Source organism: Microcebus murinus, chromosome 7, assembly GCF_040939455.1.
Source record: "Microcebus murinus isolate Inina chromosome 7, M.murinus_Inina_mat1.0, whole genome shotgun sequence".
Classification (NCBI taxonomy): Eukaryota; Metazoa; Chordata; class Mammalia; order Primates; family Cheirogaleidae; genus Microcebus; species Microcebus murinus.
The window spans coordinates 12,579,221-12,651,309 of record NC_134110.1 but is presented as its reverse complement, the minus strand read 5'-3'; the positions used below and the strand labels follow the sequence as shown (position 1 = coordinate 12,651,309).

The following is a 72,089-nucleotide window of genomic DNA, read 5'->3' as shown; positions in this document are numbered from 1 at the left end:
TTTTCAACTCATTTGGGTAAATTTCACAAAGAATGATTTCTGGATCATATGGTAAATATACATTTAATTTTGTAAGAAAGTGCCAAATTGTCTTAACAAAGTGGCCATGTCAGATTGCATGCTCATCTGCAGTGAATGTGAGTTCTTGTTTCTCTGCATCCTCCTCAACATTTGATGGTGTCAGTGTTTTAGGTTTTATCCATTCTAATAGGTATGTAGAGGCATCTCATTGTTTTAATTTGCAATTCCTTAACTACACATGATGTTGAGCATTGTTTCATATGCTTACATGACATCTGTACATTTTCTTTGATGAGGTGTTTGTTTAGCTCTTTTGGCTATTTTTTTAACTGGGTGGTTTTAAATTGAGTGGTTTATTTTGAGTTTTAAGGTATTTTTTGTATATTTTTGATACCAGTCTATTGTCAGATATGTTTTGCAATGGTTTTCTTCTAATCTGTGGTTTATCTTTTCATTCTCTTAACAATGCCTTTTGTACAACAGAATTTTTTTATTTTCATTAAGTCTAACTTATCAATTTTTTTCTTTCATGAATTGTGTTTTGGTGTTATAGCTAAAAAATTATCATCAAACCCAAGATCCCCTTGGTATTCTCTTATGTTATCCTGTATGAGTTTTATAGTTTTGCATCTTACATTTGAGTTTACTTTCATGGAGACATAAATCTATGTCTACATTCATTTTTTTTTTTTGCATATGGATGTCCAGTTGTTTCAGTATCATTTATTGAAATGGCTAGCCTTCCTCCTTTGAATTGCCTTTGCTCCTTTGTGAAAGATCAGTTGATTATATTTATGTATGTCTATTCTTGGATTTCTACTGTGTTCTATTAAACCATGTGTATATCCTTTCTCTAATCCCACAGTCTTGATTACTGTAACTTCATAAAAAGTCTTGAAGTTGGGTAGTGTCAGTCTTCCAACTTTGTTCTTCTCCTTAAATGTTCTATTGGCTGTTCTGCGTCTTTTACCTCTCTATTTAAACTTTAGAACCAATTTGTTTAAATTCAGGAAAAAAGAACTTGCTGACATTTTGATTGAAATTGCATCAAATTGTAGAATGAGTTGGAAAGAAGTGATGTTTTAACTATATTGAACATGAAATATCTGTTTAGATCTTCTTGATTTCTCTCAGCAGAGTTTTATAGTTTTCCTCATATAGATCTTGTATATAGTTTGTTAGACTTGTACATAAATATATCATTTTGTGTTTTTAATCTTAAATTCTAATTGTTTATTACTGATATATAAGGAAGCCATTGAATTCTATGAAAACTAATTTTTAACCTTTCTATAGTACACCTGGAGGGCTAAATAAGAAGTGGGCATTGCCAGGTATATCTCAAAATTGTACCAGTGAAGAATGTGAGAGCAGAGCTCATGATTTCTGGCATTGCTTCTGACTTTCTATCAGTTGAGGCAGTATGCATGTCTTCAGTGTATTAATATCCAATACTTTTTCAAGAGTTGACCCTAAATATTTGATAGCTACTATCAGAACCTATCAGGCAAATACTTGCATCAGCTAATAAAATAGAATTGCTTCTAAGGAGATACCTTTCTGTGGTCCCAAAGATTTTTGCTGGGATAAGATGAACTCTGTGGTCTCATGTTCTATACTTTGCCCTTTGCCACTGTCAAATCATCCTTGTCTGAGCCAGTAGTCTGCCACAAGCCCTGGGATGAAAGTCAGCAAACTGACAGAATTTGAAGAATGCAATCTCATCATTGGCGTTTTCAGCCGAAGTGAGATTTATTTCTCCAATCCATGGTTGTCTGCATGAAGTAGTGTGTTCATTCTTCTTACTGGTGTCCTTTCACTAGGGGGAGCAGAAAAGACCCAGCCAACAGTAGGCTGGGACTTCTCACTAATAAATGGCAACCACTCAGCCTTTGGCACAACACATATGCCAGAGTGGTCTGTGGAGTCAGTGATCAAATTCGCCAAATACTTGGCAACCTGAGTGCTCCTAGAGTGTCATCTGCTCACTGCGAGGTGCCCTTTTAGGAGGAACACAATGTTTTAAAATGCAATCAGCTCTTTAAAACTGATGTGTTGTAAAAAAAAAGAATTTATACAACTTTCAAAACTCTGTTTTCATTTATACTTCCTCTCCACAGCATACTTCTCAAAATAAATGGTAAAATCTACATATTGAAAAAATGAGGCAATGGAGTTTTATCCTGAAGCTTTATTACGAACCTGAGAATCTTCTATTACTCTCACTCATATGAATTCTCACTGACTGGATTTCCTGACATTTAAGAGTTTCAGAGAAACCTCCCTAGTGATAAGCCTGGAGTTTCTAGAGATTAGGTTAAGGATCTAAGATTCGGTATGTTCTTCTTTCTTTAGTTGTTTTAACAGTGGGAATTGTGAATATTGTGGCTTTTGTCTACATTATGTCTACGTGGTACCAGTTCTCCTCAGTCATTTCTGTTCACATCAATATGTTGAATATCTAATATGTACTTGGAATTATGGTAACTGGAGATACAAAGATGAATAAAATAATGTCCCTGCCCTCAAAGAGTTCATAAGCATAATAAACATTCAGGTATAAAAATAGCTACTTAGGATCCTCAAAGTAAATCTTCCCTTCCCACATTCACCAAAATATTAATAATTCTAAGAGAAGAGTGGGGTTATAAAATGGTGTAAAAGTTCTCTACAAATATTCACTAATAAAGAAAACAAACCAAAAAACCAAATTTTAGTTTTTCTTGTTATGATGCACACTTAATTAAAGATAAAAATGGAATTATACATTGTTAAATTTACAATTTTATAGGAACTATTTTCAAAACATTATATATTTTCTCTTAGATTTATTTCAAAAAATCATTGAATTGAAACTGAAAATTCATTGTACTGATTATTACTAAATTGCTAATAAGATAATATTAGTCACCATACTATTTTTTAAATCAAGAAATGACTTTAAAGTTTCTTTCATGATTTTATAAATAATATTTAATTTTTACATATAAGTCAATATGTATTTACATGTAGGTAAATATTTTTACCTATAGGTAAGTCACCTTAATCAAAAAAATAATCAAAGATGGTCATATATGCTATGCCTTGATTCTTGAATGAAATGTACATCTTAATATTCTATAGTAAATATATTCACATCAGCTGAAATAGGACTCCCCACAATTCTGAATTTTGCTTAATACAGATCTAGTCATACCCTAATTTTCTCATGCTTAATTAAAAATCTTAAGGTAAATTTTTATAGCTCTAACTTAATAAAGTATCTATAACCAGTCAAGTCAGCCATATCCAGGGTAGCATCACATCACATAGCATAGATGTGGTTGCCAGAGAGACTCACCTTTGTAAAGAAGGAGCAGAAGAGGAATTGTGATAAACTGAGTATACAACCAGAATAGCAGCAACTTCATTTTCCTATGTGGAGGGTGATCGTATCTTCTAGTTTGCCCAAAAAACTCCACTTTTATGCCTAACATTCTCATGTAATTATTAACATCCCCTTTCATTCTTGTGCTAGTTTGAAAGAAGAATTTTTTTATATGTTTAGACTTTATTTATGCAGCATATAATAACTTTTGTGTACTAAACCCATGGTTCTTTTTGGCTATGATGGATTATTACTTGATGGCCATAAGAGAGTTTTTCTAAGATTTTGGTGTATCAAGTGCATAAGGAATGCCTATATGTATGGGTAGGCAGGTTAAAATTTAGGTGGTTAGCAAAATGTAAACCCACCTCATCTCCAAGTAGCCACATGTAAATTAAGATAAGAAATAATTTATACAATTCCTCAAAACATTAACAACTTATGATCAGCAGAATAATACATTGAGATGCTATATAGTATTTATCACTATCCTCTTGTAGGGGGCTGGATAGACTTTATAAATGTGTTTTCCAGGTTCTTTATTATGGCTATTCCAAATTTTAAAACAACTCTCATTTGAATACAGAGAAAGGCCATGATATTCAGAGAAATGGAGACTTTCCAGGTAAGGATGCCCCAGTTTTAGGAATTTTATCCTGTTTGTTAGTATTCAACTATAGCATACCCTGATATAACAATGGAATATTTAGTATTAATATTAGCAGATCATATGAAATACTCAATTTTGGTATATGTGTTAAGCACAAGGAGAAAGAGGAAAAACATCTACTGATGTCTTCTAAGTATGTTTTTCTTAGAAAAGTGTTTTGCAAACTTTAAAAGAGGTGTTGGCAGCTTTTTAATGGGTGCTAAAGATAGAATTCTCAGAGTACACCTCTCCTGGGCTCCAAACATCATTATCTACAAAGACCAGGGTTAAGAAGATTATGAAACTCACAGTGAAAAATTTACCTCCCTGACCACAGAACTGTATACATTCCACTCTAGTTTTATTTCTTCACTTAAATGCAAAGAGGAGAGGAGAGAACCAGATATACAAAGTGGAACCAAACTATAAAGAAGTATTCAATCCCACGGCACAATCCTCAGAGGAATGAAAATGCCAGGAAGAAAAGAAGTTTATGAACTCCATGTTCAGTGGAAGCAGGCTACAAAAGAGTTTAGCTGTCCTTCTAGAAAACAAAAATTAATTTGCTTTGGCCAAATTAAAATTAATTAAAATTATGCAATGTTGCCCTTGTGTTAATTTTAACGGTGAGGTTGTTGTGATTTAAGGCTACAATTAGTTCTAGTGTTTGAAAGAGAAGCTCTGTAATCGAGACAGGACATTTTAATAATCCTGGTTATAAACATTTAATACATCATCTTTAGGGACTCACAAACACATTGTAATTAACTTTTACAACTGAAATAAATCAGATTGCATTAGCATATTGCAAAGGAAAAAATCATTTGCATGATTGAAAACAGCTTCAGAAAATTATGTATAACAGGCTTCGTGCAAACACCAGCACAACTTTTACCAGGTTCCTTCTATGGGGAATATTTTTAACATGTATAGTTTAGGATTCTTCAGATAATTATAACTTTTGCCATAAAGGAAATACCCTGATTCTGAAGAGTAGGGAAAGTTATTCTGTGGTCAGTAGAACTACATCCAACTTTATTGTAAACTAATTGGGGTAATACTCAAGTAAAAGTGTATTGTGTACTTGCTCTGTAGCTACTGCTATGCTATGAGCAAGTAATTTGGTCAGGAGAAAGGAATTTTTATTGATGTGTTATTCATGTTCCTAGTGCTAAAATCATCAATGGAAAGAGGGATTCTGATATTGGCCTCACAAGTGACCTGATCTGCTTCACACAATGCCAACCCCTTCTTGCATGGTTGACCTATGATTGATAAAACAGCAGTCCATATGTTCGTTCACTTCAGAACTGAGTGAAATAAATAAGCTCTTATTACATGTTTATTATAATTTTTACCAAAGAGATTTCAGGTCACGTAGGTCAGTTGGATACACTTGTGATTCTGGTCCGTCATTTGGTCTACAAAGAATGATCACTAGTGCCTGGGTGTTCTGCGTGTAGGATTGCTGTTAAATGCTCGGATTCTGTGATCATACTTCCTGGGTTTGAATTCTAGTTCTATCACTCAATTACTGTGTGACATTGGTTCCATACCTCACTTTCTCCATCTGTAAAATAAAAATAATAACGTGTGTATTGAAAAGTGTTATTGTGAAGAATAAATGAGCTAGTGCATGCCATTTACCTTAGGATGATGTCTGGAACATAGTAAGTTCTCAATAAATATTAGTGATATTATTGTAATAATTATTTATAGGGGCTTCTCTTAGGTCAATGCCTAAAAGGAGGAAAGAATCACTTTAATATTGTCTGAGAGCTACTGACTTTCCTGCATAGACTTTTTTCAAATACACAATTTGTTTCCCACCCCTTTGTTCACTTATTCAATTAATATTGTGAATCTACTATGTGCAAAACATTATTAGCTTTGCAAGAGAGGACATGTGTGAGACTTTAGCACTGAAGTCAGTATAGATGAAGCAAAATCTGGAATAAATTAAGGGGTCAGAGGCCTCACCAAGCTATGAAATCAGAGTAAGGGGCACAGCTAAGCTCAGATTCTAGGTGTCCAGACATAGTGTCTCCCCAACTCATGTCCTTCCCCTCACCCCAACCCACCCCCAAAAAACTAAACAAACAAACAAACAAAAACAAATCCCAAGTAGAAAAAGACAAAAGTCAACATGTATGGACCAATCTTTGGTCGAAATTAAAGAGGCAGGGTGAGGCATGCTGGTGAGCATGTCCAGTTGTATTGAGGCTAAGAACACTAGGACATTTCTGAAAACAATCTTTCTCTCTGCTAGATCAGGTTAATGATTAATACCTGAATGACAATGACACCATTTGTGAAGGAGTGGAATCCTGGGTGGAGATTTCTAAAAGGAAGGTTACAGCTGGTCATTGTGAAACTAAATGAGACAGGGAAGGTTGAGTTTCTCTTAGGTGGTTTTATAGATGATAGGTTAGCGGTTTCCTTTCAAGAAGGTGTTTCTATTCAGATTTCTCTTTAATCTTGACTCTAGAAATGGATGGTGGGTAAACTGGAAATGCAATTAACTCCTATAAGTTCTCCCCCATTTGGGTCTTTGTTTTGAAGACAGAAGAGGGGTCCCACATTTGCCTCCTTTTAAAGTACTTGGACCCTTCTAAAGGGAAACTTCTCATTTCTCCTGAGGCTATAGCTTATTGATTTAAAAGAGGAGTAGCTTAATTAACAGAAGAAATAGAGCCTACTGCATAATTAACTAGACATTTACCTAAAATCAATAATCTAATTGCCACACCTACATAGGGGATAGCCTGTTATCCTATTGAAAACAATTCATTTACATCTATGTGTTAACAAGGTGATTGGTAGTTTGTTTAAGAGACTAAACCGATCTGTAAAGTGATAATTTATTGAACAATCAATTAATCTTTTCAGTACTGCAAATATAAACAAGCCACGAAGATCCACAAGTGTGTCTGCTTATGAAAGGTCAAATTTAGCAGACTCTCATCCTGACTTTTTTTTAATCAGCACTAAAATATGTAGGCAATGAACAAGCTTTTATTTTAACACTGTCCCTTTGGACATGTTTCTTTCATGGGGAGCCAATACTATGCAAAACCTTTGCAAATACGTAAAACACCAATTTAGACCTGCATCCTGTCTTTACAATGGATTCCTAATCTAAATTACGTTTCCCTTTTTTACAGATACACATCAGCCTGTCTAAAATGGTTTTGATACACCCAGCTATATATATACTCTCTAGGCTTTTAATCCAACAGTGTGAAGAATTGTTTCATATCTAGGAGAATGAATTATTACATTTATCCAGGAATATGGGTCAATGTCAAAAAGCTTTAAAGTTTAGGTTGAATTAAGTATCCTTCAGTCTACAATCTTATCCAAAGTTTATTTTAATCTTTTCACTCTGTACAATTGGATATGTAGTTTCCCAAGACTTAAGGCACTTCCTGCTTTATGACCATTCTCAAAGCATTTTATTTTTAAAAATATTATCATTGCTTATTATGGATTCTCTTGCATCTACTTTCAAAGTTGACTATCATTTGAATTCCAAAAGTTTACCAAGATACTCCTATCCACTAGAAACATAAACCTTATAATAATTATGATATCAGTCTGATTCTTAGGTAGGTGGAACAATTAATTACAAATCCACAAAAATTTGAAAGAGTTGGACTCTTAATGGCTTTCCGAACTCCATAAAAAGGAAGCATGTGTGCTGAAGGGCAAACAGGAAGTGTGGTTATGAAAAAACACAGTATACCAACCTGAATAAGTGAAAATGAGATCTGAAATTTTAGAGCAGGGATTCCTAACTTGGGGTTCTAAAAGAGAGATTCTTTATCTAGGGTTCTGGAGTAAAGGGGCCATGAAATTGAATGGGCAAAAATTGCATTTTTTTTCATGAATTTTGAACTGAAACTTTGCATTTCTTTTCGTTGTGAATATGGGCAACACATTATAACAGTATTAACAATAGCTAAGGTTTATCACCAAGAGTTATTATAGATAGGTTCCTATGACACTACATGGTCACAGATATCTCAGAATCTCATATATGCTTGCTATATCTTTGACATGACGGTAGTTATTAGACCTGCCACAAGATCCTATTATTTAATGTGTTAATAAAAAAAAACACATATTGTGCAATCATGAGTTTTTTTTTTAATTTTTTAATGATTGTGTTTTAACATGTATTTTATATTATTCATTTAAAATTATTTTTCTGAGATTTTTTATAGGATTAATCCAATCTCTGAAAAAAAATCCATGGGCAAACTCTTTTGGAAAGGTCCTGCCTTAGAGACTGCATGGAAAAGGACTGGCACTATGCAGGCCCTTCCTGTGCAGTGCATAAGGCAGACTTTGCTCCTGGGTCAGCTACTCATCCCCTTGAATAGGCTCAGACTCAGAATCCTTCTTACCAAGGCACTACTACCAACTAGTAAGGCCACTATTACCAACTGATGGTTGCTCTAAGTCTTTTCTGTTTGCAGGAAACTTCAAGGTGAAATTTTCTGCAAATAATGATCATTTAAAAAATTATCATTTATTGAGTGCCAGGATCTTTACACATGTTATCTCACTAGAATTACCACAGTCTAATGAGCTGTGTGTCACTATTTAATAATGCAGAAACTAGCTTAGAAGATGGCAGAGCCCATTTTCCAAAATCCTTTCTTCACCAACATACTAATACCAACAACTGCATTTTGTTTGAAAGAGAAAAAATAAGGTCACATATGTTCGTGGACTGCTGTTGTAGCCAACAGGCACTAACATAAACTAAACATTGTATTATTATTGTAATATGGTGTGATATGAACCTATCAGATGTAAAAGATATACATGTCTTGAGTCTTTCTTTTTAGGCAGAGCTTTTGAGCTAGGTGAATAAGACTATTCTATTTTTCTTTTCTTTCTTTCTTGTTTTTTTTTTTTTTTTTGGAGACAGAGTCTCACTCTCTTGCCCATGCTAGAGTGCTGTGGCGTCAGCCTAGCTCACAGCAACCTCAAACTCCTGGGTTCAAGTGATCCTTCTGCCTCAGCCTACAAGTTGTTGGGACTACAGGCATGCACCACCATGCCTGGCTAATTTTTTCTATTTTTGGTAGAGACGGGGTCTCACTCTTGCTCAGGCTGGTTTTGAACTCCTGAGCTCAAACGATCCACCCACCTCGAGTAAGACTATTCTTGACAAGACTGTCATAAAAACTGCTACCCAAAATGAAAAGCCAAATGATCATTAGAACTGACATTGGTTGAGTATTGCCAAATGTCAAATGCTTTTCTAAATGATTTATATGTATTTAGTAATTTAATTTTCAAAATAACCTCAAGAGCTAAGTACTACCCTTATTTTCCCCATTGCACAAATGAGGAAACTAAGGCAAAGAGAGACTAAGGAAGTTGCCCAAACACACACTGCAATAGTAGCAGAACTGGGATACTGACCAAAAGACATGCTCTAAACCACTGTTGCTCACAACAAACTAAATGTTCTAACAGTGTTCTCTTCTGAGGGCTGTGGAATTAAGTAGGGAAGAAGGATGGGTTTTGATTGAAAAGCACAGGTCAGTTTCCCAAGCTGTGTATGATATGCATTTGAAAATGTACTTGGCTCTGCAGAGCGTCCCTGAGCCTCTGCTATGATGATATTAGCTGCTTCTGTCTGATGCCTCATCTCTGCTAGTAAGATTTTTTCAACCATTTCTCATCTGACTAGTCAAAGTACAGAGCTGATTGGATCAAAAGGACATTGAAATTTCACATAAATATAGAGATTTTTCATGAGTATTTCTCTCTGGAAAAGTTGTCATAGTGATCGAAACAATTTTCTTTTTAAATAAAGGGATAATCACCCAGGAGCAAAGATCACAATGAGTTTGGGAAGTAGTCAAATGTGTTCATCGTGGAGTCCCCCCCACCCATATTCACACACATTGACAGTTAGGTAAATTATTTAAACTCTGAGTACATTTGGAATAAGAAGAAGGCATCGCATAATTTATTTAGACTTTGTCAGGGTTCTTATGTTGCGCTTGGTGCTGGGAAAAGACTTTAAAAGAATGTTCTGTCTTTTCATTGATTCCCAATAATTTTTTTTTTCCTGAGAAGTTATTTTAGTCTGTTCGGGCTGCTATCACAAATATGCCAATGACTGAATAATTTATAAATAACCAAAATGTATCACTCATAGTTCTAGAGGCTGGGAAGTCCAAGATCAAGGCACCAACACTTTTGGTATTTGGCATTTGGTAAAGGTTCATTCCTTCAGGATGACAGTTTCTCCATATCTTCATAAGGTGGAAAAGGCTAATACGCTTCCTCTGGCCTCTTTTATAAGGGCACCAATTATCTCCAAAAGGCCCCATCTTTTTATACTATTGCATTGGTGTTAGGGTTCAACATATGAACTTTGGGAGAACACATTCTGACCACAGCAGAAATGATTTTTCTACTGAGCTGAGGAGAGTTTATTTTATTTTTTACTATGTTTTAACATATTTTATGTTCCTTCCTAATATAATTTAAAACATTTACATATTTTGGCCACTGGAGGGCCTGTTTGAAATAAATGCTCGCCATTGTTTCTGGAGTCATCTGTTTTAACTATATTGCTGCTGTAATCAGATATATGATTGTCCCTATTGTAAGACTACACTCTATGGAATGCTATACTAATGGTAAAAGGCTAATTTTCTAACTTGTAGTTGGTTAGCAGCTCAGATGGGCCCTTAAGGATTTGTATCTATGCTCAGGATATATATCAGACTAAGGACTATCACATTATATTTGAAGTATTAGAATAGAATAGAGTTTACTCATGGCTAAATAGAAACCTGGTTATGGACCATAGAGGAGTGGGAGTCACTCCAAGTTCTCAGAGACTAGTTCATTCCACAGGAGGACACAGCCAGGTAAGCAGGGGACCCATCATTAGGAGATGCCAAGTCAAGACAGAACAAATACCAGATAGGCAGCAAAACTGAAATTAGAGTTTAGAAGGATTGATGAGATGAAGCAAGACAAGGGACACTATAATTTGTGCATTGGAGGCCCAAGAAAATTTGTCTAGACAAGATTTTGGAATACTGAAGTCTCTTTTCAAAATCCACAAACCAGCCCATGAGAACTGCCCCCTTGACAGATATTAAAATATTTGCATTAAAAAAAGACCACAATGTCTACTTCCTTTTACTTTGAATTCTCCCTAACCTGGCAGGGCTCACTGCATCTTTGCCCGAAATAAACCCTGCCATTTTCTTAGACTCCATGAAACTAGACAGAAGGTGGGTTACTGATGTCAGAGGGGCTGCAGTGGCCAGGTTTAGAGAAGGTGAGAAGCCCACACAGGTGGACTTTACTGTTTTGATAATTATAAAGAAAATAGTTACCACTGCTGTTTCTTTTAAAATAGAGTTTTCACTTCACCCCTCAAACTGCCCTTGATAGTTTGTTTTGAATGGTTTGCCCATTATCAATTATTTCTCACCTTACCTTTTCCAGGAGAGTGCTGTCTTTCTGTCTTTAACCCTTTCTGTGTTTTTCTTCCCCTCTTCTGTGCCTCACTGGTATTTTATTGGGCTTTAACCAGCCATACACAAACATCCCAGCTAATCTTTCCAAATTAGCACACCACCAGCTCTGGAGGGTCTCATTAGATGTGCAGCTGAGATTTATCAGATCTCATTTGCCTAATATGGAGCCTAACTTTGGGCACCTGGCCCTTGCAGTAGGGGGTAAGGGAGAATAGGAATGGGTCTTTTGTCACTGCTATGCAGACTCACTAATTTGCTCCGCCTAATAAAATTACAAATGGATACAGCTTTATTCACATTGCCTTTATAGGTTATAATAACCTTGGTACCCCATAACCTCCTGCTAGCTGAATTAATCAGATCATATTAATATTTCTTCTTACTTTCTTTTAACTGGTTCTTCTCTTAATTAAAGGGGCCAAAGACGTAAACAGGGTAGGTGACTAGAAACATGGCGTTGGGTTATAAACAAGGCTCATTAAAAAGATGGATGTGCAGGCAGACTGCAAAAATTGCTTACTTCGCAAGTGTACATTTTGTAATTTCCTGACGACTAAAAGAACTAAGCCAGATCCCACCCCCTCCCTTTTTCCCATGTATAAAAGATGATAATTTTTGAATGCTAGGGTGGGGATGGCAAAACCGAGCAACCTATTCATCAACTAAAATAAGGTCTCTCACATTATAAGACTGTCCTCTTTTCCCACAAGCCTCCAAATCTGAAAGATATTCAAAAGTGGAGGAAAGAAAAAAAAAAAAAAAACCAAAAAAAAAAAAAATCAGGGAATGATTTCAAAAGAAATAAAGAGACGACGAACTTTCAAGAGAGAACATTAAACATACTAAAACTGCAGTCAAATTTGAGAGAGAAAATGAAGGACTTCTTAAAAGACTAATACATCTTCTGAACTTGCACATGTTCAAGTATGCATAGACTGTGCACACATGTGTTCGGCTTCACACAGAGGGCAAAGGAAAACTTAATCTTTATGCATGGGAACAACGATTGTTAAAGTGGACAGCCCACAGTATCAAGCTTACAGGAACTTATATCTGCAACAATATTTAGCAACATATAACTGAAAACAGATTGGTTTAAGAAATTTAATTCAGGTGTATATTATAGACTTAGAAATATTTTGCATCCATTCATACATTAAATTGATAGTGGACCTACACAATATTGACAAATAGGTTCCCATAAATGGAATATATGTTTCTATTATATATGTATTATGTAAAATATATTTTATAATCTATATTTATAATATATAAATACATTTATAGTATATATTTTTATTCATATACTCACACACATATATATGCTTATTTAGTTCTCATCCTTGTTTTTGCAAGTTTTGCTCACATTCAGCAAACCCAGCAAGAAGGAGCGTGCATTTTTATTCTCACAGCAAATACCAAGAAAGCCAGAGCTCCCGATTTCCTGTCTTTCCATCTACCCTCTCAACAAGAGAGAAAGTCGTTCTGACAGAATGATGCACAGCACGGCCAGGCGAGACCTCGCTCCTTCATGAATAAATTAGAAATGAAAGTTTAACTGATCCCCTTGCATTTTTATGGAGGGACCTCATCCTAATTTACCTAAATGCTTTGAGTGGAAGGAAAGAAAATGTAAGAGGCTAAGGTGGAAAGGTTAAAATCTGTGTTTAAATGGAGTTTTTTTTTTTCCCCCAAACAAACCACAACACATGGGTGCCTGCAACTGACAACAATGATGATTTCTTATTCAAATATTTAAGGGAGAAGAAAACCAAAGAGAGAAAGATTTTTTTTCTCCCCTGCCTCTGGTCTCTGTTTCTTTTTATATGAACCATTGCTGGTGTGACCAGTAATTCTTAGTCTAAGAAATTCTCTACTGATAGGAGACTATATATATATATATACACACACAGAGAGAGATAAAATATATATATATATATATATATATAGTCAGGAGTCAAGACTCTGAACAATCTATGTTTAAGATATTATTTTTCTCAATGGAGTTCAAATTCTGCGGAAATGGCATTTTTCTTAAAGCACTCCTAGGCTATGTTTCAATGAGTGACCTATTTCAATATGTTCTTCATCAATGCATTTTTAGTACCCGGCAAGCATGCCATGAGATGGAGTGTGTGATCAAAATATTAGGTTTCTCCATCCACGGGCAGACCAGTGGGCTAATGGTTTTGGAATCCTGCCTCTAGCAATGGCCATTACCTGATGCTTCAGAAGCCAGGAATGAATTTGCATGACCCCAGCCCTTAAGATGTCCCCTGTGGAAAAATAGGAAATTGGCAAGTAGGATCATTTCACGGATATGCTGAAGCTGTCATTCTTAGAAATCTTGGGCTTCAGCTCTGTGCCTGATAAGTTCACCTGCGCATGCAGTATTGTTCCCATTTGTGAATTGCTCATTTTGTAGGGAGACCGAGAGCGCTGTGTCCATGTCCATTCTTAGTCTTCTTTGCCTTTGGCTATGGGAAAGGTTGCTAAATACCATGTTCTGATAATATTGGGGTTGAACGTGCCGACTCCTCTGGTGAGACTGGAACACAAGGGTGTAACAATTTTAAAGGAAGAGTCAGTGAAGGAAATTAAATCATTTTAGTCCACCATTCTTTTGTTTTGTTTTGTTTTTTTACATGATTGCTTAATATTTAGCTGTAAAGCTGAAGAAGGGAAAAAAACAAGTGAAAAACAGAAATAAGTTTTCATCATGTGGGTCCACTATTTCTCTTAAAACTTAGGCATAATATCCTTGAGGTTGTAAATATGTGTTTTTCTGGCATAAAATCACATTGACATCATACTGTACTCTGTCCTAAAAAGGAAAATTCACAAATCTAGTCTGTGACCCACAACATAAACAATTTTATATGAAGCTTTTCGATTTTATCAATTGTACTTAAATTTTTTAATTTTCATATCATTTTTAAGGATAAATAAACTAAAGGCTAAAATATAGTATTTTCACCCCAGCTCTGTGTTATTTTGTGTTTAATTATAATTATAATTTAGTATTAACTAAAAGTTCCCTGTGTAACAGGAGATTCTTATTCTACTTTGGGTATTTTGCTAAAATGACTAAAGTTACTGAGAAATTCAACACAACCCACCATTAAAAAATTTGATAGCATTTTAATTAGCATTTGGGTGCCCCCAGATGGATTCTACTAGATGGAATCACAGCATTTTTCAAAAGTCTCACAGACTTATATTTTTTGAATGTTAAAACTCTTTTTTTTCTCTTCCTCTTTTGATCCTTTTTCTGAAATAGATCATCTCCCCCCTCACCATTTGTCATTAAAGGAGTGTAATTTCATGACCCTTTTCTTCTACTTGCAACTTCCTCTAAACAAAAGGACACAATAAATAAACACAGGAGATAAGACCATCTCTTCCCCCCACCCTCCTCCACCGCCTTCCTTTGAATCTCTTGAGCAGCCAGAACCACTTTAGTTCTTCAAATATTGTCCTGAATTAGTATCCACACTGATGCAGCGAGGCTAGAGTGCATGATAATAATAAATACCAAATGGGGGCCAGCTGTAATATGTGTATTGATATATATTTTTTCTAGTACTTTTGGCAAACCTATCTTGCTGACTATACTGATGAAGGTTGCAAGTAATTGTGTACGCGTTTCTGTGAAAGATAAATGACCTTCCTTCCCAAGGACGCTTGGCCAGGCCTTAATGCTGAGTGAGTGAGAGAGAGAGTGTGTGTGTGTGTGTGTGCGCGCGCGGGCGCGTGTGTAACTGTTTTCTGACGGCCTGACAAGGCATCTTGATCATTTCCTCATTTTGAGGCCTACCCATAGCCTCGCACATGGCCCCCCTCTCTGAAATGTTATTATTCTGTCGTGAGGCCTTCTTCGGCCAGGATGTTACTTCATTTCCACCTTTTGTCTCAGCCTGAATGTGAATGATGCTCTTTCAGCAATATACAGCCGCTTAAACTCCCTGCTGCTGCCTTACATAAATATACAACACCCGTCTCGCCCTATAACTCACTTCAGGCCTGGAAAAATAGTGACTTCCTTTATTGGTCAGATTCTCTCGCAATTCCCAACAGCTGTATGTTCTCACCTCAGAGGATCCTTATCTTCAAGTTTCCATTTGTCTCAGCACTATTCCAGTGGATTGCCAATAAAAATGATTCCCATTTTTATAACCCCTGAGAACACAGGAGCAGCTTTCCAGAGAAACTGATGTCTCCCCCCCACCCCCATACACACACACACACACACACACACACACAAATAAACAAACAAATAAAACCTCCGGACAACTTAACAAAAAGGGGTATTTTGTCTTCAGGAGAGATGACCTTAGAACTGAGTGCGTGGGGAATTCAGTAAAATGGGAAGTGTGGTCTCTAAACACATTAATTACATTCAAGAAAATCTGTGTTTATTAAATCTGTGTTTATTTTCTTCCTTGAGAGAATAAATTGAGAGATCTGGCACATAATCATCAAGATCAGACATGTTCATAGGTATATAAAAGGAATGCCACATTCACATTATCGTAGTGACTCTATCTTCATTAATAAATTTAATCGCTTCTCTGTGCCTCTGAATTCAGCATGATTTTAAGATGTGGCTAGGTTCTATTGAATGTACTTTTTAAAGAGAAAACGTAAGAAAGATAGAGAAGGGCTTTGGAAGTTGAAATTGCTAGGTAATTATAAGGTAGTATGATGAATAAAGTCACTTTAGTTATGGAAGCCAGTTACATGTGGATGTGAGCTTGGGGTCTACTATTTGCTGCTGTGGAATTTGGGGCAACTAGTTATGTAAATCTCAGTTGCTGTAGCTGCCAAATGGGAGCTACGTAGCTCCCTTTCACAATGTTTTGAAAATTAAGGAAGAATATATCCACTAAAGAGTAAACTCCAAAACGCTCTACAAATGGGATGTCTCATGTTACTTTTTCCCCTTCATGATAAAGCTGTGGTCATTATGGGCAAGTTTTAAAGAAAAATGTTTGCAGGAGTAGGGGCATGATATGAAAAAAATGAGTACTTTGAGTTTTGTGTTACAAGACCACATACTGAATGAGAGGGCAAGAATATTAAATACTAATATGTCAAAGCTACATGGTTTTTTTGTGTTTGTTATTTGCTTTAAAAAAAAAAAAGGTAGACAGTCAAGGAACAGGGAAATATGTCAGGTTAATGTCAGTGTCACCCCTCTATTTTATGACTTCACCACTGTCCATAGGAGGAAGAAGGATGCTTACTGACATACAGCATGTGTTAGGAGAAAGATTTGCTGGGCAGCTCTATTGCCAAGTGGAAACTGACAATTGTTACCATCTTATGCAAAACTTTGGCTTTGGGAGTTGTTTTCCTTTTCTGCTTCCTTTGTCCAACATCACCCCAAAGTGTGAGTGATGATTTTGGAAGTCACTTGGCTGTGATCAGCATGTTGAATCTGTCCCCAAAGACAGTTCCCAAATTAACATGATCCTTTCAGCATTTATGCTGAATACGTCCTAGAAATGTGAAGGCTCTTCACTCCTGCTCTTGCTCTTTGGATGTATGTGCAGAGGTAGCCTTTTATAAATTCTCCTCTCCACTCTCCACTCAGACCAACGATCTCCAGAACTCTCCGTCTGAATGGGAGGTGATTGCAATCGTGCAGCCAATATCATTAAAGGCAGCCCAGAGTCTTCTATTGCCCATTACCTCAGATAGCTGTGGGTAGAACTTAACATTGTGTTAGGGTCAAATGTTCCCTTGTCAGTGGGGAAATTTTTCTACTCTAAATGAAATGTTACAAAATACATTTCCCCCCACAAAGCTCTGGACATGGAGCCGTTTTATTTATCTGACCGCTCTGAGTACTGTAAAACATGCTGTTTCACGTTGTAACATAAGCTCTTTTTTAAAGGGTGCCCTGAGTATTTGCAATTGTTATCAGGCCCAGATGTATTCGAGTGTCAGCGTGAAGCTCTCCTAGTTGGCTCAGAGACACAGAATGTAATTAGCGCGGAGGCCTCTGTGCTAAGTTTGTAGTAGACACACGGCCTGAGAATAACCATTTGCCCCTCTGCTCTCCTGCTCCCCACCACCACGCCTTAAAAAAATGGTGACAAATACTAAAATCTATTGCTTGCAACCCTGAAGCTATTCTGAGTAGAGCAAACGCGTGTTTCGTTGAGATTTTTGAATAAGGGGGAGCTAGTGGCAAAAATTAGCTGGGGAAAAGAACCGAGATTCAGAAAACCTAGGACTAGGAGTACACAAGTTTAGAGGACCTCAAAGAGAAAAATGGGATCCTCAGTGAGTTTTGAAATCACATGCTCAAAATCCAAAATGCTAGCGTTTCGCTTTCTTCTCCCTTCTAGACCTTCCCCTTTTACAAACGGATCCAAGAAGAAACGTGTCCGTTATAGGCTACACTTCCCCACCATGCTCCATCCTGTGGCTTGTTCCAGAGAAAAGTTCCTGGATTTCATGAAGAAAGTAAACATGGCCCAGTGCAACCAAGAAGGCGTGGGGACGAAACTGATCTGCATTCTTAAGAAAATTGATCACTATATTTGGTTCAGAAAAAAGGGCAAAACTAAACAAAAATAGGTGGGTCGTTTACCCGATGCTGCACACATTAGTGAAGGCAGCATAATTCCTCCCTGACCCTTGCAGGAAATCAGTTTATGCCCTGAAGCATGAAATTTGATTGTAATTATTTTAGCTTGCTCGGCTACATATGTTATTGATGATCTTTCCTAAAAATCACCAGCCTCTTAGAAATCCGGCCACAGTACTTGACTCAACGACCTGTATGGTATACATAATAGAAAATAAACCACGCAGGGTTTCTCTATCGATTGTTCTGTAGACACTCCACTTTTCCCAAAGAGCAAAATACCAACGATATACAACAGTGGCATAGAAAACAAGATTATATTTACGAAAGTCTAAATATTTATAAAAAGTGAATTATGAATTAGTTCACATGAATTAATTGCCTAAAAATCTCGTGTATCTTAGAACACCCCAAATTCAAGTAGAAAATTTACTCTCAGTTTATAAACTCAAAGGCATTTGTGGGTTTTTTTTGTAAGTACAATGAAGTGATGAGTTGAGATAATTATCCACCTGATACAGGTTTCCAAGTATATTCCATACTGAGATGAACACCCCAACTAGTCACCTGAATTTATGAAAGTTTTTGAATAACTTTCCAAATTCTCATTTTACCTCCTTGCTGAATGAATAAGTAAAAATTCTAGATATGTACATAAATCATATATCAATCAAATAAGCCAGATGATACAAGATTATAGATTCCTAGGGGCTCTGACTCCCTGTCCTGCAAAACGGAGGTTTATGGTGCTTATGAGTTTGGTTGCAAAATGAGTCACCTTCCCCAGGAATGTCTTAAGAAAGTCAAAAGATTTTCTTGGTAGAGAGAAAAAGTTCCTTTTTATGATACGTATCTATGCTTTATGTCATTTTGCTCTTTAAAGATTCTTCCCATCTATTCAGAGCATGAAAACCTAGAAATAGAATTAAATCTCAATTATACCTTCCATCCCCACCTAAACCCTGCTAGAACAAATTTTACTATCAAGTTCGAATGGATTTAGGTACATTTCTCCATTTTTCTTTGTGCTCTGCTTCCAAAGATTCCATGCAAATCTACTACATGGTGTGTACCTGGCTACCACTATGTGCACAAACATGAGTACCTACCCAGGTGGGACTTCCTCTTACCATATGAGACCAGTATTTTAAAAACTTGTAATGCAATTAATTCTTGACTATCCTTGTAATAAGTATGAAGAGGGAGTAGTGGAGGGTATGCTCTAAGGGAATGGCCAGAGAAACTAGGCCCCTGATGGTGGCCAAGAGAGAGGGGAGTCGTCTTTCAGGAAGGATTTGTGAAACGGGATTCGGAGCTCCAATAGAAACTAAGCAGTTAAGTGGGAGGGGAAGCACATTTCGCACAGAAAGAATGTCTCTCTCAATGAAATGCATTTGAGTTTGCTTGCAGGTCTGAAGTGAAAAGAAAAGTCAACTTCAGCACCATTTAGGGAAAAAGTATGTACCAGAAACCTGTCTCCTGAGTTACCACAAAGCCACTTCTAATCCCCTGTGGGTGGGGTCTTTTTGACTCCACTGTGATTTTTCTCCAGATTTTGTTGCCATGTCCCTGATTTGGCTCTGGTTAGGCAATGGGAAGTCTCCTGGGTGTGAGATACGGTGCTATAAAGCACAGATCAAACCAGGTTCATGCCAGAGGGAAGATATTAGTATATAAAGAAGTAGGAGAAAGATTTTACCAGATGTCACAATATTGAGAGAAAAGGACCAAAGGGAAGTGACAGATACAGAGGAAGAAGAGAATCTCTTCTTTTCTGAAAACGTTTCCTATATTGTTGATAAAAGACAGAGGCACCAAATGCTTAAAGGAATGACAGCAGGTAAATAATGTACAAAAAGCTGGAGAAAGCACACGCGTGTTGGTATGTGAAGCTGCTGTACTTCCTTCCCTACCCCATCATTCCCACCTGATTAGATTTTGCAAACTCTCACTCCTCCTCTCAGGACATAATTCTCCCCCGCAGCCTGAATTCTACCAAGTTAACATGGCTCATGAAGATCAAGTTGTATTCTGTATGTTTAATACATCATCTCTAAGGATAATCATTCTGGAATCTGAACTAGTTTCTGTTGTCTAGCTCCACTTGACAATGATTTATGAACCAGAAAACAAGACAGCTTCATTTTCATAAAGCAAATGGAACCTTCTGGACCAGGAGGAGCTGTGAAACTTGTTTTGACTAGGAAACTGAAACAAACATGACATAAAAGTCAATACAACTGCACCGCTGGGCTCTCATTTTACAAAATAACTCCCCCCACCACTCTGGCAGGATGACAATTGAAATGTTGCATTACCCAATAGCGGTTTTTATCTTCACTAATTACCAGCCTGGTGTGATGATGAAGGACGCTGGAAAATGAAAATAAGCACATGACAATCATTTCTTAGAAATGTCAGTCTCATCCAGAAATCAGGAGCTTAAAAAATATTTTAAAGGAAATATTTTACAGTTTCTATTTAAAACCTTTTGGTGTCTTAAAGAGATGGCGACATTGTGGTGTGGACATCATTTACCTATAGTAAATGTTACTTACAATGAGAACTTGCAAAACAATTTTATAGTGAATGTGAACTATTCTAGACATGGCGAAAACAGTCTTTTGCCCATTTATATCCATAACCTATGCATAATTACAGCTATAAACTTTTTGCCCATTCATATGATGGGGAACAGTGGGTTGAACACATCAGAATGGTTAAAAGGACAAATCACTCTACCTTGTATCTGAGTATACACATTTGTTTGGGGCATCTCTTCATCGTCTCTGTGTATCACTTTTCTCCTTCGTAAAAAAGACAAAAAAAAAAAATAACAGTGATGCAAGCCTTATAGGCTATTGAGAGAAAAATCAATGAGATTTTATACTTCGTGTGCCTTTCCCTGTTCTTGATGAGTTGTTCCATCCCACAAACATGGAGTACCTGCCATTTTCTTCCATTTTCCTTTGGAAAATAAGGCAAAGTTAAAACTATTCAAATGGTACCTAATCTTCTAAAAGGCAAGAATGAGATTTATCTGAATCTCCTGACATTATACAACTTTAATGGACTGCATTTGGCTAACATACATGTCTGAATAATTTATTTAAAATCATAATCTCCATACATACAGTTAACTATTAAGCATACATAGTATTATACAGAGCACGTGAGCTCTCATATAATTGTCACATGTATTAAACAGTCTCTGCCTAGCTTTGATTTAAATCTGATATATTACAGGAATACATTTCTGTTTGTGAAATAAAATGCCACAATGTAGAAGGATGTCCATTTTTGCCTACACCAAAGAATTCTACATGGTCATTGTCAGAGTTTTGTTTTGTTTCCTTTTTTAAGTGAAAACAACAGAAAGGAGTAGAGACATGTCTTCAGAATCACTTCCGCCTCTGAAGTGTTACTCTTTTTGAATGTTAAAGTTTATACTAAAAAATGCATAAATTATATATGTGCATTTTAAATAATTCGCTTTTTAAAAACATCCTTATACTTACTCTCCAAGGTTAAGAAATATTACATTTCCAGTGCCTTAAGGAATTTCTTCAACCCTACCCATCATGTTCCCATCCCTCAGCCCACCCCGCTCATGATACCACTATCCTGAATGATTTATTTATTTATTCATTTTGGAGACAGAATCTCCCTCTGTCACAGGTCTACAATGCAGTGCAGTGATCATAGCTCACAGCAACCTCAAACTCCTGGACTCAAGCAATCCTCCCTGCCTCAGCCTCCTGAGTAGCTGGGACTACAGGTGTGTGCAACTACACTCGAATAATTTTTCTATGTTTTGTAGAGACAGGTCCTCACTCTTGCCCAGGGTGGTCTTGAACTCCTCACTTCAAGCAATCTTCCTGCCTTGCCTTCCTAAAGTGCTAGGATTACAGGCATGACCCATTGTGCCCAGCCACTATCCTGAATTCTGTGTTAACAATTTCTGTTCCTTTTCTTTAAATTTTTTTCATCGTCATGTGGATCGTTCATTGGTATGGGATCTAGATTTGGTAGTTTTTAATTTTTATGTAAAATTTATTTATATGTACATCTTTCTCTATCTTCTGCGTTTGCTCAACAGTAACTTTTGTGATTCATTAATGTCATGCGTATAGCTATTAATTCCTTTTCTCTAGTATGCAGTTTCTGCTGAATGAACATGCCACAATTTGCTTTATCATTCTATTACTGATGAACATTTGAGTTGGACACCTGAAAGAATTTTTTCAGAAATAATTCTAGAATTCATATTACTGTGATGGAAACTACACGTATTTACAAACTATTAGATTATCTCAAACTCTTTTCCAAGATAGTTATTAATACATCCATTTATTTTCCACTCAGCAGCAGATTGAACTCCCATTGTTCTACATCTTCACTAATCAAAATAATAGACACATTCATTGACAAAACAATTCAATCGAGAAAAAAGTAAATCATCAAGTTGACATTTGGATTTTAAAATAAGTTGGTTTGAGTCTTACAAACAGTAGCATTCAATTAAAATTTCCTTAGTTAATTAATTCAACATTTGTGGGGGTTTTGGCACAAAAAGGGTCAAAATGCTTGGCCAGGATTTCGTCCAGAACAATCTCAGCAACTAAAAACGTCCTGCAGCAGCCGGAGCCTCAGAGGTGGAAGTGGAGAGGCAAATTCGAACATGAGACACAGGATTAATGAAAAGCCAAGCTTTTTCCCTGGATGCCTCATTTGGGTTCAAGGAAGAAAAAATATAACAGGTCTTGCCCAGGAGGTGTATCAAGGAAGGGACGCTCAAAGAGTAAAATTTTTATTTGCTGTTTCTTGTTATAATGATTAAGGAAGACCAGCTAGGTAATGTTGATATTTTCTTCTAGCTCTAAATTTTTTAACATTGTCATTGAATGTTGTTTGTGTTTTTTATTATACCCACAGGTCCTAGAGACAGAGGCATGGCCTGCCATGCAGGGCCATATGGAGAAGACACCAGGGTAGTCAGGTGTCAGAAGATAGGAGTCAGGGGAAGGCTCAGGCCAGAGCCTTCAGTGGGATTTGTGTGGTGGAAAAGGCAAGGCAGGGCAGGTGAATGGTTTAAGACTGGCTAGTTTGAATGAAATGGCAGGCTATAAGCCAAGGGGATGGTCCACAGTTGTATAGTTCCTGACCCAGGGATGAGTAAGGCAGAGGAATATTGCCTCCTGGAGTACAAGAACCCCATAGAGGAGACAGGGCTCTGGATCACTTGGTTGCATGTCAAAGGTGAGCTCCTGGCTGAGTCCTTGTTATCTCTAAAAATCAGCTAGCTGTTGGAGGGGCAGTCTCTCCCCCACCAAAAATGTTTTTTAAGACATCAAGACATCATAATATACAGCAAATTATATATATGCATATATATGTGTGTGTGTGTATATATATATATAATACAAATGTCAATGTAACAGTACAGAGAAGCTACAGAGTTGTTTAGACCCAGGACTATCCAGAAATCTACAAAGATTTTGACTAATTAATTTGGTTTGACACATAAAAAGACTTAGTCAAAAGATATTTTCTCACTTAGGAGCAAATGGAATAAACCTGGTAAATTTACAGACTTAAATAAGTCTAATTCTTAATGATTTCTAGCAATAAATAGACTAAATGGTTTTATGAGCAGCCATGTGTCTTCTGGGGAACAGTCCCAAGTGAGGGATATTAAAAACCTATTCATGTAAACTAGACTTTACGAACAAGAGCACTTACGCAGGGCAGTTCCTCAGCACATCAAATTAATGGTTTTCCTTCAGATCACGAGGCATAAAATCATCAAAAAAGGTTAGGTTAGGTCCTCCTGTGGTGACCAGACCCCACTGAAAAAGACACGATTTAATCATTTCTATTCTAAGAAAAATCAGCCTTAGTTACTATACAATTAATCCATCATAGACAATTATTGTACTGACTATAAAAGTAGACAAAAATATGGGTTTGACCCTGCCCTGTCATCATGTTCAGGTAGATAGAGAGATGGCTCCAAGTACAAATTGTCTTCACACCTAAATTAGGCAAATTGAGGAATACAAGAATATAGAATTTAGGTGGGTATTTCTAAACAAACTGAAACTAAACTATCAAATTGACAAAATTTAACGTGACAGTTCCACTTTGTGAAATACATCTCGGAATATTTGTATAACCAAGGAACTTAAAGATCATATGTACAGATGGTTGTTTTTAAACTTCTTATTCCCAAAATACTATTTTTAAATGGTTAATGATGAAATGGTCAAAGTATTATCATTTGCTAACAAACATCTTGGATTGCTGAGTGGTTTCCATTTGCCAATATGTTCTGTTCTGTTCTATTCTATTCTATTCTATTCTATTCTATTCTATTCTATTTGGCAATATGTAGCTATTGCTTTGAGGTCATCTGCATGTGGTCTGGCTGTCTATGCAGAAGAAGATATACAAGTTAATGAAGAAAGGGCTAGAATGGATTAATCCGAGACCAAGATGGCATAGCTCGTCGCATCATCCGGTACATGTTTGTTTCTCACCAAGTATCCTGTTTTGAAGGCCATACACCACTAGGAATAGAAATCTTCAAATAAGATAGGGGAAGTGATGGGTTCATTTGTTCAACTTTCCAACCAATATTTATCAATTACCTACTATATGCCAGGCCCTGAGCTAGACATAATGCTTTTGATAAAAAGGAATGCATTCCATAGACCTCTTGATTTCTCATTTGAGATGTAGGTGGTAGGGAGTAGGGAATATATCCAGTGACCAGCTGAATATACATTTGGGGCAATGTGTAGTAAATATTGATGACACTTCCTACATGAAGTTGATGTTTCAGTCTGAGTTCTAGCACTGGGCTAAATTTTGCATTTGACTCTAACCTTCTTTTAAATTATAAAACAATGTGAGGTTCACTGATGATAATAAAATTCCCTTTGACTGTCTCTGTGTGTGTCCATCCTTATTTTTCATATAGTTTTAATGCTATTCTTGACAATAATTGGATTTTTATGATATAGGTCATATATGAGAACATTTACAATGTTATTATGATGTATGTCCTCTTTAAAAATTGAGATATAAATGATGTTTATAATTTTATTACATTCACAAAGCAATAAATGCTTATTTTTGAAATTTAAAACACTTATAAAACTCTTGTGCTATTGAGTCAACTCATAGGATTTCTGTCTCTGGGTTTACATTAGCAATGTAGATAGACGTTCTGAAGTCAATATGCTCATCACTGAAAGCAAGAAAAAGCCTTGCAGGATTTACCCAAAATAAATGTGGGTCCTTTTGAAATGCACCATGAACTACAGAACAGATTGTAATTTAGGCTAGTTTACAAAAAAGGGAGACATGTATGTGCAGAAATTTCAAAGGCGTCTGATTTAGGCCTTTCCTGTCTGGGAAGTTCTTGCAGAGTTTTGGTTCTGGTCTGGGCCCCTCTCCTGCAGGTGGACTCCACAGCTCTTTGGACAAGGAGGGTAGAATGGAAAGCCTCCTGGCACAGAACGGAAACCCAGAGTAAGCAGGCGGAGAAATTACCACGGAAGCCATTCATTATGTGTTTTCAATATTCTCTAAAAGGGTAGCCCACCCCTAACTACATATTTATACATATTTACTTGATAATCAATAAAGGAAAATGGCTGCATTATTTTGATTAAAATATCAACCCGACGTGTTACTATAAAATCACATTTAAGAAGCCAGAAAAGGGGAGATAGCAGTTCATGCTACCCTCCAGCCTATGATATATGATATTTTCAGGCTTCGAGGAGAGCAGACACATTAAGAAAATAGTGCTAATGATATTAAAGTACTTTACAAGGCTTGTTACTAAGAGCTGACAAACCTGTCAAGTGTATAATGTAGGAAGCTATCGTAACGTTCTCAGAAAACCATACCTCTACCCCATTTCACTGCAATCTCCTAATAATGGAGCTGCTATAAATTCTAGCCAGCAATGGGACAGAGCCATGGCTTCTCACCCCAATGTGAGGACATGATAAATATAAAAGAAAATGGCTGTCAGTTTTGGCGCCCGAACCTTATTACAAAGTCTTAATCTTACTGGCCTCAGCACCTTTTATCACCGCCTTGTTATGAGCTGATGGCTTTTTTATTTGCTGGGAGATGGAGGATGTGTCATTTGATGTCCTTTTATGTAGCCACTGCTCTGTCCTCTCATGAAAAAAAAAAACATTTTATATGTTTATTACAGTAACCGATTAAATACAAGACTCATGCTGTTGGCTCAGGTACTGTGGGCGTAGGATTTAACAGAGTCTGGATTTGAATACATCATTATGAGTATTTATGTGAATGGGGCTCAAATAGGAAATTAATTTTTCTCAGCCCTGGAGAGAGAGAGAGCATTTGCAATGTGCATGATGGTTTATTCTTGCGGTTATTGTTATTGGGATTGGTCATTCCCTGTTCCAAGGTCTGCCAGAAATCCCAGCTCTCACTTTTCTTCTTCCTTTTAGACCATGAGCTTTGAGGAAGGAGGCCTTGTAAACGCAGTCTTGCTCAAACTCAGCTCAGGTTCAATCGGCTTGATCCTTAAGATGAGATAAATGGCAATTATCCAAATATTAGTCTGGAAATCTCAGAGCTCACTTCCCATCTCCTTCATTCGTGGCAAATGAGAGTCTGAACTTGACTTGAAACACTGAGCCTGCTAGAACCTTTATCCACCGGAAATGTTGCAAAGAAGCAGCAGCAGGTACTTAAGGGAACCTGACATTGATGGGCTGGTTTCAAGCTGTGACCAGAGACTCCATCACTAGATCTTATCTTCAGTCAGTGCCCATAAAGTGTGATGGCCCAGGGTGTCAAGGCACTGAGAGCTTTATCCCGTCTGCTGTGCCTGCCAACTGAGAATCACACTCCAGAGCAGGGAAATTGCCAATTTCATTCAGGGGTGGGACACACTTGGTGTGTGCATGTCCATGAGCTTGTGCTCAACACACCTTTCTCTTCACCCAGGGCTTCTGCATTCTAAAGTCAAAGGCCAAGGAGGCCCCAGAGATTTATTTCTCTCTATATTGTAGGAAATCGTCAAATTGATGCCTCCAACTATTGGCTCCATGTATCGCCCGTCTCCGAGGTGGTGTGTATTTGAAGCTGGCAGAATCGGTTTAAAAACAAAAATTCAGTTATACGACTGAGACTTCCTTTAATTGCATCCCCCCAAATAACTGACTTGACTACGTTTTTGACATAATGAATTATTTATTTTAATAAAGGGACAGAATAGTAAATTAGGCATCATAAAGAGGCACAAGTCACATTTCTTTTTTATTTATTCTGTTGTTAGAAATTGCCTGAGTTATGCAGGAACCCATTTTGTTGTGGGATCCAGTTCTGAGCTGTGAGAAGATGTGGAAGTGCCTTATGTTCTTTTCTTTGAAAAAATGAAAGAATTTGGGCCTTTCTCTTTCCTGAATGCACCTGAAGTGTGAGAGTTAAATATCCCCTTGGGTCTTTTTAGCACCTTGACTTTTTTCACTTATAACTTTCTGATGAAGAAGTGCTTATGCTTAAAATGCAGCCTTGGCATGGGTAGGCACTGAAATGGCCCCTCCTATGATTGTTTCTGTAATAAGCCATTGGTGATTTGCCACTATACGAGGGGAAAAAAAAAAAAAACTGATGAAAAACCTAATACATTGGAAAAGGCAAATTGCATGTCTAGAAATTTAATTAAAAAAGAAATAGCCCTCTCTGTATAAAGGTTGGCAGTCCCCTTCACAAGCTTCCTCATACTCTTCCCCTCTCTCCAAGCACAAAAAAGTACTTACCAGTGATACTCCTACATGCATATTAATGAGAACAGACATTCAGTTGCAAGTAACCCAGAGGTGCTTGGCCCCTCAGAAGAGGTGAGCAGGTTAACTGGTCTGTAACTTACAATATAGCCTCTCATTGACTTTCACTGTACTTTCCCCAACCTACTTGTGAACCAATGATGACACCATCCACACTAATAATGGGAGTGTTTCTTCATGTCTATATCACGTGTTACATTTTGCAAAGCTTTTGTGTGTATATTTTTCCATGTCATCCTCACAATCATTCTCTAAGGTAGCTAAGCTGAACATGAATATACTCATTTATCAGACAAGGGAATTGATACAAGGATGCCAGGTAGAATCCAAGATGCCCAGTTACATTTGAATTTCAAATAAACAACAAAGACTTTTTTGAGTACAAGTATATCCGGAATATTACTTCGGATATTTTTCATACTAAAAATCACTTGTTGTTTATCTGATGCACAGGTTTAATTGGACAACCTGGATCTTTATTTGCTAAATCTGCCAACCCTAACTGAGACTCAAAGAAGCATTTGCCAGTTCACAGAGTAATAAATGACAGAGTTTGCTACTGGATATTACAAGAATTGCTAACTATAAGATTTATATACATTATCTCATTTAATCCTGACAATATGAGGTTATTCTCTTCATTTTCCAGGTGAGGAAACAGAGGTGCCCCGGGGGTAAGAAACTTGCTCAGGGTCACACAGTTGGCAAGTGGCAGACTTGACTAGCCCCACAGTTTCCACGGTCTCTGGTGTTTTCTCAACCTTACCATGCTTGGGACCTGGGGTTCTGGCTCTGCCTTGAAGGGTCTCATTCAATTGCACGTTTCAGGCAACTGCTTTGTGGCTCTCAGCCTAAACTTTGCAGCTCGCCATAAAGTCCCTGGAGGAATAGCATCTTCAGATTCCCAGTTTACACTGGAGCACCCGCTTCCCTTAGCAGAACTGTTTATATGAGATTTTGCTGCTAATGGCACTTGCGGTAAACTGGCATCGCCTTTTGCTGAGAAAGTCAACATCATCAAGTGAAGTCTGGCTTTCACCAGACAAGAGCTAAGGTGCAGATTAAGGGCTCCTTAAAGTATGTAGTTAGGTCACGTGAGAGAAAGAGCCGTGGCAGCAGATTCACCCTGCAGCAGGGGTGTGGAAAACCAAAAGGTCTTCAGTAAAACATTTGTCAGGCATAAAAAACAAACAGAACAACCCCCCCCCCAAAAAAAACACAATAGATATAATTATTGTGTCATCACAACAGAAATCAAATTGCTGTTATATATTATACTATCCAAAAAATATTTTTAAAAAAGGTGAAAAGGAAAATCCACTTTAGAAAGAAGTCTACATGCAAAGATAGAGCTTAGAGCTTTTATCTTTCTCCTCCGAAGCTTTCAATGCTGTTACCTGTAAACTGCCAACAACAAAGGTACAGGATCTCTGGACACCCGCACAACATAAACGCAGGATTCATACGGTTACTTTGCTCGTCTTTTGCTTATTTGTCTGTCAATATGTCACTGAGTGTTTAATGCATCAATTTCCAAGACCCTAGTTCTGCAGGCTCTAGTGAACTTCCCAACACACTTAGGTCATTTCTGCATTTTTTTTCTCTCTTTCCTCCGTAGCCCCCTTTTAAAAGGATGCCACTGTCCTGATTTTCTTTTCCACTTCAAGTTCCCATGACATTTGGGAAACACTTTTCCCTAGAGAACCAAAATTCTCATATTCCTGACCACCGTACAGGCCTAAAAGTCAGGATGAAAATTAGTATACCCTTCAACATCTCCACTCTAGTAAAGTGTAAGATGTTTTAATTACCCTGTTGTGACTACCTTGTGATCACGTGACTAGCACTACAGCTGTGCATTAGCAAAGTGAGAGAGCACTGACAACAATGCTAAGTGGTATGCTTTATGGCTACTTACAAGAAGAAGAATCACTATCTTCTCCCAATCCTGTGTGCAGTATAATTGAATCCAATTTCCTCTGTGAATTTAAAATAAAAATTTACTATAAATATGTATGACCAGTGAAACATTTTAAAAAATTCTACCAGTCTCACTCTGTTCCCACCCCTACACCTCCCAAGGTGACAATTAAGCCTGAGACAAGACACGAGATGCAAGAATATGCAAAATGAAGAAAGTTAAAGAAGTGCCAGACCCTTTAAGACAAGAAAAAAAAGGTAGGAGAGAGGTCAGAGGGAAAGAAGAGCAGAAGTATCCTAATCTTCCTTCTTTTAAATCTTGACCCAAAAAAGAGATATTTTATTTGATACATTGAGGGGAATATCAAGGACAGAGGTCCTTCTGTTCAGCACAATGTTTAGTACCTAGAAGGACCTCAAGCCTGCAAACACACCACCTTGGGGGCTCCCATACCATAGTGAACTTGTGGTGGTAGCAGAGGTAGAGAAAGAGGGCATAGCTTACATTTCTCATGCTGTCTTCAGTTACACCTGGCATGGAACCAATGTAGAAAAACACACCTGTGTACCCTGGAGGTCTACAGAAGGTAACTGAGCAAGGAAGAGCCAGCCTGCCACGGGGCCCACTGGGACTGGGAGACAGCGTGACTTCAGAGTAGAAGCCACCAGGTGTACAGCCCAGACCAGGGGCCAGCTGAGCAATGTGATGGTGGCTTAGAGGATCTGGTTATACTGGAAGAAATTATTTGAGGCCAGCCAGGTGGCACCAGTGGTCCCTGGCAAGGCTGAGTGAGGCGGACTGTAGGTTGGACCAGATGCGGGCTACAGCCAGGAGATGTGTCCTTTGTTCTGAGTGTCACCTATGAAAGAAGCAGTAACCTGGTGGGAAAAGCCAGGGCTACCACAAAGACTCAGGGACTTCAACTCTCCTTAAGCCTCAAGGACAAAATACGTGTCCCTAATCTGACAGACACCAACCACCTCGGGGAGGAGAAAGCAGCATGAGGGTGTCTCTGAAAGATTGAACATTTTACCTGGAGTAGATCACATTGCCTAAAGGATCTGTTCCAGTTATGCTGTTACACAGAGATCAGCAGATTGTTCTTGAATTTATGTTCCTTTCTCCTCCATGAGGCGGAGGAAGCAAGGACCCATGAGAAAAATCAAATAAATTAATGCAAAAATTAAGTATTCAACTCTGCACCGGGGAGTGTTTTTTCAGTAACTGTGTGATCCTACTACACATGTTTCTGTAATATGTGTTAGAAGAAAAAACTCCTGACAAATTAAATTTAACAGAGTATATCTGAGGGGATAAAAAAAAAAAGAGCTCATGAATTAGGCAGCACTCAGAACCAGAAGAGGTTCAGAGAGCTCCAGTTGCAAAAGTGGACACTGAATATTTACCAACAGAACAGGTAAGTAACACACAAAATAGCTCTATTGGCTACAGCTTGGAGTTTGCTTATTTGAACATGATCTGATCAGTTGGCTGATCCTGTGATTGGCTGAAACTTGGTTGTTTGAAAATGGCTTAGACCCTTCTATGTTTTATAAAAATTAGAGTCTTCAATTAGTGCTATGGTTTGGATGTTCAGTCCCTCCAAATCTCATGTTGACATTTGATCCCCAGAGTTGAATTGGGGCCTGGTAGCAGATATTTGTGTCATAGAGGCAAATGCCTCATGAGTGGCTTGATGCCTTTGCCAAGATAATGAGTGAGTTCTTGCTTTATTAGTTCATGCAAGAGCTAGTTGTTTAAAAGAATCTGATGCCACCTCCTCCCTATCTTGCTCCTTTTATTGCCATGTGACATGTCTACTCCCCCTTTGCCCTTCACCTTGTTTAGAAGTTCCCTAAAACCCTCACCAGAAGCAGAAGCTGGCAAGATGCTTCCTATACAGCCTGTACAACCCCAAGTCCAATAAATCTCTTTTCTTTATAAATTACCCAGCCTCAGGTATTTTCTTTATAGCACTGCAAAACAGGCTGATACAGTTAGGTGTTGGTTCTTTTACATACTCTTAGGTTGCAGTTCATTACAAAGGAACTCAAAGTACAGACACAGCCTCAGGCCAATGGCCTCCTACTTATTTAATTTAACAAATGTAAATGTGAGTTTCAAAGATGCTGAATTCTTGATGAGCAAAGTGTTGACTTACTCTAGAAAAATGCATCAGGGTGGGCTTAGAGATTATACATATTTCTAGCTTTAAAGAATGTTCTGTAGGAGATATTTGGCCCATTTTCTCTAGGCCTGTGCTTACTGGGAACCTCTCATATATGACCACTTAGGCTCTGTGCTTTTCTAGACTCTTCCAGTGTTGGAATATGCCAGCACAAACCAACAGATGGGAAAGGGTTGCATATTGCCCTGCATAACACAGCCTTAGGGAGGTGAAGGCTGAATGGAAGATTTTCTCATCTTTCATTGCTGCTCTTCTCAGCTCATTCCTGCAAACCAGCTTTCTAAAAGAGTCCCCTGGCACTTCCATGCTCACATCTCCTTGATCTTTTACTTTATCCACCAGCAATGCCATAAAAATTCCTGGGGAACCATATCTTTCTGGCCCAGCTTGGTTTACCATGAACACTTCTGTATTTGTTTCTTATTTCTGCTGTAGCAGACTACAACAAATTTAGTGGTTTTAACAATACTAATTTATGATGTTATAGTTCTGGAGTTTTAAAGTCTAAAATGGATCTCTTTGAGCCAAAATAAATATGTCTACAGAATTTTATTCCTGTCTGGAGGATCTAGGGAAAAATGCCCATTTCCTTGCCATTTCCAGTTTTGGAGGCCAACTGCATTCTTTGTTCATGGTCCCCATCCTCCTTATTCAAAGCCAACAATAGTTGATCAAGTTCTCTTCTCATTTCATATCAATCCGACTTTCTCTTCTGTGTCCCTCTTCTATTAAGTACCCTTGTGATTGCATTAGGTCCACTCAGATAATCACACATAAGCTATTTTAAGGTTGGCTGATTAGCAACTTTAATTCCATCTGCAACCTTAATCCCCCTTTGCCATATATTAATGCCGGTGCAAAAGTAATTGTGGTTTTGGAGCATGAACTTTAAATCATTATAACTAGGCTCAAACATATCTTTGTTAATCAAAATAGAAACCATTATAATCAACACATTGTTGCCAAGGAGAAATAAGTTTGTTTATTCCTGTAGCACAAAAATCTGTGCTTTGGGATTCAAGGAACCCTTGGAAAGCATTTTCTGCATCCTGCTGCTTATGGAAGCCTTTTCCCTGCAAAAAGTTGTTGAGATGCTTGAAGAAGTAGGTTGCTGGTTGGCAAGAGGTCAGGTGAATATGGTGGATAAGGCAAAACTTCATAGGCCTATTTGTTCAATTTTTAAAGCCTTGGTTATGGGACATATGGTCAGGCATTGTCACAGAAAAGAATTGGGCCCTTTCTGTTGACCAATGCTGGCTGCAGGTATTGCAGTTTTCGGTGCATCTCATGGATTTGCTGAGCAAACTTCTCACATGTAATGGTTTCACTGGGATTTAGAAAGCTGTAGAGGATCAGATTGGCAGCAGACCACTAAACAGTGACTATGACCTTTTTGTGGTGCAAATTTGGCTTTGGGAAGTGCTTTGGAGCTTCTTCTCAGTCCAACCACTGAGCTGGTTGTAGTATAAAATCCACTTTTCATTCGAATGTCACAATCTGATCAAGAAATGGTTTGTCGTTGTTGTGTACAGTAAGAGAAGACGACACTTCAAAATGACAATTTTGGGGGGGGGATTTTCAGTCAGCTCACGAGGAACCCACTTATCTAGCTTTTTCACCTTTCCAATTTGCTTCAAATGCTGAATAACTATAGAATGGCCGACCTTGAGTTCTTTAGCAACTTCTCGTGTAGTTGTAAGAGGATCAGCTTCCGTGATTGCTCTCAACTGGTTATTGTCAACTTCTGATGGCCAGCCACTGCGCTCCCCATCTTCAAGTCTCTCTACTCCTTTGCAAAACTCCTTGAACCACCACTGCACTGTACGCTCATTAGCAGTTCCTGGGACAAGTGGGTGATTGATGTCTGATGTCGCAAGTTGTCTTCGCTGCTTTACGACCCGTTTTGACTTACTACCCATTTTGTAGTCAAAAAAACATAAAGCGAGAAATGCACATTAAAATTATGTGTAACATAACCACATTTATTTAAGAATGTATTCTAATATCAAATGGCAAATCTCAACAATGCTAAAACCACAATTATTTTCGCACTCACCTAAGCAACAACCTATTCAGAGTTTCTGAGGATCAGGATGTGAAACATCTTTGGGAGGCCACAGGTCTGCCTACTACAACTCTTTGAACCAATTGTTTTGGCAAAAGAAGTGAAGTATTCTGATTGGCCCAACCTGGATTAGAGTTTTGCTCCTAGAGACAAAGTAGCAGTTTATCTGACTGGCAGCACTTACTGGAATCACAAGATGCTTGCAGTGGTATGTCTGCCTCTACAAGAAGGAAGTGATTCTTTCAAAAAAGGAGGAAGGAAAGAGTGGCTATACAGGCAACAGTACCTGTCCTATACACTCCGGTAATTCAGTCTCAGAACAATTGCAGACCATACTGAAGAAATGCTGTCTCCGAATGAAGTAACGGTACAAAGCACCAAATGTCCTAGGTGGTCCTGGGAAATAAGATTGCAGGTTAAAATAAAATTTGCTTTAACGTGTTGGAAATCTTGATTGGTAGGTTCCCTGAAAATGTGATCTAAAGTCTGTACTATACTACCACTTTATAGCTATGTCCCCCAAATATCAAATAATACATGGTGAGGTGGTGAGAGACTTATGAAAAGAGGCAGAGAGAAGTGGGTGCCCTTGAATGCACGTCTCGGAAACAGAATGATCGGGGACAGGCTGAAAATCACACATCCCCCAAATCCTGAAAATGCCTCCAGGGAGATCACGTACCTTTGAATGAGACTTACGGCCACTTGGGCCAAAGTTACTGATGTCACCATTGTGACCCTCCTTCAGTGGTACTGTCAGGAAAAGAAGACTGAGCACAACCTAGTTAGGTGTTGGCTTGAAGAGAGTTACTTGAAGAAGCCAGTAACTAGGCAGTTGCACTTCAAACAGAAATATTCCATGTGTTATTGCAGAGAGAAATATTCTAAAACATAGCACTCAGTAGAGGAAGAGTAACACAGAAGAAACACCAAGTACAATTAAGTAAGAACTTCCTGGATGGCATTTTTAAAAGTATGTGACACAATTAGAGATGAAGCTGACATTGAGAATGGCACCATTCTTGATTGCATGTGGGAATTTAAGATTTATCTCACCCACCTGACCTATTGTACTTAATCTTTCTGAACAGTTTTTCAAAATGCTTTCTCATACATACATTAAGTCATTCATTTCTTATTACAATCCTTCGAGGTAAGAAGAGCAATTATTATTGTCCTTCAGTTACAGATTTGTCATTTCATAGCACCTTATCGTTAATAGTCTATCTCTATTTTACCCTACCATAAGTTTTTGTTCTTTTTCCTTTGTTCTTCTCTCCCTCCCTCCTTCCCTCCCTTCCTTCCTTTCCTACTGGCTTGCTTTCTTGTTTGCTTACATGCGTCTTTCCTTTCTAAAGTTCACCTGCCTACCACGTTGTTAGTTACTGGAAGGTAGCAATTTGTAACTCCAGTGCCTGGAATCATTCTTGGGAAACAATTTTAATACACCTTTAGTAGATTCACAATTCACACTAATTGCATAAATGTTCAAAAATCACTAATGAGTGAATTGGAGAAATGATGAAACACGGGAATACAGGAAGGTTTAAATGTATATTGTCCAAGCATACTATGCAATAACTATAAACAACAACTTTAAACTCATACTGAGGAAGTAGAAGGAATGAACCAATAATGTTAAAAACAAATTATATTGAATTAAAAATAAAATAGATGGCAACACATTCAAACACTAGTCTCAGCAGAGACCAAGAAAATAGATAAACATCTGTCATGTCCAAGCAAGAATAAATATAGAGACCTACAAAATAAAACAGCAAAATGGCATTAAAATAAGCAAAAAGAAGATCCCATAGACTTGGAGGATATTTTTAAATAATTATATGAGAATACTATGTACTCCTTTTTGCCAAAAATATAAATCATAGAAAAAATTGATTATTTTCTAGAAAAACATAAAGTATCAAGCTCCTATCAAGACCAGGAAAACCTGAATACACCAATAATGACTGGAGAAACCTAAAAGCTTATCAGATATCTGTCCCTAAAAATGACCCTATACTTTTGAGACTGAGTTCTATAGAAACTTTACATAAGGAACGATGCTATGGAAAATGCTCTAGGACACAAAAAGAGATGAATTTATTAGATGATGCTAATATAATCTTGATACTAAAATTGGCAAACTCATTCATTTACAGAGAAAGAAAGCTGTAAGCCAAAATATCTCCTATCAACAGATGTAAATATTAGCTAATACAATCCAGCAATGGATTAATCATGGTTAAATGGGGTTTGTTCCAGAGATATAAAATTATGCAAAGTCAGGAAATGTATTTTTATAAGTCACTACATTAACAAAGGTGAAAATTAAATGAAAATGTTTATAATAGTAGTAATAATAATGATGATAATAATTCTTGTTGAACACTACATACCTAACACTATATTGGGCTCTTTAGCATTCATGAGCTTATTTAATTTTAAAAATAACCTAGCAGAGTAAATCCTATTATTTCCTCCACTTTTCAGATGAATAATGGAGACAGAGAAAAGTTAAGTGATGGAGACTTGTAAGATATGCAGGATTCTAACTCAAACCTTACTCTCTGAACCAACATATTATGTTATGTCTGTATAAATGACATTCGTGATTTAAATGGAAAACAAATACATGATGACAACAACACAACATAAATTAATATAGAAACAGATGCCTCAACCTGAAAAATGGTATCTACTATAAATGTATAGTTCATATCATACTTAATGCTGGAATATTAGAATCATTCCCATCAAAACTTTCAAAAAAAGAGAGCGGAGTTGACTATCATACTGGAATTTATCATTGTATTAGAGATTCTGGTTAATGTAATAACATGACAAAAAGATGTAAGAAATAAATATTAAAATGAAAAAGACAGAAGGGTCATAATTTAGAAACACTCTGATTATTTATCTATCCTTTTGAAAAAAAACTATGGAAAAACCAGTGATGAGAATAATACAGTTCATAAGATGGAGGCCAGATATAAGATCAATATTATAAAAGCAGTATGCTTTCTTAAGATAAGAATAACCGATTAGAAAACATAATGGAATTAAAAGAGGCCATTTGTAATTGAAATAAAACATTATACCTAGGAATAACATTAATTAGAAATAACACCTATGTGAGCGAAACAATAAAATAGATCGTTAGCAGATAACATAAAAGAATACCTAGTTAAGTGGAAAGGAAAGATGCATGTCAGAGAGAAAAATTCAATATTATAAAGATATCAATTTTTAAAATATATCTATAAATTAGATACAATTTGAAGCAGAATTTCAATAGGGTATTTAATGGTACTTGACAAGTTCACTTTAAGAAAACATGCAAATTCAGTTAAGAAAGTTTATAGAAGAAGACCATTAATGCGATCCTATTGTATTAACATTAGATTGCAAAACATACTGTAAGCTTATAATAATTAAAGCTCTGTGGTACTTACAAAGTCAAAAAATATCAATGGAAGAGAAAATACAGAAACAGACCTATGTATAGATGATGGATTTATGATAAGATGTGTGTTTTAAATTATTGGGAAAAGGAAAAACAATTAAATTTTGAATTGAATGACTGATTAACCCTTTAGTTTAAAAAATCAAGTTAAGCTCACTCCTATAACCCCAACACTTTGGGAGACTGAGGCAGGAGGATTTCTTGAGGTCAGGAGTTCAAGGCCAGACTGGGCAACATAGTGAGACCCCATCTCTAAAAATTTTTTTTTTAATTATCTTGGTATGATGGCACACACCTTTAGTCCTAGCTACTCAAGAGGCTAAGGCAGGATGATCACTTGAACCCAAGAGTTTGACACCATAGTAAGCTATAATTGTACCACTGCACTCCAGCCTGGGCAACAGAGCAAGGCCCCAAATATTGAAAAAATCAAGCTGAACCTCTACTTCATAGCACAGAAAAATATGCCAGGTATACCATAGAGATACATGCATAAACATACTTTAGTCAAGGATGGACAATATATAAGACAGTGGTTCCGTATAATTATCATGCCATATTTTTACTGTATCTTTTATATGTTTAGATATGTTTAGATACACAATATACTTAACACTGTGTTACAGTTACCTACACTATTCAGTACAGTAACACACTGTGCAGGTGTGTAGCCTAGGAGCCATAGGCTATATACTTCATAGTGTGGATGTGTAGGCTATGTCACCTAGGTTTGGGTAAGCACACTCTAGGGTGTTCAGACAATGATAAAATCACTTAAGGACGAGTTTCTCAGAATGTACCCCTGACCTTAAGTGGTGCATGACTATATTTGAAACCACAAAAATACTAGAATAAAATTTTGGATAATATTTTTATAATCTTGAAATAGATGTAAACAGAAACCTTGGAAGACCATCACATTGATGAGTTAAGGATTACACAATTCTGGTTAAGAAAAGATACCATAGGACAAATCACAAGGGCCAGTTTGGAAGAATGTACTATATTCAACCAAGTGTCACTATCTGGAATACATGAAGAACTACTAGAAATCTTTAAAAAATAAAATGACTGTGAAGATTTATTATGTTGAACTGATATCACTTGGTTCTTTTCTTTTGTCATTTAATTATATAATACCTAACTATATTCTATTTTTAAAAGATAAAGAGTAAGAATAACATATATGCAAGAGTCTCCTTTCACCTTTCCCCAATTCCTCCTCTACTTCCCAGCCCCATTCATCCGTTCCCAGGAAAATATTAACTTTCTGCAATTCAATATGCACACTTCAAGTCACCTTTTGGTAAATTTGCATACACATTTATACATATATGCTCTTCTACTACAAACACACAAATATTGCTTATTGCATTTTTTTTACTTGACATGTCTTTCTATGCCAAGCATTTTTTTTTTACGGGATGCCTGGAGTCCTGTGGCACAGATATACCAAGATTTATGGAACCATTTGCCCACTTGATAGACATCGAGGCTATTTCCAGTGTTTCCCTGTTATGAACAAGTCTGCCTTGACAATACTCATGTATAAATCTTTCTGTACCCATGGTAATAGTCCTTCAGAATGAATTTTTTAAAAGTGGAGTTGGTGAACCAATTTACATTTGATAATATAAAACTTCTCACCAACTTATATATGATTGTGTATCCTTGCCAACACTTGTTTATCAATATTTTGCTAATTATTTGCAAGAGCTGAGGGAATAATAGATAATTCCTCACTTGCTTTTGTCTAACAACTAGTGTTTCATACATTTATTGTCTTTTTTTCCCTGTGAATTCACTATTCATGTTTTGTCCATTCTTCAATGGGATTTCTTATTGATTCATAAGAACACTTTATATACTAGAATATTAGTGATCTGCCTCAAATCATTATAAATATTTCTGTACAGTAAATTTTTTAAAAGCAAATACAGGTTTATTAGGGGAGGAGGAACACACATCTTAAGACACGAAGAAATTTTGATTATTTAATTTATTTGGGTACATAAGTAACCAGTTTAATTTTAATCAGTTCAGGTAAAAAGATTTTATATGTATAGACAGCCTTGCCCAAATCTGAATGCAAGAGAGCTCCTTCGGGCAACTTGAGCTAAGGCTCCATGCCTTAGAAGCGTAGAAGAGATTGGCATGTGGCAGAGCATGGGACACAATGCAAGGTTTGAAGAATTTGACCTATTAAAAATAATAAATACCATTTGTCTGGCATATTTGCTATAATTCCTCTCAGTTGTGTGTGTGTGTGTGTGTGTGTGTGTGTGTGTGTGTGTGTGTGTGTGTGCGCGCGCATGTGTTGGGGAGAGGGAGTTTGTGTTGGACAGGGCATGGAGGGGAAGATGGAAGAGAAGTACAGCATGGACTCCAAGAGCATGCTGCTGTCAGGTAAAGGGTTAATGATGTCTGGCATTGACAGCTGCCCAGATGTTTCTACATATGTCTCAACCCTCAGAGGCGATGTGTTCAGAAGTGTAAGGTCAGTGGGTTCTCTTTGATGATATTAAATGACTTGCCAAGCCCAAAAGCTGGTAAGGAAGGTGACTCTTCCCTTCCCTGTCCTTCTTTTCTCGTTTGCCCCTAAATGTAACCTTTAATATTTTCTTTCTTTCTTTCTTTCTTTCTTTCTTTCTTTCTTTCTTTCTTTCTTTCTTTCTTTCTTTCTTTCTTTCTTTCTTTCTTTCTTTCTTTCTTTCTTTCTTTCTTTCTTTCTTTCTCTTCTCTTCTCTCTCTCTCCTTCCTTCCTCCCTCTCTCCCTCCCTCCCTCCCTCCTTCCCTCCTTCCCTCCTTTCTTTCTTTCTTTCTTTCTTGATTTCTTTCTTTCTTTCTTTCTTTCTTTCTTTCTTTCTTTCTTTCTTTCTTTCTTTCTTCCTTCCTTCCTTCCTTCCTTCCTTCCTTCCTTCCTTCCTTCCTTCCTTCCTTCCTTCCTTCCTTTCTTTCTTTCTTTCTTTCTTTCTTTCTTTCTTTCTTTCTTTCTTTCTTTCTTTCTTTCTTTCTTTTCTTTAGGAAACTTTAGTTTAGCAGATGGGTTAATTGATACCAAACAGTGATCAGAGAAGTGTAAGAATGTGACATAGGTCAGTTTGTTGAGGCATTCAAAACATTCTTCTTTGTCACAGCTACTGTGTGCCACAGTGTTGGCACTGGGGCCCAGAGGAGAGCAAAGGAATTGACTGCCTCACCCTCATGGGGTTGACCAAGAGTTCCCGGGGCTGTCTCCTGAACTTGGGAGGCCTAGCTCTGCATGTGGCATGTGCCAGCTAGCCGGCAAGCAATAAACGCAGGTTTAGTCAATCTCCAACATGTAGAGCCAGTAATGACAACAAGGAAAAAACAAAACAATTAGTGATTGAAACACAGTTAAATGTCCACATTTTAATTTTCCAACGAAGGCTCCTTTAAAACTGTTATCTACTATCACCATTACTGAGTAAATAAGGAGGATATTTGAACATTGGAATCGTCTCCAGAAAGTGGGAGGAGAGGGAAGGCTGGTCCCCACGCCTGGCCCGTGGCGGGCTCAGCCTCCCTTGCCACCTCCCGCTCCCTCCGCGGTGTGGACTGCCTGCCCAGCGCCAGTGTGGACACAGTGCTGCTCCTCCACGTCCGTCACCTCCACTCCCTGAGCTGTTCGCACCATGAAGACACACTCAAATATCTGGACCTGAAGATTTAAAGGCCAAAAATATTTAGCTTTGCTTTCTACATGAATGCAATGAAATGGAACCCCAGGTTACTCTTAGGCAGCAAGAGACCTGTGGCAGATATCTGGGGCAGTTGAGAAAGTTGTACACAAGGGCACGTGCCTTCCAGTTCATTAAGCTGTACATTTGTATTATGCATTTTTATGTATGTGCTATAATCAGTGATAAAAAGTGGTTTTCTTTTTTTTCTTAAGTGACTGATAATTGGATTAAAAACATCAATATATAAAAGTCTATGAGTTCATAGTGGTCTTAACAAAAGAAAACCTTAATAAAAAGAAACCTCATTAATCACTTTTGGATACAGGTAAGGAGCAATTTTTTTTTATTCTGAAAACTAATAAAGTGAAGAAGAATTTAATAAAGTGTGACCAAAATTTCCCTCTACTTTGTTCGTCATAAGGGCAGGCCTGGCCTGAAGAACTAGGGCTGAAATAGGCAGGGCTGACTGATTGGATTTAGCCCATCTATTCCCTTATGACTCCCTCCATGACATGACATGTGACAAGGACCCTGACAGTACCAGGGGACAGCCTTTATGAGCTACGACGGCCAGATAGGTCTTCACCAACATGCATAAGTGGCTTCTCCTCAGCAGCAATGACAGGAGGCCCTATAAACACAAACAGGGGAAACAGAGTTAACCAACTTAGGTCTCAACTCTAAATCAGATTTATCCAGACAGACCTCATAGCAGTGAGATTTGCATACTTTGGAAGTGCCCATTATCAATGGGCAAAATGCTAGAGAACTGTACATAGAAAACCAATTTGACTTGGTGACAAAACACGTCATTTCAGGATCTTCATCTCTGATGTTATTAGTATACAAGACCAATGACAGTTGGTAGAAAAAGTTAATGATAATAGTAGTAATAGATACATGGGACCAATGACAAAATCATCCATAGCACCAATGGCTCCCAGATTACTCCTTCTGAATTGGCCACTGTGATACATGCCTGGTTTAATTCTGACAAACACCAGTTATCTCCACGTCACATGGGAGGTAACTGGTTCCCACAGAACAGGTTAAGTAGCTTGCTAGTGAGTAGCAGACATGGGATTTGGACCCAACTGTGTCTGGCTCAAATCTTTTGTTGATAAACAACACCAAGACATGCTCCCTCTCTCAATTTGAACCTCAGAAAGAAGTTTTAAATTGTGAGAAAAACCTTTGGCATTTAATTTCCAATGATAAGAAAAAATCATTTCTTCAAGGAACAGGGCCAGCACTTAATCAGTATTTGCTGCATGCCATCAAGCTCATTCTCACAATGGTAATATCTATTTGACAACCATGGATAAAAGTGATATTCTTTGGAAAATGAGGCCACAATCCACTTTGGTTTTTTTTTTTGTTTTTTTCTAAAAAAAAGGTCTCATGCAAGGTATGCTTTAATTTAAGTCTTGAGAAACAGCTTGCCCAAAAATGACTTTTGCAAGTCACGTACAGTATTTCAATCTGTCATTTGGTATTGACCTTCACAGCCTGAAATATATTGCCCTGGACTTGTGAAGCTTATGAGAATGATATTAAACTTGGTAATATTTTTTAAATCTTATTTTATATCCACTCCAATTTTTACTCCACCATGTACAATTCTGAGAGCAATGATATTATGGAGCATTCTTAGATATCTACCAGTTTTCTTGTTAATTAGAATTTATTGAGGTTAATTTAATAAATCCCTGTTAAAGTAGAAACTTTGCTCAAATAAAATGCAAAGAATCATATATTCAGAAGAATAATTCCCTCAATATTTCAATACTGCTTAGCAGATTTTAATGTTTTATGTAAGTATATTTAAGACCTAGCACTCAGTTTATTAGAGTTTGTATACATAAGTTGAATTTGAAATAACTTGCTTTGATTAAATCTTACATTGTTAAATACAATTTTTCTATAATCTTTTTTCCTATTTTAATTTTCACTCTTCAATAATATCATAATAGAAATTAATCTTTAATGTGTTGTACCTTTTGCCTTGTTGGCTAATGCAGAACTCAATTTTGCATCATTCATTCTGGCTACAGGCTGCCTTTAGATTAGACCATTAAATACGAAATGTCCTATTTTGAATAAAAATTGTAGTTTATCATATCTCAAACAAGAAGCATTAGAATCAATCAAAGTGTGTGCCTAAACTACCTACACAGTTTTGCCATCTTAACAGTAGCTTGCTTATACCAGCATCGGAGAAGCCTGGAGAGCGAGTGGTGGTGAAATCATGATGGGTGTTTTCCACAGCTTATTGAGAATTGAATATTTTTCCTTGCAAGAAGCGGTCCAAAGCGTAGAAGAAGTGGTAGTCAGTTGGTGCAAGGTCTGGTGAATACGGTGAATGACAGAGAGTTTCCAAGTCCAGTCTCTATAATTTGAGCAGTGCTGTTGGTGCTATATGTGTTCAAGCGTTGTCTTGCAAGAGGATCGGCCAGTTACTATTGACCAATCTTGACTGCTTAATCACAAGAATCTTCATCATTTTGTCCAGTTGATTGTGACACAGAAAATGTCTGGCGCTGGGACGGGCCGGCCGCTTGTAACCTCCCTGTTGCTCTGCATTTCTGCGCACCAGCGCTGTGCGTGGCCAGTTGGAGGGCACGCTGCTGGGCCGGCCCTGCTGCAGAGAGCCTCCGGGCCTGCATGCCACCAGGGCCCGCTGCTGGAATGCCCCTGGGCCCACATGCCACTGCCTGTTTCCAACACCGCTGCTTGCATGATCATGATTGGGTAATTTTTGAATCCCACTGTTGTTGATTGGATGTTAAAGCTTGATGCTGATTGGATGTTAAAGCTTGTAGTTGATTGGACACTTTCTGAGCCCTACCAAGGGTATAAAAGCAGGAGGAGAACAAGGAAGGCGGGGAAGCAAATCAGAAGCCGGGAAGAGAGCTGTAACACTAGGTGTGCTGAGCCTGCCAGAGGAATAAAGGGTGTTCTCCAGTTCTTCGTGTGCCCCTCTGTTCTTTCCCCGGTCAAGAGCTGTAACAGTAGCTGAACACATTGCTGCAGCAATTGCAGTAGACATCCTTTGTAATCCACTGAGCAGGTTTCATGAAGCTGTAGTGGAGAATACAAGCTCTGGACCACAAAACAGACACCATTAGGTTTTCTTGATGAATATTTGGTTTTTTTTTTTTTTTTTTTGAGGAATCACTAATGATATGTTTTGAGAACCATCCTACCATAAAATAAATTGAAAACATAGTGCTTGCTGTATATTTGGATAGGCAGAGAATTGTATGAGATTACCTAAAGGAATAATCTTGAAAGAATATTTGGTTTTGAACTATGTTAACCAGCACTTTAGTTAACCAGTCTCCACTAATACTGGGAACAATCAATTGCTGAAATAATTAATAATATGTTACTTTGAAAATAGTGCTTAAGCAATGTAAATATTGAGGTAATCTTAAGAAAGCACCAGGACATTTGGTATGCAAAATTAGCATCTAGAAAGGTGGAACACTTTAAATTATAGCACTTCAGTATTTCTAACAAAAATTTTTAATAAATTTCAAAATGCTTTATAATCACAAATGAAATAAACTCTTTTTTTGAGGAATATGTCTTCTTTTTCCATTTTAACAAATTATCCTAACCACAAGAAATAGATACAACTGGCTTCTGGATAAAGACTATGGATTGAGCACATACATCTAACATCATTGCCATCTGAAAACTACTAAAATAAAATTAAAGGTTTTTTCTTTTATTTTGTATTTAGGGCATAATTCACAAGAAACAGAAAAACCCCAGAGAGAAGGCAAAAACAAAAACAAGCTAACAAAAAACATAAAGCTGGAAAACAAAAGTAACTGATTTGGCGGATCTGAGAACACTGAATCCTAAACTCACCATGGGGAATCCAAGGAGAGCCAATGGTGCCAGCTACCCCTGGAAGTGCAGACTAAAGGGGAAGAGTGACAGTAAAGAAGTTAGAGTGAAAGTCATGTAAAAAGCAGTTGAGCTCCAGGTCTCCTTTTGTTCTTGGAGCTGCAGTGCAACCACCCTCACTCACCTGATAGAACATGGAAAAATTATTCTCTGGAGAGATAATAGAGGGTGCCTGTTTTATCTGTGCTGTTGAAAACTCAAGATAGGGGGCCAGGCGCAGTGGCTCAGGCCTGTAATCCTAGCTCTCTGGTAGGCCAAGGCGGGTGGATCGCTCAATGTCAGGAGTTCGAAACCAGCCTGAGCAAGAGCAAGACCCCGTCTCTACTAAAAGTAGAAAGAAATTAATTGGCCAACTAAAAATATATATAGAAAAAATTAGCCAGGCCTGGTGGCACATGCTTGTAGTCCCAGCTACTCAGGAGGCTGAGGCAGAAGGATTGCTTGAGCCCAGGAGTTTGAGGTTGTTGTGAGCTAGGCTGACGCCATGGCACTCTAGCCCGGACAACAGAGTGAGACTCTGCCCCCCCCCAAAAAAAGACAGGGGATCACATACCTATTGTAGAGAAGATTCTGAGATACACAAATATCTTCTTTCATTGGGAAAGAGAGCACTGAGCACTGGGAGTTTACCTCCAGAATCTTCTCTGGGAAATCAGTATAACAACATAATACTGGGGTTCATCAATGAGATGACTTCACTAGATCTGGCCCTGAAATAAAGTATAAGCTCCACCCATTTACCCAGAGCTCCCAATCACTCTTTTAATTCTTCTCTTTTAGATATAAGCAGACGTCCAAAGATCACCTGACATTTTAACATAAGCTTTTAACAAAGCTTTTAACATAAAAACTGGAGACTAAAACAAATAATCAGAAAAGAAATACTACATAAAAGGAGAATATTCAAGAACAAGAAATGTCAAATAACTACCGTTAATATTTTCAGGGAGACAAGAGAAGACATTGCAACCTAAAACTGTAAAAGTGCTGTAAAAATGGAAACAAAAATTAAAAAAAAAAACTAATAGAAATGTTTAAAAGCTATATTAGAAATGTAAAACTCAACAGAAGTTCAGAAAACACAAGGTAGGTAATTATCAAATAATCAATCCAGGAAACTTACTGGAACTTATGAACATGTGTTGCCATGTTAAAGGAGCCTCCTAAATCCCTAGAAAAATGGACAAAAGTTGACTTTCACTAGCATGTATCTTAATGAAAAAGTAAATCATAAAAACTTTCAGATAAGGAGAAAAATGACACTAAAAGCATCAGAATTAGTATAGATTCAGATTTTCAGCAGGAACACTAAAATGGAGAAATACTTACAATATGCAGAGTTTTTACCCTAGAGTTCTAGTCCAAGCTAGACCATGAGTAAGCTGTGTGTGTAAATCAAAACGTTTCCAGACTGCAAAATCTCCCCCGCTGGCTTTCGATAGCCAGCCACTGGAGGATGAGCTCCACATGCATGAGAGACTAAACCAGGAAAGAAAAAGATAAAGCATTCAGAAAATAGAAGACCCAAGACAGGAGACAGCTGAAGTGCCTCACAACAGGAGAATTGAGAAGGCAGAACTCAGAATGGCAGCCATGCCGAGGTCTAGAGAAAAGTAGATGAGAAGTCTCGGGAAGGATTTTCCCAAAAAAATCTTGATCGAGCAACTGAAATATATGAATGAATGTCTTGAGAGGAATTCAGATATTGGCAGACAGTTTAGTGATGACCTATTGGTAACTACCTAGAAAGCTAAGTGAAGGGGAGTGGGTGATGGTTAGAAGCAGATCAATTGTTAACACCAGGGAAAACAGAAACTGAGCAAAAAATTTAATCATTTACTCCCTAACACAACCCTCAGTAAGATTTATTAGTGATAATATGCACTGAATATCAATTAAATTACATTATCACTGTCATCAGAAAATAAGAATGGTATAGTTATAATCAGGGATAGTAATGGGAGAAATCTTCATTCATCTCCTTCGGTGGAAAGTCAATAGATAATTCCTAAAACTACAATAATACGAATACTCAGGAGAAGAGGAGGACGACTAGCATGTTATGTGAAGATAAGGAAGTGAATTCTCAAAGAATACAACAGAAATGTTGGAATTAGTTGCCTTTAGGAAAAGTGACAGTGACATGGGGTCAGGGACAGAAACAGGGATAGATATTCTCTGCAACATTTGTATGAAATGTTTGAGACTATGATTGGTATAATTATACCACATATAATCTGCAAAGAATATAAATGTATTTTATTTAGAAGACCAAAGTACAGAATCCCAAATTTAATCTGTGGACAGTCATTAAAGTTCAAGGCATTCAGAATTACTAATAAGCAATGCTTTGATTCTATCAAGAATAAAACACACACTCTACCAAATAATATATAATTCCCCTTCCCAGTTGTAAAAGATGTACATGTAACACCACACACAGTTTTGGTCTCATGCATTTTAACAATTATTTAGCAGAGAATATAGGAGCTAAGTTCTCCAAACTTAGTTTTTACTATCCAGGGGATCATAATTTTGTGAATGAAATATATAAAAAGGAACATATGTGGTTTTAGGGATCAGAAACCATAACACAAGATCTAATTACAATCACTTAATATGATAAAACCCATAATTTTGTTATATTTCAATCAGATGGTGTACAACAATAAACATTCAATTGCATCCATTAATGAATATAATTTAGTAAACACTTTGAGGGCATTCTTCAGGTGTTCCTTATATGGGGATGATGTAGTCAATTTGTCTGCCTCATGATCTGCTCACCTAGCAAGTATGAGATCCTAGCATTCTCAGAATTTTTAAAATTCCCTTATCTATATTTTTATCTTCCTTACCCAAGTGTCCTTAATTAAGCTCTTGAGATCACTCTCACTGATTCAAGGTGAAAAAAAACTCCTTTAATTTTGGTATAGTTGATTAAAGAGAGAATAAAAACAAAATAGGTAGCCCCGTATTCATGAAAAGGCTTTTCCGAAGTATTCTTAATACATCTTACTTGAAACCTAGAATTTATTTTCCTCTGGAAATAATACACACATGGGAACAGCTAACATTTTAAAATGTGTGTTTGACGTTCTTGGGTGCCTATGGCTTATTTATTTTCTATTGGCAATAGTCATGTGTGCTTGCACATGCAAATCTACTCAAACCATGTTTTTTGTGTGGTTAAAAAATAATAGTGTAATCAATTAGAGTAGTTATAAATGTTTCTTTTCTTTACTTCTTTCGAAAGGCACATAGTGTACTCAGAATACAGACATGTGTCCAGAGGTTTTACAGTAGCTTATGTTTCAGCATGAAATTCGATATTTGATGGTATATTATTTTCTCATTCCGGTCAACATTATTTTTGTGTGAACTGCATTTTGCATAGCCTAGGATTTGGGGAAGGAGGTGTACACTTTAAATCTCATTGCCATGAAGAATTTGCTTTTTTTGCATGTAAAATGCAAAAAAAAAAAAAAAATTGACTTAAAGCCACTTCACTGTAAATCTATTAAAATAAAGATCTTTGAGAGAACTACCTTTTAAAAAACATTATTTTGAAGCAAATACATTTTGAAATAGCCTAGCATGCACATACTCTTTCTTGGGCCTATTATTCCAAATGTATGACTTTCTCATTTCAAAAGAAAGAGATTTTTTTGTAAATGCCCTTTTCTAAAATGTGGGAGAACAATTTCCGTTGCAAAGTAAGTTGCACAGAGCCTCTGCGATCTTACCTAAATTATTAATTTGGTTAATCAGCGGATTCCTTCACAGACATTCTAAAGGGAGACTGGTCTTACTCCTGGTCCAAAATTTCACAGAATATTAATTATTCAATTTTTATTTTAAATGCCACAGTATTAAGCCCAGACAATGCCTAATTGTCTTATATATGCTACAAACAATTTATAACAAAATTTGTTATATTTAATTACAATTTGGACAATTGAATTTGGTCTATAGTTCCCCTACACATACAATCTGCATTTTATAACTGAACAAAATCTGCCCACGCCCAAACCTAGTACAAATAATTTTTTAAGATGTATAATTAGGACACCTGCCTCCAATGCTTTGATAGGTTTTTAGTTCCTTTCTTGGGAGAAGTGTTCTGGCTGTTTCTTTTTTAATCAAAGCTACTTTGCTAAATTGCTTTCCAAGCAGACCTCAGAATATTAGCAGTCAAAGTCTGGCTCTGGCCGTGTCGCAATTTGAATATTAACAGTCATAGTTTTACAGCCGTTCCCTCTTGAGTAATGCACTACAACTTCCACGATTCAGCCGTCATTTTTTCCCTTCCTCAGCTGGCCCTGGCCCTTAGAATGTTTGCGTGGTGTCACCGTGAATGTGCTCAGAGCAGAGTTATATGGCATCATTTGGAGAAACATTGCGTTAATAACCAGAGTTCAAGGGCAAAGGATATAAACGGAGCAAATTACAAGTCTGAACAGATATATAGCTTTTGCTAAAAGGGACATGGGCTGCTACTTTATTTACTGGGCACTGGCGCACTTGTGGAAGGTGCCGGAACGCAGGAAGGCATTTTTAAATGACCACATCACAGCTTAAGAAAACAACACACATTTTCAGACTAGAAAGAAAGCTAACACAAGGGATCAACAATTCTGAGTTTCCTAATGAGAGAATATGATTTGCTATAAGGATATCTTAAGTTTCCGGGGTAATTTCACAGATGACAGTATCATTTTATGTGCCACCACAGAGGGAAAGCAGAAGCTTGCTGGAAACCAAAATTTCAAAAGATCGTGTCAAACTGCAATTTAGCCCAATTTGTTGGGGACTTCTTATTGTGCATATTATGACAATTTTCATCAGGGTTAGTTCAAAATTAACACCACGAAAGATTAATTTGTGAAAATGTTATATTTTATTTTTATATGTTGCCTTCAGAGCTACTTCAATAATAAAAGAGGGACCAACTATTCAAAAGAGAGGAAAAAAACAATTTAAAAAAAGGAACAAAAAGACTTTATTAATAACCAAAAAAACCCACAAAGAAATAATATCTACCTGCTACCTTATCAAGTATTTTTACCAATATTCACAACTCTGAACATACTTTAAAATATGTGATTTATTTCGCAATCTATGCATATATAAAACATCATATTGTACACCTTGAATATATACTATTTTTGTTTGTCAATTTCACCACAATAAATCTGGGGGAAAAAAAGTGATACAAAATCTTCTTATTGGCAGGATAGAATGCTACATTTTTTTGTAAAGTAGATTGGAAACTATTGTAAAAACAATCAAAATGTGCATGAAGCATGGCCCTTTTTTCCATTAAAAAAAAACTCTTTGAAATGCATCATTTAAAACATAAACATTTTGCCTCAAGATGTTCCTTACTGCATTATTTAGTTTAGTGAAACCTAGAAGCAACCTAAATATCCAACATTGGGGAAACAGTTAAGCAAATTATATATACACTCAATGAAAGATTATGCTGTTATTAAAATTGATTAATTTGAATATTCTCTAATAATATTAAAAAGCATCTCTGACATAATGCCATATAAAAAGCCACAGGATTCAAATGTTCTCTTTTATAAGTATTTAAGCATACATAAAAACAATTCTAGCAAGAAATATGCATGGATTGGATTTCTGTGTGCATTTTTGTTTTTGGTTTTTCTTTTTCTTTTTTTTTTTTTTTTTTTTGCTATATGCTGCCTTAACCTGATGGGATTATGAGGTTCCTTTTACAAATTTCTTTTTTTCTAAATTTGCCATTATGCTAATATGGTATTTGAAAGAGAAATACATGCACTTAAGCTTTCTCCCTCCCTCCCCTTCACTTTTCAACCACAGTTGGATAAAATACACCTTTGTGACACCGGTGACAGGTTTCCATCTCATTTATTGCTATTTTAAACATGGCTTTCACTTCCTTAGTGGTGGTGGTGGGAAGAGCACAGGGGGATGGCGGAATGCAAAAGCACGATTAAACAGAGTAACATTTTCCTCATAAGAAAACATCCAACTGTTTTCTCTAAACTCTTCCGCTCTCAGAAGTAAATGAATCAGCTCACAGGCAGGACTGACTCACTCCTCGATAGGAGATGCATTATCTCCAGCGTGGCGGCTGGCGCAGGAGAAACGCTGTCAGCGAATGGACCTGTCCTTCAGTTGCCAAAGAGGAGCCTGATGATACAATAGCTCTCTCCCAGCCCCATTTCTAAGGTGGCTCACGACATATTTCCTCCTGCTATCGGTCTGTCTGCTTCAGTCCCTACCCTCAACCTAATGAGCTTTTATAAGGACACCTCTTAAATCGAACTGCCTGGAACAATGCGCTGTCATCTTTCTGCAAGGACAAACAAAACAGTATTATTCAAATTGCTCGTGACTTTTAAATACATAAAAGCTAGATAAAAATAAAATGTTGCACATTTTAATGTGCAAAATATGTATCTAAAACACATCCTTCTGGTTTTTTTTTTTTCTCTTTGGAAAAAAAGTTTTCTTAGCATTTAATATCCAATTGTCTTATATTTTTATTCCTATAGAGGATATCTAAAATCTATCCCTTTCCCTGTTTTAACCTATTTTCAATGGTTTTAATATTGCCTGCGATAAGGGAATGCAACTGCTCAGGTCTTATTTCGCATTGTTTCTCAGATAGTGGTAGGGCACCGTTCACATAAATGACAAACAGGACTTCTAAACTGTTTGCAATCTGGGGTAGAGGAGGCTTGAGGATTGTTCTGGATGGCGAAATGATTCTTCAAACAGCAGTCCCGAAATTGTGCCCTTCTCTTTCCCATAGCGCGTTTTCCTTTCTCCCACAGAGATATAATAGAAACTAATCTTCAAAATGCAAACATTCCAAGCCCCGTCCTTTTTGTACGGGCATCTGGCTCTCTCCGCTGGGCTGGGGCGCGGGTGTTTACACCCGCGGCCCCCCGCTGCCCGGCCGGGGCGGCCGACAGGCCATCCATCATCCGCGCGCCCGCCGCCCGCGCCGCCAGCGCGGCCAATCGGGCGGCAGGTGGGGCCGCACCTGCGGGACGGCGCGCGCGGCCCTGGCTCCCCTCCGCGCCGCGCCTCGCGGGCCGGCGGCGCCCTTGCGAGCCGCTGCGTTCCGCAAGGCCGGAACAGGACAGGTACGCTCGCTCGCTCTCGGGGTGACAGGGACCGTCTGTGCGCAGAGTCCGCGGCTGGCAGCCAGGGGGGGGGGCGGCTGGAATGTGGGAGGACACGTTCTCCCTTAATGCGCACGCCTGCTTGGAACGGGTATGGCATCGCTGGTGTGGACGCACACGGGCCCTCACTGGGGCTCGCCTCTAAAAAGTTGAAGAGTAATGGTGCTTACCTTTGGAAGGGAAGTGTAACTGAGCAGACATTTGAGTGATACAATGTGCTGCCTCTGGTCTGTTTCTTGTGCGAACCCACGGAGGAGTTTGCAAAGCCAGGTCTGAATTCTGCGTGCCCGGTGCGGACTTCAGGCAGTGTTCCCCCAAGACCTAAGTGAACAGTATTAACTCAGCGCTCAAGATTAAATAGTCTCCATAGGATACGAAAACTACCCCAAACAAAAGCCTAACCTAGACCTCAAGGGCCGTAAAAAGATTGTAACAATTAAAAAAAAAAAATGAACTGGACCTCAAGCCACAGAGAAGCCTTCATTTTCCAACTAGGCAAACTATTTGGAGGGCGATCAGCTTGCCTGTGTGGGGGTTAAGGGCGGTGCTGAGTTCATTGGCTGTTCTGTGCAGGCGGCTAGATAAGCCCTGCTAGCATGTTATGGATTTTGCAAGTGGGCTCGGTAACTCCCTCTGGTTTAAAGGATCCCAAATATCTACTTTATCATGTAATTTGAGAACAACTGAGGACAAGCAGAATCTCTCCCCTCCCCATATGCTCCCGGAATGTGACTGTGTAGATGTCCATTATGTAAGTGAAAGGCCTTGGGAACGACAGCCCTGCCAGTGGCTTCAAGGCTTCAAGATTTCTCAGAAAAGCATGTCTCAAAAAAAAAAAAAAAAAAAAAAAAAAAAGAATAACAACCACAGCAGCAAGCATCACTTTCCAACCTCCTGCCCCTGTCTTGCTTCTGAATCATAAATCATGAAAAAGAGAGAGAAACAATGACTCCAGTTTTCCTGCCTTTCACAACTGGAACTGATAATGCCAAAAAGGAAGAGAAATAAGCAAGCGAGCCATATTGCTGCAGAAGGAGGAGGGGCCCACTCGGGAAACCGGAGGTTCCTCATCTCTAAAGACCTCCCATCCCTAAGAAGGGTCACTCCTCTGAGTTAGTTGCTCTCAAACCTGGCCTCATGTAAGACTCACCTATATTTTTGTTTGTTTTTATTTAAAGTAATAGGAATGCCTAGATCAATATCCTGATGTGATTGGCCTAGGGTCTAGACAGCCGTGCATTCCAATCCTGCTCTGTTTCATGGGACCCACGAATGGGATTCCTGGATATTCTGTTCTGTTTCGTGGAATACAATTATCCCCCTCTCCCAGCTCTTGCCCCTTCCCATGCAAGCATATACGCAGAACACACATCCGGTAAACAAAGTCTCTCTCTTTTTTCCCATCCATCACTCACTCCTATTAGCATTCTCTTCTATTCATTCTGGCTGCCAAAAATTTATCACTCCTCATTTGAACACCTCGATAGCAGTTTTTGAGTTTTTTTATTTCCCATTGATGCATTGGTGTGTTGATTATTATTTAAAATCCTGACTTTGAGGGGATGGAGAGCTGTGACATTGCGAAGTATAAAATATATTTTTTGTCTCAGAACATAGGAGCCCAGAGTGGTGGAGACGTTCCCCTTTCAGGTAGTGGTTTTTGTTCATCCACTTCAGGCCTACCTGAACCGCTGCGGATTGCCCACGGAAGTCGGGCTGCACATTTTGTATGAGCAGAACATTCTTCCTGTTCACCAAAGTGGAACTGAAGTTTCTCTTTCCCTTGGTTTTTCTCACTCCCTGTAGCCAGCAGCGACGCATTTCTGGATTATGTTGTACACTTTACCTTGAGAGATAGATGATCTGTTCTTTGATTAGACACCCTGACCTTTTACGGGTGTTGATCATTGATCTTGATCTGGGCTGGATAGAAAGCTCTTGACTCTGAAAAGTTACTCTGCTGCCGACACCACAGGGAAATTCAATTTCTGCGTCCTGGCAGCCACTGCAGCACGACTCCTCCTCAATTAGGATTTCTCTCTTTATTATTTTACTTTTATTAAGCAAGCTGCAGCCTCTGCTTTCCAGCCCTAGCTTTTAGTTACAGTAATCAATTCTTCAGTGTAACTGGCTATAATTGTGGGCTTAGATATTGAACTTTCATGGGGCTTAGACGTAGAGTGTCCCCGTGAAGGGTCTTCTCCATACGTTGCAGACAGATGGGTAATAATACCATACATTAATACCTCCACATTGGTTTATGTGTGTTTGACCACAGTGCAAGCATAATTATTTTTGCCCAGTAAAAGCTATTAGAGATCTATTTGGTAGGTTTTACGATCAATAGCTCCTGTGATATTTGTGTAGCAGCCACAGAATAATCAATTGAAGGTCATATAAAGTAAATTACCATCCTCCTATAATGATTCTTTTTTCTAGATGAGAATTGGGTTTTATTATTTCATCAGGAGCCTCTCACAGCGCATGCTCTGTCTGTTTGAGAAAGAGAGATATGAAAGTTGAGGGCTTGTTTTGAACATAGTATTAATATCCATTACTTGAATTTATGTTATTGGATTATTGAATTAGTGGATTCACACTGGAATTCTTTCAAAACCCTTTCTTATGTACTCAGTGACACAGTTAATAACAGTCGAGAGCAAACGGACGCCTTTGCCGCATGGCGGAGTGAGTCACTTTGCAAAAGTCAATCTTTGTAGCTGTCTCTTTAAAGCAAATTTAGAGTTGGTTAAATGTGTTATATTGACAGTGTGACCGACCGAGCTTCTCTCTGCAAACCCTTTTGGAGAGTGACTGGTGAACTAAGCAGGAAATGGAGTCAGGAATGCTGAATACTAATGCATAGTCTACCAGCAGCTCAAGGTGAAATAAGGGGTGGGGGTGGGGTGCCTGTACACCTGCTTTCCAGCCAGACCTCTCCCCCACACGAGACGCCTAACCTGGATTTCAGACTGGCAGTGCAAGCCAGAGTGATGGCTGTGCCTCTATAAAAGATTGCAATTTGCCAACCGGAGGTGTGCAATCCCCCAACTGTCTTAAAGGGACCCATTTTCAAAGTTTAGCCCTTTTTTTGTGGGTGCAATCAGTTGTGCACTGAAAAACTGCAGCCACAGTTGGATAACTGCAGACACAACAGGCCACAAGAGGCCTCTTTGCTCCAAATTTTGTACCTGCAACTAATTGCACTTACAGAAAATGGGAGTGTGGTAGGAGCTTTTTTAAAAATTTGGGCCAGTAAATTCTCCATGGAGAAAATAGGCAAGGAAAGAGACAATTACTCACTTTCTTAAAGACAAAGGCAAATAGAGACATGCTTTTCTCCACACACTCAATCTAGTCTATGGAGCATGGTCTGGAAGCCAAAGACAAGGTTCCACAAATGCCCTGATCTTTTGGGACACTGTTTGGGACTCAATGACATTTTGCAAATGTGCAAGAAATAATCTGCTGAAAAGTAGCCCAGGGAAGATGTTAGTGAGTTTGACAGTATAACTTTGATGATAAATTAATGAAATGTTTTAGACTAAATGACAAAAGAGATTTTCTTTTTGTTTAAGAAATTGTTCTTGTTACTTCTCATTTGTTTTGTAGATAACTAATGCAAAAATTAAGATAGTGGTGACTGTAGATTTTAATCAAAAGGTAAATCAGGAAGTACTTTATATATATTTATATATACACACATATAATACATTCATATATTTGCATATATATAAATATATTTATATATTATATATGTATATGTATATGTATATATACATATTTTATAGATACACTCATATTTTACGTACTGTTTTTTGATGAGCCTAGGGAAAGGGCAATCTAGCCTCTTAAGGTTGTACAGATGTGACTTACATGGCTCTCAAGGCCTAGTGGCTGAACATCTGCCTGGAGGAGCTGGTGATACTATGTCCCAAGGGGATTCATCACACCGTCTATTCTGTACAATGTGAAAATAAGCAATTTGTGATTGAACTCAAGACCTTGTCTCCTACCTTTCATAAATGACTGTAAATTAAGCTCATATTCTGGGATTTCAAGTCAAATACAAAATAGCATCAGCATTTTGAGATACTGTTCTTATAGAAATACTTTGCAATGTAATTGTATTCCAATTGCGTATTTAATTACCCAAGAAAATAAGAAATGGTCTTGATAGTTCTTATGGTTCCCAGGAAATTGATGAGGGAGTAGCATAGTAGTGTTAATAATTAAAAAGTAAAGAAGTATAGACAGACATAGCTCAATGGAACAGAATAGAGGGCACAGAAATAAACCCATACATATGTAATCAACTGGACAAGGGCACTAAGAATACACAACAGAAGAAAACATTCTCTTCAACAAATGGTGACGGGATAACTAGACATCCACATGCCAAAGAATGGAATTGGACCCTTATGTTACACCATACACAAAAAACATCTCAAACTGGGCTACAGACTTAAATGTGAGATCAAAAACTGTAAAACTTCTAGAAGAAACCATAGAGGAAAAATACCATGGCATTGGTCTTGGCAATGATTTCATAGATATGACACAAAAAGCACAGGTAACAAAGGCAAACATAGACAAGTTAGGCTACACCAAACTAAAAAGTTTCTGCACAGCAAAAGAAACAATCAGTAGAGTGAAAAGGCAACCTACAAAATGGAAGAAAATATTTATAGACCATATATTAAATAAAGGATACATTTTTTAAAATGTATAAGGAACTTGTACAACTCAATAGCAAAATAATAATAATCATAAGGGTAAAACCCAAATTTTTAAGGAGGCAAAGAACTTAAATAGATGTTTATCCAATGAAGTCATACAAATGGCCAAGAGGTATAGGAAAAGATGCTTAATGTCACTAATCATAAGGAAATGCAAATAAAAAACACAGTGAACTGTCACCTCACAATTGTTAGGATGGCTATTATAAAAAAAATGTCAACAAATGTTGAGGGATGTGGAGAAATGGGAACCTTTGTACACTATTGATAGGAATGCAAACTGGGGCAGTCACTACGGAAAACAGTATGGAGGTTTATAAAAAATGTAAAATTGAACTACGATATGATTCAGTAGTCTCCCTTTTGCGTACGTATCCAAAAGAATTTAAATCAGCATGCCAAAGAGGTATTAACACTACCATGTTCATTGTAGCATTATTTGCAATAAGATACAATGTGATGACAACCCAAATGTCCATCAATATATGAATATATAAAGAAAATGTGTTTACCTACAAAGAGATATTACTCAGCTTTAAGAAAAGAAAGAAATCCTGCAATATTCAACAACATGTGATAATGTGAAAGATATATATGACCTTGCTCCCATTTCCTGGCATATAACACCTATAATTCTTGGAATCTCCAAAGTGATAGCTGTTTTTTGTATGCTGATGGGTTAACAGATGGCTGCCCACCCCTACATAGCTTCAGGATGTGGTTGGTCACTGGAAAGACCAAGACTGGATTAGAGGGTTGGAACTTTAAGTCCCACCCCTTCATAACCACCTGAAAGTGGAGAAATGCTAAAGGTTAAGTTGACCACCAGTGGCCAGTGATTTAACCAATCATGCCTATATAATGAAGCTTCCATAAAGACCCAAAAGGGCTGGATTTGGAGAACATCTGTGGAGCTAGACAATTAAAAGTTCCTGGAGGGGGGTGTTCCCAGGAAGGGCATAGAATCTCTGCTCCCCTTCCTTCATGCCTGTCCTTATGCATCTTTTCATCTGTATCCTTTGCAATATCCGTTGTAATAAATCAGTAAACTATCAGTAGATAGTGTTAGAAATGAATTAGAGAACACCCAGCTTGTGTCTACTGTAGAATTAATTGCTTGCTTAATTTGTGGGGGAAAACCCCAAACACATCTGGTATCAGAAGTATGTTGTAAGAGTGTAGAAAGAGACATTTAGTTTGTATTTTCTACTCAACAAGGATGAAACTTGAGTACATTATGTTAGGTGGACTGAGCCAGTCACAGAAGGACAAATACTCCATGTTTCCACTCATATGAGGTATCTCAAATAGTCAAACATATAGAAACCGTGAGTAGAATGGGGATTTCCAGGGACTAGGAGGAGGAGAAATGGAAAGTTGCTAATCAATGGGGACAAAGTTTCAATTATGCAATGTGGATAATTTCTAGAGACCTGCTGTGTAACATATTGCCTATAGTTAACAATATTGTATTATACACTTAAAAATCTAAGAGGGTAGATTTCTTGTTAAGTGTTCTTACCACAATAAAAGTAAAAGTTTTTTTAAAAGAAAAGAAATCTAAAAGAAATCTAAATACCATGGAAGAATACTCTTGGAAAAAGACAATTAAGGGTCAAGAGTCTCCCCTTTCAGTTGACCTGCTGTTTCCATATCACAACATGGGTGTGAATCACATTTTGAAACTTGGATACTTTTTTCCATAGAATAATATTAAAAGGAATCATTAGGTTCTCTCACATATTTTCTTATTAATTGGCTCTCAATGTAAATATAAAATCCAATGACATAGCACTGAATGTATTTTGGTACCAATAATGGCATTTATTTCCATCTAGGTATGTTGGTCTGAGAACATAGTCTCCCTGGCAAAATCCTTCAAGAGAATGAAATGCCACTAGAAATACAAATTAACCCCCAGGCAGCATATTAAGGGCCACCCAACCTGCACCATGATGGGAATATTTGAGATTTCAGAGCTACCTCTTCATCTTTCCCCATCTTTCCTTTCATGACATATTATATAAATGAAGCCTCTGCTATTGCCCTTTGGAGAGTATATCAAATAAGGGATTAATTCATCTTATTCATTCAGCTGAACCTCTGCTTTCAGCTTTGGTCTCACATTTTAAAAGGGGATGGAGAACTTGTAGAGGGTTCAGGGAAGAAGAATACAAATGATATAAGCAACAGAATTTGAGTTATGTTTAGAAAATTGTTCTATAGTGTAAGAAGGTGAAAGATGACAGGAGTGTGAAATGACAGAGAGGAAATTGCAGGACTATTTTTCTTCAGAGGTAAAAGTAATAACATTTGGGGAAATGGGCTTAAATTAGGAGCAATTTCACATGTACAGGAAAACATCCCATTAAACTGTGAAAATGAAAGAATAGTTTTAATGAACAAGAAAATGAAGCTATGAAATATCAATTCTGATAAGTAAAAAATGCCTTATGCAAATGAAGCAATCAATAAATAAACAGCAGTTATTGCAACTGATTGATGATGATAATGGTGTTGACTATTAGAATTATTTACCTGCAAATTTCTGTAACAACCTGGCACTATCTGGTCTGTCTTAGTACTTGGCTTGCCAAACCCCAGCCTTGGATTTACTCAACCATGTTTCTTCTCCATACCTGTGCCAGCTGCTTCATTTGGCTAATGTTGGTTGATCCTGGCTAATCTTGGTTTTGCTTTAAGAATAAAATCTTAAGCCTCTTACCACTGCTCTGCAGCTCTACAAAGTTTCCCTGTTGAGTCTCCAAGACAGTAATACCATGTCTTCTCTTCCCTTCAAACCTGCAGTTTACCCTAAAGTGACCTTGCATCAACCTTTACCTGGAAAATAAATGCCATCAGTTGGGAAATCTCTCACCTTTTATGTACTTTTTAAAATATCAAATCTCACCTATATCTACACTGTCTCACCTTTTCCTCCAAGATTACAGCTGATGAAAGGTGCTCCCTGCTTTCAAAGACCAGTCCCCTTAGTTAGGTTCTGAATCTTACCATCTCATCCTTCTCTAGGATTTTGTGGACTTTGATTCCTTGTGCTTCTGAATCCAATGCTCCTTCTTTACTGGACGGTTGTAAAAACTATGCAATATAAACACCCAAACAAAAAAGAAGACAAATACACAAAAATCAAACCTTATATTTGGCAAAAGATGGTAATTGATTTCCAATATCCATTGTCTCCTTATCCCTTGATAAAAGAACCTGTGCCTTTATCTGGGCCCGTGAACACCTGGAATGGGCAATATTCCTCAAATTCTCTTGCAGCTAGGTGTAGCCAGGTGAGTGAGTCAGCAGGTGCAGTATTTCTACCTCTTGGAAGCATAATCAGTGAGGAGATGTGAGCTTTCATCACTTCCCTCTCTGTGGAAGTTGGCACAGCTGGGAGGGAGAAAGATCTGGGTCCCTATTGTTTCCAGAGCCACCATAGCAGCCCTGGACTTCTTACCTCCTGCATGATTAACAGTGGAGCAAAATAGGCATCTATCTGGTTTAAGCTGTTGTTGTTATATTTTCTATATTTGCTTGCAGCCAAAACTAATCCTAACTGATATACTAACATTCCCTACATCTCATCTCCCTCAAACTGCCACAGCCCTCAGCTTCCCTTCACAGATAAGTATTTCGAGACATCTCCACGTGCATCCTTCTCATCCTCACTTCTGTCATGTCCCATGACTCCAGGATGACTTCCGCCATCATCCCTACAGAATGATTTTGTCAGGATCACTGACTTCCGTTTGCCAATCCTCATGCTACTCAACAGAGCAACAACATTTCCATCCTCCTATCTCTTTCTTGTAAGTCTCTCTTCACTAGGATTCTGTGATACCCCACTGTCCTGAGTTTTCTTAGGCCCCTCTGATTACCATGCTGCGGTCTCCTTGGCAATCCTATATTTCAATCTCCAGCTCCATCCCTCCCATTGTGGTTTGGTAGGCATTTCCAACCCAATATATCCAAAATGGAACTCTTGATACCCCTGCCTCCCAAACCTGGTCCTACCTCAACCTTTCTCACCTTAGGGAATCCACCGATTTGCTTCATCTAGAATAGGGGAGTCACCCTTTAATTTCACTCTCTACCTCACTCGAGAACACAGCTCTCAAAGTAGTTATGCTTGGGTCTATATCAAGTAGAAAAATCACAGTCATCTATGTCTGCTCATTTTTACTTCTGGCATCCCAGTCCTAATATCATCATCTTTACCCTGGGCCACGGAATGGCATCTACTCTGACTTTCTCATTTTTACTTTTTTTTTTGTTTAATCGCAGATAATCTAAAGAAATAAAGCATATACCTCTGCTGTTCTAAGATCTACAGCAGATTGCTGCTATATAAGAAAACGGACTGTACGCTCCTTAACATAGATGACATGGCCCCATAGAACATCATTCTCCTTCACACTGGTTTTCTTTCAGTTCCTCAGAAAGACCAAAGTATTTCCCACCCCAGGACATTTGTGCGTGCTAGTCCTTCTCTCTAGTAGCTTCTTCCCACGCACATTACTGTGTTTGGTTCTTTCTCACCCTTAAGATTGTCCATTAAATGTTACTGCCTCAGCAAAACATTCACTGGTCGGCCACCTTGTTTTAGGAGACATGTAAATATGCACACTAATCTTTTATAATTCTTCCCTCTTTTATCCCTGTGGAGCAATGATCATTGTTTTTCAGGTAATAGTTCCTGGGATTTTTTGATCAATTAATTTTAAATATTTTAACAGCTTTAGTTAGATGTTATTTATTGGTCTTAAAGTTCACCTCCTTTAAATGAGCATTCAATGTTTTATATTTTAAGTAAATTTACTGAGCTGTGCAACTATCACTACAATTCAAATTTAGAACATTTCCTTCGTGCTCATCTGAATCACACCCCATGCCCCCTACATACATATATATATCCCATATATGTATATGCATAAAATATTTTATATATACACATATATTTATACATATATAAAAATAATTTCTTAATCATCTATTGATGGACACTTAGGTTGACTCCATATTCTTGCTATTGTGAGTAGTGTTGCAATGAACCTATGGGTGCAGGTATCTTTTTGATATAATGATTTTTTTTTTTAGGTAGACACCTACAAGTGGGATTGCAGGATGGAATGTTAGTTCGTTTTTAGTTCTTTGAGAAATCTCCATACAGTTTTCCATAGAGGTCCATGTCTCCTTCCTAAACCTGAAAGCCTGAGAGTGGTGGCTGCCTGCTTTGTCGTCCAATGCCTGCTATGGGGTAGATGCTCAGTCAGCATCTGTTAAATGAGTGAACAATAATTAATTCCATGTTAAATTCCAAATTTCTCTTTCTAATGAGTAGAGGCCAATTTAGATGACTGTAGACGGGATAATATCCACTCTGGGTGACATGATCTTCCAAATATGTTTCTACTTCACCTTGTTGTACCAATCAAAATTTCCTCTGGGATAGAAGGAGTCCACATTCCTTGCAGGTAGTTTGCTGTATGTCCACCTGTGACTCTCTGGAAAGTCTTAGAACCATGCAAAAAGTATGATAACGTTATTGTACCTTGATCTGAAACTCAGGAAAAGAATCTTTTAAAGCTTTTGGGAAGTTCCTTCCATATAGTGAAACCAGAGTGCATGATCTGGGAACCTTTACAGGAATGGGAAATTAGGAAGCAGTTTGTGCCTGGGAGTGTGTGTGTGCGAAACTTGTTAGACCTAGAATACTGCTTTAGGCTTTAGTCCACATATTTAATTCAGCATCCAGCATGCGGATTTAGACAGACTTTATTCCCCCAGCCAAAACTAAGGAGACTTGACTTGCAGAAACCAAGAATTAAAGTGCCATGTGAACCAAAGGGGCTCTATGCCACCTAGAAAGAGGTGAAAACTAGTGGTAGCTATTATGAATAGGCTATGTATCTGTTTAATTGAAACAAGGGCCTTTTAAACACATTACGAACATTTTTGCAAAGAACTCTAAACCCCCTTGTTTCTTTATGAAATCATTAAATAAAATTAGAGAATCTGTGGACTTATTATTGGAAGCTACAAACCCACTGAGAGCCATGGTGATTGTATCCTGCTCCTTGGGGAAGAAATCCAAGAAAAACAGAAGATGAGGAAGGCAGGCTAAATATCTGGGACCTATAAGAAACCAGAATTAGGCACATGAGGCCACTCTAGCAGGGGCTGGGAAGAGTCCAGGGTCTTGGATATTCAAGAAGCTTAAAGAAGGAGGGTTGAGCAATTTTCTTCCTGTGTAGATAGGACCGACTCAGTTTTACTCAATAATTTATACAAAACTCTAAGAAGAACATGGCAAATAAATAAATAATCCACCCCCAAACATTCTATATTTATGGGAAGAAAACAAAGCAAGGCAACCCCAAACAATGTAAATGAACTGATTTTTGGAAGGGTAATTGGAAGAGGTATTTGATGTGTGGGTCCTATAACGAGTCTTGGCTGGGAGCCTGCCTGTTTGAACAACAGAGAATGAACAACAAAACAAGAATGGAGAACAAAAAAGAAGCTCTTAATAGAACTTGAAGGTGACAACAGGATGATTTTCTGTGGGCTGCAGGGATTCAGTGGCAATTAGGAGGACATTAAGTGTCCAGAGATGAGCCAGAAATGATGGGGAAATAAAGAGCAACCAATTAGAATTTGTCACTGCAGAGTGGGGGTGGAGGTTGGGGAACGATGGGCTTGATAAAGAGGTCCAGGGAAGAAATCAGTTGAAGGAAGGGATAGAATTACTGGGAACAGGTGACTTTATTTTTTTTTTATTTTTTTGAGACAGAGTCTCACTCCGTTGCCCCCACTAGAGTGCCGAGGCATCAGCCTAGCTCACAGCAACCTCAAACTCCTGGGCTCAAGCGATCCTTCATGCCTGGCTAATTTTTTCTAGATGTTTTTAGTTGGCCAATTAATTTCTTTCTATTTTGAGTAGAGACGGGATCTCACTCTTGCTCAGGCTGGTTTTGAACTCCTGACCTTGAGTGATCCGCCTGCCTTGGCCTCCCAGTGTGCTAGGATTACAGGAGTGAGCCACCGCGCCCAACCCAGAACAGGTGACTTTAGTTGTGGAAAGAAGGGTTCTGACCTGGAAAGAAAGGTAGGTGGGCCAGAAAGAACCAAGCAAACTCAAAGACGGTCATTAAGTCAGTTGAGTGATATTATCAGACTTTACAAATACATTTGGAAGTGTGCAGAATCTGAAGTAGCCTATTTTGTCGAGCTGTGCTGAGCTAGTTTACATAAGACTCAGCACCCAGCACCCATTCCTTAGTCCATACCAGCTGCCTGCCAGCACCCTGTGTTCCATATTCCCTTTCTCTGCAGTCCTTGCTCATCTATTCCTTGAAGAGAAAGCAAATTTAAGGACTTTGGTGTAAGATGCCATCTGAACAGTACCCTTTCCCCCCCTGTGAAGTTGTGGAAAAAGACAAAAATTAACACCACCAATGACAGACAACCTTTAGCCAACTTGGAAACAATTTCCACTAAGTGGGCTATTGATGAAAGTGGCCAGAAAAGAGAAACCAATTGATCACCTATGCACATGCCATTAGAATGTAAGTTAAAAGACCCTTTCTTTGCACTCCTACCCCCCTCCCAACTCTTCAGCCCCACTGCTTCCCCCTGAGAATCACCATTTAGGCCCTTTTACAGTGGGATATGTGACTACAGATGTTTTTGAGGCTCTCAGAAGCCACTTTTGATCTTCTATTTCCTCTGGATTCATAGTTAACTTCTCAACATTGCTAGTAGGAATTCTATATCTCCCAGAGAAAAATAAGGGGTCACAAATATTGTTGGGTACGTGTCATGAGAGAGCTGTGTGGCATCAGGTGGGGAACGATCTTAGCAAATGTCACTGTGGAAGGTGTAGTGCCTACAAAAAGAGTCCTTCAGAGGAGTGGTAAATTATATGGGGGTAGCTTTTATGTATATATTTATTAATAATATATAATATACCATGCAGCATGCAATAGGGTTAGGATAAGATCTTTTTTATTTTTAATTGGTGTCCCAGAGCCACTAGTGTTAAATACTTGGAATTGGGCTCAGGCAACTGATTCCAGCTAAAACTTTGTGAAGAGAATTTAGTTAGCGCACAAGTGAACAATGTGTCATGTTCCAGAGTGCTCCACCCAATACTCCTCCAGTGGATGGAGGGCTCTTTGGTTAAGCATGAATAAGGAAGAAACAGCAGCAACTTGAAGGACAGAGAAAATTATATGCCAAATGTCACAAATGACATGGGATCTATTGACAGAATAAGAAAAATATATCAGAGGGACAATTTGGTTTGATCAATAAAACAGAAGAAGACTTGATATTTATGAAATTGGAGCAAAGGGCAAGAACATAGGCAAAGTAGAAGGACAGAAAGATGCCACTAAATGATAAATCGTGAGAAAAGCAAGAGAGAGACTGATGCCAGGAGAAATTGTCAGGATTGCAGGTATAGCAGGCAACAAGAACAACACTAAGGGAGTATGTCCCTTCCTCCTGCCCAGGGGCTTCCTTCCTTTGGGACTTAATGGAAAATAAATTGTGACCTGGGGATGCAGCTCACTCCTGAATGCAAAGTATGTCAGTCAGTTTCTTAACATTACACACAGTTGAAAAAATTACCATTTTCAGATGGCAGAGAGAACCTATGACAAGAAAGAGTAGACGAATGGCCAGGAGGTGAGATCTGGTTGAAAGAGCTTCTCGGTTTGTCCTGACAGAGGCTGTATCATAATGCCACCAGCAACAGCTTCTCTTTTGTTTCCCTTTCTGGGAAACATCCCCTAAAATTATAGGTAACCCAGAGGGGAAAAGTAGAAGAAAAGGACTAGTGGGCATTTGTGAACTAGCCAGTGACTACGATCACCACATATGAATTTATCTGTGATAGGCCTCCCAACGATGTCTAAGTCCTAATCCTGGGAACCTATAAGATATGTTACCGTGCATTGCAAAAGGCAAATTTGCAAATGTAATTAAGGTAAGGTTCTTGAGATGGAGACATTATCCTAGATTACCCAGTATAATCACAAGATTCCTTATAAGAGGGAAAGCAGGAGGGTTAGAATTAGAGAAGGAGATGTGACTGGAGCACAGGTTAGAGAGATGCTGGTCTATGAACAAAAAATGCAGGTGACTTCTAGGAACTGGAGAAAGCAAGGGAACAAATTCTCCCCTGGAGCTTCCAGAAGTAATGTGGCTCTGCCAACCTATTTTAGACTTCTGACCTCCCAAACTGTAAGATAATAAATGTGTGTCATGTTAAGCCACTAAATTTGTTTCAACAGCAACAGGAAACTAATACATAACTTACAGAGCATTCCTGGAAATATCATTATGTCTTTTGGCATCTGTGGAAATGAGGACTGTTTGAGACAAATTAAGCTAATTTCTAAAAGAAAGAAATTTCCTATTTTGAGGCCTTAAACTTTGCATAATATCTAACTGTGATGTATTATTCCAGTTATACTAAATAAACTAAAAATGCAGTTGCAGGGTTAAAGCAAGACTTGATAGAAATAAAGGGTAGTAACTATACTGAATAAAGAAAACATAGAGAATGCCACAGTGATATTAAGAACAAACTCTACACACTGAAGCAATTAGAAAAAAATTGTAAGAAAGTGATATTGATTTGTAAGAAAATGTAGATATTGATTAAAATGAAGATAGAATTTAAGAATTTATAAGATTTCTTGAGGAAGAAGATAGGACAACTAGAAAAGAAATAATAATCAAAGACAACATTAAAGAAAACTTCACTGTGTTATAAAAATAATCTGGATTTGAGTATCAAATGGGCCCATGCATTACAAGCAAACTCAGTGAAAAGACAATCAGGCTGGCAAGATTATTAAAGTAAATATCATATCAACACTCAGAAATAAAAAAAAAATAAAAATTACCTGTAAAATAACATAAAATGGGCTGACCTCAGACTTTTATCATGCAAATGCTAAAGATAGTAGAGAAGTATCTACCTAGGTCCATGAGAAATTGATAATAACTCATTTATTTTGTCTCTAATCAAGTTTCTCCCACTATATAAAGGCTCCATAAATATGTTTCAAATAATCTTGTGGTTTTTACACAATGGTATCAGAGAAACTTAAAGAAAGGACATACAAGGTCATATATTCTAAAGATCACTAGCTATATCCAAGAGAAATCAAATTTAAAGGTTAGTTAAGGGTGTGAGTGTGTGTGTATGTGTGTGTAAATTGCTGCTATTTTTTATGTGTACATGCAAACTAACTTTGTAATCCTTGCCTTACTTAAGTTCTATGATTATTTTTCTAAAAATAAAATTAAAGATTATATCAAGGTAAAAAAAATAATCTGAAAATTGGCTGTCCACATGCCATGAGTATTGAAAAGAAATTCACGTTTACATATTGGCCAACTGAGAAATGAATCAAAGGTAAGAAATTGGAAATGGGAACTACGTGGCATGAAACAACCCCATCTTCACATTTGAAAACTGGATTCCAATTTTAGAAATACAAAATAGGAAACCACTTTAAAGTATTATTATGTTTTGAGAGCTGTATCCTACCATCAGGATGCAGAACTGGTCCTGTACTGCTATTCTTCACTTAGTTCTAGGAAGTACTGTTGTGTCATATAACTTGATCACTTATGCTTGACTACTACTAAAACAACAACCAATGGCACTCTGTTTCAGCTCTTGTTACAGACAGCGCCTCTATTTACACTTTAAAGGACACAATGCTGAACTAATTGTGAACTATGCCCTCCTTCCTACACCAGACTCCTAGAAGTACACAGACCTGCAAAATGACAACCACTTAATTACTGAATAAATTGCCCAGTGAAATTTTTGCTTTATCAAAACCCATATGGAATGACCCAAGTCATTCTGACTTCTGGGTTTTGATTTTTGTTTTTAATGGAGAAAACTATTATAATAATTCTGAGTGGCAGATAGTATCTCTCATGAGACCTCATTTCTTCAAGATTTTTAGTTATAAAAAGTACTACATGGGGGATTAATCTTTTAATATAAATTTATTTATACCTATGCCCACATGTAGAAAGTAAATTTTAAAAACATATTTCCTTTTTGATGGCACCATTTTTTTTCTCTATTCAGTTATCAGCTCACTTCCCTTTCTTCTCTATTTATATCAACCCAATTCTCCATGGGAAAATAATATGCATTACCTAGTGATAATCCTTCCATATACCTTCAATTACATGCATTCTTTTTTTTTTTTTTTTTTTTTTTTTTTTTTGAGACAGAGTCTCGCTTTGTTGCCCAGGCTAGAGTGAGTGCCATGGCGTCAGCCTAGCTCACAGCAACCTCAATCTCCTGGGCTCGAGCGATCCTTCTGCCTCAGCCTCCCGAGTAGCTGGGACTACAGGCATGCGCCACCATGCCCGGCTAATTTTTTATATACATATCAGTTGGCCAATTAATTTATTTCTATTTATAGTAGAGACGGGGTCTCACTCTTGCTCAGGCTGGTTTTGAACTCCTGACCTTGAGCAATCCGCCCGCCTCGGCCTCCCAGAGAGCTAGGATTACAAGCGTGAGCCACCGCGCCCGGCCTGCATGCATTCTTATACAGATATAATTCTATGATCTTCTGTGGATTGATATAGAGGGTACTCATGTATATGTGTGTATGATTACTTATTTTTCCAAAATGGGCTGTATACTTTCTATGTAAGGCTTTTCCTTACTAAGCAGTTCTTTGTGGAATTCCATCTCAGTCAATTTATATGGCTCTAATTTATTCCTTTTAGTGGTTGTATAATATTCCATGCCATGGATGTACCATGCTTGATTCACTTGTTTTTTCTTTTCGCTACTATGAAGAGTGCTATAGCAAACATCCATATGTGTGTGTGTGTGTGTGTGTGTGTGTGTGTGTGTGTGTGTGTCTGTTCCCTACATATTGTCTAAAAGATGAAGGCTTTTATTTCTTGAGATAGATTCCTAGGAGGGAGACTGCTGAGTGTAAAAATATGTATATATATTCACACACACATATATGTGTGTATATATATATTGCACACATATATGTATATACATATATTTATATATATCACACACATATTTAAAATTTACAACATGCTATCAGAGTGATTTTACAACATGTAAAAAATCTTAGCATTTTTATAAGCTGTGTATGAATAGACACTTTTCTGCACATTCTATAATTGGTGACCTTTTTTTTTTTAATTTTGCCAGCTTGATGGATATAAAGTGATACTTCACTGTTTTGTAATTTTCATGTTCCTGCCACCAGGTGAGTTTGACCATCTTATTATTTGTTCTTGGGCCATCTGGATGGGCTCTAAGAGCTGACTGCTCACAGTCCCCACTCATTCTTCTACTGGGCTGTTCATCTCCATCTCAACAGTCTGTAAGAGCTCTTGGTATACATTAGCTATTAACACTTTTTCTCTATTTTATATAAAAAGGAATCTTTGTTTTAGGAAAAGAGGCAGAAGATTAAAGGATCTGAAATTCATTCAAAGATAAAAATGCTTAAAACATTCTCTTTTGGAAAGATTTGCATTTTAATTGATAACAAGCTTAAAAAGAAAAGAATGAAGATCCTGGATACTTCTAATCATCAAGGAAGGAGTAAAAGTCAGACCTCTCGGATGGCCTGATTTGCACTTCTCCTGCAGGTATTGAGTCTGCACACGTTGTAGTGTTTTGCTACACAATAGCACTGAAAAGCTGAGTATGTGCTATGCTCAGATTCACAGGGAGAAGTGGCAAGAATAAGATGTCGAGGGAAGCCATTGTGGAGGCTGAACTTCCAGATCTTAGGTGACAATAGTGGCCCTTTGCTTTGTTTTTGCAATTTCTTTTATTGTAGTAAAATACACACAACATGAAATTTACTATGTTAACCACTTTAAGGTACAGTTCTATGATGCTAAATGTATTCATATTGCTGTGCAACCATCACCACCGCCCACCTCCAGAACTCTCTTCATCTTGCAAAACTAAAACTCTCAACCCATTAAACAAGAACTCCCAATCCACCATCCCTCCACCAGCCCCAGGCCACCACCATTCTGCTTTCTGTCTCTATGAATTTGATCACTCCATGTACTTTATATAATTGGGATCAGACGGTATTTGTATTTTTGTGACTAGATTATTTCATTTAGCACAACATCCTCAAGATTCATTCATGCTGTAGCATGTGTTAGAATTTTCTTCTTTTTTCAGGCTGAGTAATATTCCATGTATGTCCACCCAAAATTCGTATGTTGAAACCCTCATCCCAATGTGATGGCATGGAGGTGGAGTCCCTGAGGGCTTCCTCCCTCATGAGTGGGATAGTGCCCTTATAAGAAGCTAAAGACCTAGCTAGCTTCCTTTCCATTATAAGAGAACACAGCACGAAGTTGGCAGTCTAGAATCAGGAGGAGGGCCTTTACCAGAACCTAACCCGGCTGGCACCATGAGCTCAGACTTCCAGCCTCCAGAACTGTGAGAAATAAATGTATGTTGTTTATAAGTCAGTCTATGGTATCATGTTATAACAGCTCAAACTGACTAAGATATTTGTATATACAACACTTTGCTTATTCATTCATCTGTCCGTGGACACTTGGGTTGCTTCCATGTTTTAGCTATTGTAAATAATGCTGGTATGAACATGGGTGTACAAATGTCTCTTTGATACCATGTTTTCAGTTCTTTTGAGTACATATCCAGATGCAGAATTGCTGGATTAAATGGTGATTATATTTTTAGCATTTCTGAGGAACCACCATCCTGTTTTCCACAGGGACTGTATCATTTTACATTCCCACCAACAGGGTACAAGAATTCCAATTTCTCCATATCTTCACCAACACTTGATAATTTCTGGCTTCTCTTTTTGATATTAGCCACCCTAATGGGTGTGAGGTGGGAATCTCACCATGTGCTTACTTGTCATTTGTATATCTTCTTTGGAAGGATCTTTTGAGGTTACCACAAAAGCTTTTTCCCACAAAAGGAGCTGATATTCAGTCCTTCTAGGCCCATAGAAAACAAAATATCTTCAGTGTTCTCAGAGCGCTGACACTGGCCTGCAGGAGTCAGAGACAATGGGGACAGCCTGACATGACATAGTGCAGCACTCCTCTCAGCCACCACCACCACCCACACAGAGAGGACAATGTGACAACAGCAGCGATGAAAGTCTGTGGGCAAACATGCTCCCTTAATCTCTTTGTCATTAGGCCGGTGGTGTCCAATGTAGGTAGATGCATGGGCTCTGTCACTTACTTGTATAAACTTGACCAACTTAGATATATGGTACTCACCCTATAGGATGGACCTCTAGTTACTTTATGGTAAGAGTAGAAACATACCTCCAGGAGCTGTTAGTAGGATCAAGTGTTACATGCACATGAAACTGCTTTGAAATGTATTTAAAACATAGAAATGCTACTGCTTTGGCAACTTATCAGAAAAGGCCTAATTTCGTTTTGTGAGCTGATAAACCCCAAAAAGTAGTAAGTCTTTTTTTTTTTTTTCTTTTTTGGAGTGAGAATAAAATGGCGATTTAAGCTCAGTTCCTTAAATATGTTTAGACATTACTAAAACCACTGCTTCTGTAAGGATGTCAGAGACTTGGCCATGGTAGGATGGCCCTACTCAAAAGGTATGATTCCTAAGATAAAGTGTTAAACAATCAAATCTGCTCCCTCTTTCCCCCACCCAAAATTTGAAAAAGCACAGATGAGCTTCTGGCCAATGAACACATACCTAAGGGCACGCAGATCGGCATTTTATAGATGAGAAGTGAGGTCCTAGTGGGGGTGTCATGAGCTCAGGCCAGGACCACTAATCTAGCCCACATCATTCTCTCTACCTCCTTATGGTAGCCAGGTGTC

General features: G+C 37.8%; 1 long non-coding RNA gene and 1 pseudogene across 1 annotated transcript; both read right to left on the bottom strand.

Moving 5' to 3' along the window:
• Positions 1–33,038: 33,038 nt before the first annotated feature.
• Positions 33,039–34,034, bottom strand: LOC142871959 (histone-lysine N-methyltransferase SETMAR-like; annotated as a pseudogene).
• A 6,976-nt stretch (positions 34,035–41,010) lies between these two features.
• On the bottom strand, positions 41,011–52,901 carry LOC142871902 (uncharacterized). Its single transcript, XR_012920085.1, has 3 exons — positions 52,623–52,901; positions 41,892–41,981; positions 41,011–41,328 (listed from the first exon to the last, which is right to left on the bottom strand). It is a non-coding gene; the product is annotated as an uncharacterized LOC142871902 (long non-coding RNA).
• Positions 52,902–72,089: the final 19,188 nt, after the last annotated feature.